This window comes from Malania oleifera, chromosome 1 (genome assembly GCF_029873635.1).
Source record: "Malania oleifera isolate guangnan ecotype guangnan chromosome 1, ASM2987363v1, whole genome shotgun sequence".
NCBI classification, from domain to species: domain Eukaryota; kingdom Viridiplantae; phylum Streptophyta; class Magnoliopsida; order Santalales; family Ximeniaceae; genus Malania; species Malania oleifera.
In genome coordinates this window covers 83,131,111-83,203,199 of record NC_080417.1, presented here as the reverse complement: position 1 = coordinate 83,203,199, position 72,089 = coordinate 83,131,111, and the positions used below count along the sequence as shown (strand labels likewise).

Below are 72,089 nucleotides of genomic sequence, written 5' to 3'. Positions count from 1 at the left end.
TCACATTAACCAGTTTATAATTTCCTATACTGTTGATGTGTGGTTGATTGATTACATTTGGTACATATCTTCTTGATTGAGAAGCATAATCACTATACCAAGTTTTTATTTAGAAATATGTTGTATTCCAGACGTGGCCTGAGGGGGCGGTAATCCAACCCGGGAATGATTGTTTGTAAAGGTTGAGATCAGCCCTGTGCTAATTGACCTGATTGTATTTAGGTGTCGCTCCACCCATTAAGTGAACTTATAGTGTAATCCTTGTGCTTGTGAGCCAAGGCAGGGACGTAGGCAGTTTGCCGAACCTTGATAACATTTTTGGGTGTCGTCTTCATTTACTGCTTTATTGTGCATGTTTAGTTAAATCAATTGTATAATTTAATTTCTACTGATTATTTATATTGATTTATTTTATATGCACTAGATTAACCTTAGGCTTGTGTAATACTGCTGTTAGTGGATTGACCTAGGGAACAAATTTTTAAAATACCAATTCACCCCCTCTCTTGGGATTACAGTAAAGCTAACATATACTAAATAATAAAAAATTCCATTGGAGAGTAGGTATTTACATCAATGTCAAAGATTTTTAACATTTTTAAAATGTTATTGTTAAATAGGTTATAGCATGTCATTTAATAATTATGATGATTCTACAATGACATGATAAAGTTTTATATAGAACACAAAGCAACATTTAATATGTATTGTAAATGAGTTGGTACTTTTTATAATATTTTGGAATAAGGCGTTTTAGTTAGCCTTTCCAAAAGTAATTTTCAATATTTGTCAAATGCGATCAAAAATAGTTTTTCTTGTAGTGTGGTTTCCTAAGAAACAATAATTGGGATCATTTTCACATTTACCGATCTTTAAGATATTGGATATGTCCTTACAAGACAGTGACTTTCCCCATTGAGATTCTCAAAAGTATGCATAAGATACCATCTTGAGGTTTGTATTCGGATGGATTTTATTATATGAGAGGGATTTGGTGAAAATTTATAATTCATTAAACATTGGGCTAACTTTGCACTAGACGACAATTACCCTTACCTCGAGATTCTTGAATGTGTATATATTGTTGTGCCGGGCACCCCACATGTGCCAAACACCAATACTACAACTATTGCTATTGAATATATAAGAAATTAAAGCAATGCAGAAACTAATAATAAAACAGTAAAAAGAACAAGACAAGAAATTTACGAGGTTCGGTATAGAATTACCTACGTTCTCGGGCACCGATGATCAATCCGCTACTTCTTGACAAAGTAAAAATTTGAGGCGTGTTTTACAAATGAAGAGTTGAGCTCTTTATATAGCTTCAACCTCAAGTCCAAAAAACACTTCTCTCCAATATGGGACAAATAATATAAAAAATTCAAAACAACCTTTTATATTAATGTGGAACTATTCTACCAATGGGGAACAAAAAACAACAAATCCCCACCTCGATGATAAATTCAACAAATTTTTAAATCACCAACATTTTCTGGAGTTCCACATCATCGGCGCCTTCCAAAAATATTCAAACTTGCAGGATATTGATCAAGTCCAAACAATGTTTGAACTTGATTGTTGTCACAATCTTGGTCAACATATCTGCGGGATTTTCAGTTGTAGCAATCTTCTGAAGAAGTATCTTGCCTCCATCAATAATATCCCTCATAAAATGAAACCGAACGTAGATGTGCTTCGTTCGTGCATGGTAGACTTGGTTCCTTACCAAATAAATTGCACTCAGGCTATCACAGAACACAACAATATGCTTCTGAACAACTCCCAAATTTTCAAGTAAACCCTGCAACCAAATAGCTTCCTTACCCTTGGGCAGCTGGGCTAGCTCCCAAGTTTGATTCTAATGAAGAGACTGCATTTTTTCATCCATTGCTCTTTTCCACTTGTCTGATTCAGAGTTCCTCATTGCTTCTTTGAAAGTGTAAGGAACATTATCATCCACAACTGGAAGTGCATAGGCCACCATATCAATATACCGAGCAAGTTTTCGAATTTCTTGTCTTGGCCTTTGAGAAACAATTGATTCTTGTTGCTATGAAGATTCTCGAATTGAAATCTCCTCTTCTTGTACACTATTCCCCACTGTAACTGGAGAGTTACCTTAGGTAGTCTCATTTCTCACTTGGTTTCCCAAAATTGTCTCAACCTCCACCTGTTGTTGAGTACCACTAGTCTTCTCTTCAACTCGTTACTCCTTGCGTATTTTTTCCCTCATCATCACAAGTTCATCAAAAGTTACATCTCTACTTAAAATCATTTTATTTGTCTCTAGAAACCAAATACGATATCCTTTGACTCCTGCACTTATCCCCAAGAATATTGCTTTCTTGGCTCTTGGATCCAAGTTAGATTCTTTAACATGATAATAAGTCATAGTACCAAATACATGTAAAGAATCATAATCACTAGCAGGCTTTCCAGACCATACCTCGTAGGGTGTTTTTCCCCCTATTGCAGATGACATTAGACGATTGATGAGAAGACATGCATATCTAACAGCCTCAACCCAAAACCTTATGTCTAACCCAGCATTAGACAATATACATCGAACTTTCTCCAGTAAAGTCCGATTCATGCACTCTGCCACCCCATTCTGATGTAGTGTATTTCGAAGTATGAAGTGTCGAGCAATACCTTCATCTTGACATACCTTCATAAACGGGTCACTCGTGTATTCACCACCATTATCTGATCTGAGCTGTTTAATCTTTTTGCAAGTTTGAGTTTCAACTAATTTTTTCCACTTAAGGAAATATCATACACTTCATTTTATGCTTCATAGAATACACCCAAACTCTTCTAGAAAAATCATCAACAAAAGTGACAAAATAATGCATACCACCCAATGAAATCGTTTTTGTGGGCCCCCATACATCTATATGGATGTAGTCTAAAATATCTTCAGTATAATGGATTGTTGTGCCAAATTTCACTCTAGTTTGTTTTCCCAAAATGCAATGCTCATAAAATTCAAGTTTGCACACCTTTACACCCTTTAACAAACCTCGCTTAACTAATTGTTGCAAAGATTTTTCTCTTGCATGTGCTAATCACATATGTCATAACCTGGTTGTATCTGAACATGCATCTTTCTCAAAAACAACAGCTGCTAAGCCAATAACTGTACTACCTTGTAAATAATACAAGTTATTTTTCCTTATTCCTTTCATCACCACCAGCGCATTTGATTTAATCTTTAAGGTTCCATCTTTCAAAGTGATGGTGAACCCTTTAGATTCTAAGGCACCCAATGAAATCAGATTCTTCTTTAGGCTTGGAACATACCTAACATCAGTTAAGGTCTTAGTAGTTCCATCTTGACATTTCAACTGTATTAATCCTATTCCAATTGTTTTACAAGTATTTTCATTTCCCATAAAAACAACCCCACCATCTAATTCTTCAAAATTAGAAAACCATTCCCTATTGGGACATATGTGATAGGAACAACCAGAATCCAAAATCCACTCACCAAAATAATGAGACGAAGATGTTCCAACAAGAGAAAAATCTGACTCACTTCCATCATCATTGGCTATATTGGCATTAGAATGTGTTTTGCCCTTATTCTTCTGTTGTAATTTAGGGCAATCTTTCTTCCAATGCCCTCTCTCATGACAAAAGGCGCATTCATCTTTAGCAGGTCTCCCATGAGATTTACTCCTCCCATAAGATTTACTCTTCCTTTCAAGCATACGACTCTAAGAACGTCCCCTTATTGTTAGTGCTTCTGTGTTTCCTTATGGACCCTCTTATCCTTCTTTCTGCATTTAGTACTAATCAATGTAGTACAAACAGCATCATAAGTAACTTTTTCTTTCCCATATAATAAAGTGGTGGTCAAATGTTCATACTCATCAGGGAGAGAATTCAGTAACAATATGGCTTTATCCTCATCTTTCACCTTTTCATCCAAATTTAACAAATCGGTCAAAATTTTATTGAAAGCATTTATGTGGTCATTAATCGAAATACCTGGTTGATATTGGAAGCGAAACAATTTCTTTTTCAAATAGAGCCAATTTTCCAAACTCTTGGTCATAAATGTATCTTCCAATGTCTTCCACAATTTCTTTGCAGATGTCTCCCTCATAACACAATATTTCTGATTTTTGGCGAGACACGGACAAATCGTACCACATGCCTAACGATTGATCTTTTCCCAATCTCTATCACCCATATCTACTGGTTTATCATTCAAAACAATATCTAGTTATTGCTGATACAAGATGTCCATCACCTCACATTGCCACATACCAAAATTATTGGTACCATCAAATTTCTCCGCCTCAAACCGAGCATTCGCTATGGTCTTCGATGATGATGTCGAAGCTGAAGGGGTTGGAGTTCGTGTGGACAGAGTTTCTTCTACTGCTGCACTAGTTTCTACCATATTCTATATATTCAATAGCAACCAACAAAGCAAAAGGGCTAGGATGAATAGTACGTACCAACTGTGTCTACTCTGTTTTATCCTATGAAATTCCACTTTGACCAGGCCGACCTCTAGGGAGGGACTGAGCTGTAATGGTCTCTGAGCACTCACTTAGACAAGGTCTTTCTTAGGCATCAAACGTGGAATTAATGATCCTAACAGAGGAACACCTCCTTATTAACACTATTCAACCTAACTCTAATACCAATTGTTGTGCCGGGCACCCCACTTGTGCCAAACATCAATACTACAACTATTGCTATTGAATATATAAGAAATTAAAAGAAATGCAAAAACTAATAATAAAACAATAAAAAGAATAAGACAAGAAATTTACGAGGTTCGGTATAGAATTACCTACGTCCTTGGGCGCTGATGATCAATCTGCTACTTCTTGACAAAGTACAAATTTGAGGTGTGTTTTACAAATGAAGAGTTGAGCTCTTTATATAGCTTCAACTTCAAGTCCAAAAAACACTTCTCTCCAATGTGGGACAAATAATATAAAAAATTTAAAACAGCCTTTTATACTAATGTGGAACTATCCTACCAATGTGGGACAAAAAACAAAATATAAGACATCACCGTGAGGCTTGTCGTCAAATTAAATAAGATGTTTTAATATTAGACAATACACCAAATATATTGGTAAAGTATAATGAAGGAATATTTTGATCAATCATACAAAGGGAAGCACACAAAGTTAAGCAAACAATGATCAAAGCATACATTAAAAGACATTAAAATATGGCATAATAAATATAAAGAAAATAAATCACATGCAATATTCACTTAACCTATAAAAGGCAACCAAATACCAATTAATCTTACTTTCCTACTTTTGGAAGATCCATTTACAACCAAATACCAACTAACCTTACTCTCCTACTCTTGAAAAATCCATTTACCTAAGTTAAGAAACAAAATTTCACACTTTATTTACATGGAAACTCCCCATTCACCTCTTTTTTTTCATTCATTTTTTATTCCTTTTCATATTTTTGCCTTTTTTAATTAAATTATAAATCTTATTCTAATGCACAAGAGACAAACCCTAGAGGTTTTAGAAATCCTAGCAATTAACCCAACATTTTAGATTTTTCTACATATCTAAACTCTTTTTTTTTTTTTTTTTTTTGAAGTTTTGAAATTATGAGAACAAAAATTAAAATAAATAACAATGAAAAAAACAACAACAACAACAATAATCAAAACAAAGGCAAAACTATTTTTTTTAACATTTTTATTATTAATTTTCTAGGATGTTTAAGAATGAGATAAATAACAATAACAACAACAACAACAACAATGATAAGAACAACAAGAACAACATGAAGATGGAATGAAAGAAAAAGAGTAACGGAAAGAAAAGAAAGGAGGAAAGAAGGAAAAAATAAATTTTAAAAAGGGAATCTATAGGGCTAACACTCGTTGATGAAGCCTTATAGATTCCCTTTTTAAAATTTCCTTTTCCTTCTTTCCTCCTTTCTTTTCTTTTCTTTACTCTTTTCCTTCATTAATTTTATAATTTAAATTTTTTGGGTCTCTACACGTTCAGCATAGCATTTCATCCTTAGACCAATGGACAAACAGAAAGGATCATATATACAGATACTAGAGGATATGCTGCGAGCTAGTGTGCTGGAATTTGGTGGTAGTTGGATACAGTTTGTGCCATTGGTTGAATTTTCTTATAATAACAGCTACCAGGCCAGCATCGGGATGACACCATATGAAGCATTATATGGTAGGAGGTGTCGATCTCCATTATATTGGGATGAAATTGGTGAAGGCAGGTTTTGGGGCCAAAAATTGTTCAGCAGATCTCTGAGAAAATTAGACTTATCCAAGAAAGGATCAAAACAGCTCAGAGTTGACAGAAAAGTTATGCTAACACCCAGATGAGAGCTGGAGTTTAGTGTGGGGGATCATGTATTCTTGAAAGTTGCATCAAGAGCTAGATCAAAACAACTCAGAGTCGACAGAAAAGTTATGCTGACACCTACCGATGAAAGCTAGAGTTTAGTGCGGGGGATCATGTATTCTTGAAAGTTGCACCAATGAAAAGAGTTATGAGGTTTGGGAAAAAGGTAAGCTGAGCCGTAGGTTTATTGGACCATTTAAGATATTTGAAAGAGTGGGTTCAGTTGCCTATAGGTTAGCATTACCACCAGTACTGTCTAGAATCCATGACGTATTCCATATATCTATGTTGAGGAAGTACATCCCAGATCCCTCCCATATGATCAGTTATGAGGCACTGGAGTTTAGGATACTTTATCATATGAAAAAGTGCCAGTGCAGATTTTGGATTGGAAGGAACAAGAATTACGCACAAAAAGGATTCCATTCGTAAAATTTATATGGCGCAATCATGCAGTAGAAGAAGTTTCATGGGAATTAGAGGAAAAGATGTGCCAAAGATATCCACATCTGTTCAGCAGGACCTAGAGTTAGACTAGTAAGAGTAAAAGTAAATGACAATGTACGTTTATTGACTTGAACTGTGTAGGGTAACGAGTGTTTTGGTTTTGGTTATGAATGATTTTGAGAGAGTTTTCTTTTAAGTGAATGATTGTAATCTCCCAGAACCTTCTTTTGTAACCACAGTGTTCCTCTACCATAAGTGAGGGTAATTAATAAAATTTCAATGTTTTTCCTTAAGGTTGGTATCATGTGATAGATAGTAAATTTCAAGGACGAAATTTTTTGTAAGGAGGGGAGGATGTAGAGACCCGAAAAAATTAAATAATAAGAAAAATAAAGAAAAGATAGAAGATTGTTTGGTGTAGACCAAACCGTCGATGGTTTGGTGGGAGGCTAGAAAACAGTCGACAGTTTTGAGTTACCATAACCAAGTAAAGGTAAAACAGTGAAAATGAGTTTGGTTAAAAACAAAACCATCGACGCTTTCAGGAAAACCATTGACAGTTTTGCTACGAGTCAGTGGGCTATATAAGGAACTCAAGTCATATTTTTGAGAGGAAATTAAATCCTCTCTCCTTCTTTCTCTAGGGCTGCGACCCTTACCCCTTCTCTCTTTGATTTTGTGCCCGGTTTAAACCTGAATCAGTTGAAAAACACCATTTCGGGATCCCGATGACGATTTTCTGCCATTTGATTGGAGCAATTTTGTGTTTTGGGGTTTCCAGGCACCACTTCAAAGTCAACGTAAGGATAATGAAATTATATCAATTAGTTATTTCTAAAGTTTAATTAGTTATTGGGAGTGTTTGGGCCTAGGAAATGTGAATATGATTATTATTATGGAGTTGAGTTGATTAAGTTAGGGTTTATGAATACAGGGTTTTGTATGAACGCCGCAGGTATCGTGTTAGGATCCTCGCGGGCATATTCTCAGTAAGCAGGTAAGGAGAATAGATTATGTCAAGCATTTTTACAAAGTAATTGCTTAAATTATAGTATGTGATTTTAGAAATGATATCAAAGTTTTCCTGGGTATGCAGACATATGAAATGGGAGTTTTGATATGATATACATTCTGTGTAAGTTGGGTTGGGTTGAGTAAAACTCTAGAGATAATTATATCAATATTTTCAGCAGTATATTAAAGTACAGATTATCAGAGAAAATGTGTGGCATGAGTTGAATATTATGCATAAACAACTTTATCAGTCTTTGGAAAAGTATATATGTATGGACAGAGATATGATTTTTTATATTGTACCGTAGTATGACAGTGCTTTTTATAAAGCTACAGTTTAACTGAGTTTATACAGAATTTTATACAAATTTTATACAAAGATATAGTGTTCTATATAGAACTACAGTACAGAGTTTTATGTAGATATTTTATACAGTAATATAGTGTTCTATATAGAACTATAGCATTCCTTAAAGAACTACAGTACATATATTTATACAAAGATACATCGTTCCCTAAGTGGAACTACAGTGTTCCCTAAGTGGAACTACAGTACAGATATTTTATACAGAGATACATCGTTCCTTATGGAACTGCAGTATAGTATTTTATACAAAGTTACAGTATTACAGTGATTTGAAATACAGTTTTACAATAAGATAATTTTATATATAATTGTGTATATGAAATCATGTTATGTTATTGTTTTCAAATTCGTATTATACGGTTTAAGAACCCTGATGGACTATAGTTAGGCACGGTACCATAGCCCCATAGTTAATTCTGCCATTGAAGTGTAGAGTTACCCCCTAGAGTCTGGACCAGTTGGGTAGGCAAATCGTACTCATAGTTACAGATATAGTTATAGTTACAAACATAGTTGATCTAGTCTGGTAGGCAAATCATGGCTATGTCTAGCCTTCAGGCCGCACAACTCGGATCATGCGGGGTTAATTCATGACGTTACAACATTATCCATCCAGGGCAGTTCTTCTATACATATATGCACATTTACTTATGCAGAGATACTATTTTATTATACAGAGTATAAACATTGATGCATAGTTTAAACATAACATGATATGAGATACTTATTTTATATAGAGTATGATTTGAGATATTTTTTTTATACAGAGAATGAATTGAAATACTAGATTATATAGAGTATGGTTTGAGATACATATTTTACTTATAACATGATTTGATAGAAAGATATGTAATCTGAAAAGTATTTTTATGGGTACGCATGCAATTCTATATATGAGTTCACAAAGTAAGAAAAGATAGACTATGAAAGTGTATTTGAAACATTAAAACTCATGTTGCCACACACTGATAATAATTTATTCTATCTTACTAGGAGGTATATCACTCTTATAATTTCATCATTTTAGAAAACCCAGGTAGACAAACTTAGAATTCTACAGAGCAGAGATTAAGAGTACTGTTCAAGGTAAGTAACGATGAGACACCGTGTTGTATAGGACAGTATTGTGTATTTCTGAAATGGTTATGGATGGATAGACTTTGGGAAGTTATGTATAGTTATGGTGATGAATAAAACTTTGGTATTGCTAGTGGATGTGTATGTATATAGATGTCTCCGCTGAGTTTTATGACTGTTTGAGGACTATTGTACCTGGTGCCACTTTAGACAACCCAGGTTATTATAGTGCATTTTCTACAGGAACTATGTATAGTGTTTTACACAAGTTTTACAATCTGGTTTTAGAGTTGGCATGCTTATAGTATTATTATTATTGTATCAAAGCAGGTTTATTTCATAGATATATATATATACAGATGGAAAAAAAATGGTAGAAAATGCGAGCGTGACAAATGATGTGGATATGATATGGGATTTTATGTATTTTATGTATGTGTTTTTGAGGCGTTACAGAGGAGGGTTGGCTGGAGGTGAGGCTTGCTGTGTGAGAGTGAGAAGAGAGGGAGAGTGATGGAGAGAGGGAAGGAGAAAGTGAGTGTGAGAAAGAGAATGATGGCCCTTTCCTTGGCCCGTGTGGAAATCGATCACACAATGTAGCAATCAATGATGAATAATACAGAAATACAATCACACATATTATATGAAAGTAATAAAACAATGACACAAAGGATTAACGTATTCAGCAATGCCTACATCCACGAGAGCAAACGACTATAATTTTTACTATCTCGTCAAACAAGGGTTACAACAATTGAATATATGCTAACCCTCTTCAACCCCCAGATATTTTCCTCTCGAAATCCCAACTTATTCAACTTCCTAATTCAAAATTCAAAAAACAACGTTGAGTAACCGAACAAAATCGTCAACAGTTTATTCTCGAGACCAAACCATCGACGATTACTTCTGCAAACTAGCTACTCTATTTTTCTAGATCAGGCTTTCTTTGTACATATGTTCCACTCAATATATAAGCCACATATTACAACAATCTTGACCTTAGCGAATATACACCCCTCAAGAGAAAAAAAAAAAAACGAAAACATAACTCGTAGCTCCACTTGGGACAATAGGTTGGGGTGCCTCCCGTCTAGCATCTGGAGACGTTGATCAAGTCCAAGTAATGCTTGAACTTATTTGCAGTAACATGCTTTGTCAACATGTCTACTGCATTCTCAGAAGTGTGAACTTTCTCAAGCAAGAGTTCACCAGTGTAGACAACCCAATTTTAATCAAACTACTTTGGGAAGACCCGACGTAATTAAAGTTGACTTTGCATCCCTAGAAGGGGAGTATTCAATTGAGTCCCATTTTATTTCAAATCGGGTCCCGGTTATTTTCAAAAATGAGTTCCAGTAATTTTCAAAAAAATGAGTTTCGGATATTTTCAAAATAGAGTCGTTTTAGTTCTTAAATTGAGTCTTTTAATTTGGAAATTGAGTTTTTAATTGAGGTCATTTTAATTTTAAATTGAGTCTTTGAATTTTTAAATTGAATCTTAAAATTTTTTACTGGAGTTTTTAAATTTTAAATTGAGTCTTTGAATTTTCGAATTGAGTCTTTTAATAATAGATTAAGTCTTTCAATTTTTAAGTCGAGTCTTTCAAATTTTTGAAAGGAGTTTTTAAATTTTAAATTTTGAGTCTTTGAATTTTCAAATTGAGTTTTTAAATTTTAAATTGGGTCATTTAATTTTAAAATTGAGTATTTTATTGATTCATTTTTTGAGTCTAGGTCCTTTTTATTTCCGGGATTAAGTTCATTTCTTTTTTACCAGGCCTCTCTTTTATTGGGCATTTAAATTAAATGAGCTATTTTAAATTAATGCCCTTGCGTGCATAAAGGGCAAAAACGGCAGGTACTTTTTGTTAGGGTTTAGGGTGGTAATTTTCTTTTTTTTTTTTTTGGAGAGAGGTAGCCTGTAAAGCCTCGCCAACATCGGTCCATGATTCTCACTTTCTCTTGATTTCTCAAGTGTCTCGTTCTAGCTTCTCAAATTCAAGCCCCTCATTAGTGTGCCGCACCGGACTCTTTGTAATTCTTCCGTTCAATTGGTGGAGAGGCGAATTCTCATAAGATAGCTTTCATTGCCTTGGCACTAAATTCAACGTTGGTTGACACACTGACATTCAAAATACCAATTTTATCCTTGGAAGTTCCCTTGTTTACATGTGCGTGGCGTGTATTAAGCATGTTGGGAAAAATTACCATTCTGTCCCTGTGGTGAATTTTTTTTTTTTTTTTTTGGAAATTCTAGTTTTGCCCTTGCTGCTTTGTATTATTTATTAATTTTCCCTCGATGTTATTTTCTTCGTTGCCAATATTAAACATTGCATGGATCCCCACAAAGGGACACTTGCCACCTTGGCAAGGTACAAAGAGAGGACACACTACCATTTTTCACATCTTATTATTATTATTATTATTATTTAATTTTTGTATATTTTGAAAATTGATGATTTTGAGATTTTGAATATACTAAATGGATTAAATCAAATCGACTAATTATTTAGAAAATATTATTTAAATGGAAAAATAAAGGGAGTTTTGGAAGCCGGAAATTTAAAATAACAAAGAAATCTCAAAAATGAAAAATTAAGCAAAAAATTTAAGTGAAGAAGACAAAATAAAATGAGAATGACCAAGAGGCCTTATTTGAGAGAAATCGGGCCCACAAGCTCTAAAAAAAAGCGAGATGTTACAGTGGGGTCTTCAATAGATCAAAATGGGAGTAGATAAAATTGAGTGTCTAGACACTCTAAAATTTTTTAAAAAGTGGGAAAGAAAAAGAAAACTATTATCAAGGTAGGCTACTGAACAGGGAATTAATTTCTTCTAATCACATAATTATTGATTACTGTTTATTAAATTAACATTATTATGTATAGGCTATTGAAACTTCAATTAAACATTCTTAGTGGATAATTTAATTATATTCTTATCTTATAATTTAGTAAAAGATAGTTTGTTCTTTAGGATATCTAAGGGAAACACCACGAAAATTAATAATTAGGGCAGTTAGATTTAAATTTTCAAAGAAGAATTGGACCTAATCTCAATATTTATCTAAATACAACATAAAAATATTAAGAGGATAATATTATAATATCAATAAGAAATTAACTAAAGCATGATAATGTTAAGCCCCCTCGACCACCCCTTGGATTTGCCCTCGAGCAAAGGGGATGATGGCATGAAAGTTCACCGCAAGGACTAAGGAGGGTCTTAGCGACATTGTGAAAATTGATAAAGAAAGGGACGATGGCATGGAAGTTCACCACAAGGACTAAGGAGATTTTTAGCAGCATTGTGCCAATTAAGTGTTGTGCTGGAGACGCGTGAGACACTGAGTTGGAAACGCTGTTTGCAAGCTGTGCAAGTTGTGCCTTTTATCTCCATTTATCTTGATGAATGTAACCCTTATCTCCATTTATCTTGATGAATGTAGCCTCCCATTTTTGATTTATTGTAATAAGTTATAAATTGATTATCAGCCCTATAAATAGAGGAGCTGTGGAGAGTTGTAATATGCACAAAGAAGAAAGGAGAGGAAGAAGAGAGTGTGAGGAGAGAGTTGTATTTTTTCCGACGAATTTTTAGTGAATTTGTGGTGTGCTCCATAGACGTAGGTCGATCTTGACCGAACCACGTAAATTTCTGGTATTCTAATTTTCTGGTTGCTCACAGGATTCCAACAAGTGGTATCAGAGCCCGGTTGGAGCAAAAAAGCCAAATTGGTGTATTTCACCGAAATCAAAACTCTGTCTAGTGGCTCGAAATTGAATTTTGAGGCCACCATCACGTTCACCTCGCCGAGACAAAGCCAATGGTGCAAACCAGAGCTCAAAAGGAGCTTAGACGGAAGCACGCGCGCCCCCACACGCATTCCCTGAGAAAAACGCCTCACCACGCACCGGTCATGCGCCGGTGACCTGCCTCTCATGCACGCCACGCGTCTTCCTCACCCAGATCACCTCAGCCCGACCCGGCAACCCGACCGCGACCTGGAAACTCGACCCGAAGACTCACTCACACCTGACCAACCCGAGACCCGGTCCACACCTGAACCAGGATCTATATTCGACTGGGCCCGCTCCAGACCCGGCCATGCCAGCAGCGTCATGTCAGCGCCACGTTACTTGCCACATCAGCAGGTGGGCCCCAGTGCCACGTCAGCACTGCCACATAAAAAAAATGGGCCCATAGTGCCACGTTAGCACTGCCACATCAACACACTGCTACGTCAGCACGTTGACCAAATTTGACCTAATCTTTAACCAAACTTTTCGAAGTCATTTTGGGTCCATTTTTCAAACAACTTGAACCATTTATAAGGTTTTTGACCGTTCCGGATCTAATCGTGCTATCCATTTGAGCAAATTCCATCTTTAGATTAGCAAATTGAGATGTCAAACGAAAAGAGCTCAAAGATCGAAATGTTCAACGGCAACAATTTCGGTTTCTAGAAGATGCAGATTGAAGATTATTTATTTGGGAAGGAGTTACACTTACCATTGAAGGGTAAGCCAGCATCTATGAACGAGGATGAGTGGGAGGTGCTTGATCGAAAAGCTCTCGGAGCCATCCAAATGACGTTGTCAAAGTATGTGGCATTCAATATCGATCATATATCATCCACCAAGTCTTTGATGGATGCGTTTTCTAATATGTACGAGTAGCCGTCAACTTCTAACAAGGTACATCTTATGAAAAGATTATTTACTATGACCATGTCTAGAGGTGAAAGTTTTAGCAGGCATTTGAATAATTTCAACGAGTTGTCAGATCAACTCACCTCAGTCGGGATAACATTTGATAATGAGATTCGTGTCCTACTGATTCTCAATCAATTACCCGAAAGTTGGAATGCTGTTGTTACTGCAAGTAGCTCCGTAGGGAAATCAAATATTGTATACGATGAGGTCGTCAACATGATTTTTACGGAGGAAATCAGAATGCAATCAAACCATGGCTCCACTTCGAGTTCAGCTTTGAACATGGAAAATTGAGGTAGAGGAAACTAGCATGGACGATCAAACAATTGCGACAGATCTAAGCCTAAGCGGTCTAAATCCAGAAATCACAGAGGTTCTCAGGACACAGGTTCCCAGAGCACAAAAATTATTGAATGCTGGAACTGTGGAAAAACTGGTCATTATAAGAACTAGTGCAAAAGTCTGAAGAAAGAATACGAGACGAGGGCAAAGACAGAAGCAAATGTTGCTTCAAAAAATGATGATATGTTGATTTGCTCTTTGGAGAGCAAAAGGAGTCTTGGGTGTTAGACTCTGGAGCTTCATTCCATGCCACTTGCAGCAAAGATTGCCTAGAGGAGTATACATTAGGTAATTTCGATAAAGTATATCTTGGCAATGATCAATCTTGCGACATTGCCGGCAAGGGGATAGTGAATATCAATATGAATGGATCAATATGGAATCTGAAAGATTTCAGATATATTCCAGACCCGAGGAAGAATTTGATCTCAGTTGGTCAACTGGCAGATGAAGGATATAACATATCTTTCATTAGTGATGAATGGAAGATTTCGAAGGGTGCACTGACGATTACACGAGGTCATAAAAGTGGTACTCTTTATGTAACTCCTAATGCATGCATGTCTATTATAGTTGCTATAGGAAATGATGATAGCAACTTATAGCATCAACGACTCGGACACCTGAGTGAGAAGGGACTCGGGGTGATGCACTCAAAGGGTAAGTTAAGTGATTTACAGTCGGTGAAGATTGACACATGTGAGGATTGCACGAGGTCATAAAAGTGGTACTCTTTATATAACTCCTAATGCATGCATGTCTATTACAGTTGTTACAGGAAATGATGATAGCAACTTATAGCATCAACGACTCGGACACCTGAGTGAGAAGGGACTCGGGGTGATGCACTCAATGGGTAAGTTAAGTGATTTATAGTCGGTGAAGATTGACACATGTGAGGATTGCATATTTAGGAAATAGAAGAGAGTTAGTTTCTAGACAAACATCAGTACCCCAAAGAATGAGAGACTTGAGCTAGTTCATTCAGATGTATGGGGACCAACAACAATTTCATCCATAGGTGGGAAGCATTACTTTGTCACATTTTCACGGAAGGTATGAGTTTACTTACTGAAATATAAATATGATGTTTTTTATGTTTTTAAAATTTGGAAAGCAATGGTAGAAAACGAAATTGGTTTGAAAATCAAGAAGCTAAGAACAGATAATGGTGGTGAGTATGTTGTCACTGAGTTCAACAAATTCTGCTATAAGCATGGTATTAGAATGGAAAGAATTGTGCTAGGTATGCCTCAACACAATGGCGTAGCTGAGTGGATGAACAGAACGTTGATAGAAAAAGCCTAAAGCATGCGTATGCAGTCAGGCTTGCCAAAGATGTTTTAGGCAGAAGTAATCAACACAGCAGCTTATTTGATTAACAGGAGTCCATTAGTACCATTGGACTATAATCTACCAGAAGAAGTATGGAGTAATAAAAGGTAAGACTTTCACATTTGAAAGTTTTTGGTTGTGTTGCATATGTACATATCAATGATCATGTCAGGAATAAGCTGGATCCGAAATCCTGGAAATGCACTTTCATCGGTTATGGTGGAGATGAATATGGGTATCGCATTTGGGATGATGAAAATAAAAAGGTGATCAGAAGCAGAGATATGATTTTTGATGAAAAGGTGATGTACAAAGATAAACACACAACAGAATCTACGGAGTTGGAAACAAGATTTGTAGATATGGATGATGTTTTAGAAGGTGTAAGGACACGTCAGCAGAACACCGAGAATCTTTAGCAGAATACTGAGAATCCTCAAACAGAGGAACATGTGGAGCAGATTGTTGCACCACCACCTCCTACTCTAGCACCAGATCTTAGGAGATCTTCTCGGCAGCATGTACCAAACAGGAGGTATGTGAACCATTTACTTCTTACAGATGGAAGAGAACCTGAATGTTATGTTGAAGCATGTCAGGAAGGAGATTCAAACAACTGGGAGTTTGCAATGAAAAATGAGATGAAGTCTCTTAACTCTAATAAAACATGGGAACTAGCTAAGTTGCCCAATGGTAAGAAGGCTCTTCACAACAAATGGGTATATAGGATCAAAGAAGAGTATGATAGATCCAAGAGGTATAAAGCTCGGTTAGTAGTCAAAGGTTTCGAACAGAAGGAAGGAATCGACTACACTAATATTTTTGCACCAGTTGTCAAGCTGACAACCATCAGATCTGTTTTGAGTATTGTTGCCTCAGAGGGTTTATATCTTGAGTAGTTGGACGTGAAGACGACATTTCTTCACGGCAATCTTGATGAGGAAATTTATATGCAACATCCAGAAGGTTTCTCCATAAAAGGTAAAGAGAATCATGTATGCAAATTGAAGAAGAGTTTGTATTGGTCTCAAACAAATTCTTAGGCAGTGGTACAAGAAATTTGGCAGCTGTATGCAGAGGAATACTTTTAAAAAGTGCAATGACGACCACTGTTGCTACTTCAAAAGGTATTGTACTAGCTATATTATCCTACTGTTATATGTTGATGAAATGCTAGTTGCAGGATCAGATATAGAAAAGATCAGAAAATTGAAGCAATAATTGTCAGAGGAATTTGATATGAAAGACTTGGGTCCTACAAAGCAAATTCTTGGGATGTAGGTTTCTAGAGATAAGCAACAAGGTACGTTGCAGTTATCTTAGTCAGAGTACATCAACTGTGTTTTACAGAGGTTTAACATGAGCAGTGCCAAAACTGTAAATACACGATTGGCAAGTCACTTTCGTCTCTCTAAGGATCAGTCTCCCCAGACAGATGAAGAAAAAGACTTCATGGCTAAGGTACCATATGCCTCAGCCGTTGGAAATCTAATGTATGCTATGGTTGGTACCAGACCAGATATTGGCCAGCCAGTGGGAGCTATCAGTAGATACATGTCAAATCCAGGGAAGACACACTAGGAAGCAGTGAAGTGGATTTTGAGATATCTACGTGACACTATTGATAAGTGCCTATGTTTCGGAAAAAGTGATTTGAAAATCTAAGGATTTGTAGATGCTGATTTTACAGGTGAAATTGATCATCGCAGAAGCACCACCGGATATATATTCACTGTTGGCACAACAACTGTTAGTTGGATGTCACAGATATAGAAGATTGTTGTTTTATCCACTACAGAAGATAAGTATATAGCAATGACAGAAGCCAGTAACGAGTTGATTTGGCTTCAGGGTTTGTTAACGGAGCTTGGATTAAAGTAGGAGAGGAATGTTTTGTGCAGTGATAGTCAGTGTGCGATACATTTGGCAAAGAACTCAGCATTTCATTCCAAAACTAAGCATAATAGATTGCGTTATCACTTCGTTAGATCTTTGATAGAGAACGGCGTATTGACACTTGAAAAAATCCAAGGTAGCATAAATTTGACAGATATGTTAACTAAGGTGGTGACTACAGAGAAGCTGAAGTTGTGTAACACCCTCACCCCGAAGGGACTGAGATATTTACTTTTTACTATTGATTTACAGCGGAAGCAAATAAACTCAATTCTATTTATTAAACTAGAGCACTAATTATCCATATTACAATCATTTATTTCAAAAGAAGAAAAATTACACAAACATAAATATTTGAAATCATATTAATATTTTTTTTAATCAATCTTTATTTTTCTAATCCCCACCCACATGCTTGCTAAGCCTGATTTCTGACATGCCCTTCAGAGTTATCTAAAATAAAAATATGATTGGAGTGAGACGACGCTCAGTAAGTAAATAAGATTATTATTAGTGTTTGGTCAAAATGAGCTTTTAAAAAATTTCGTAAAACAATATTTAATACTATAACTTTAAGACTACTTTTAGAATAAATATAAATTTAAAAATTTCTACATAAAATTTTTACCATCAATTACAACAATAAAATTTTATAATCATATACTATAACTGTTAAATTAAACTTTTAACTTTAAAACTGTAAAAATATTTAATGATAAACAAACGTATACTTTTCCTTATACGTTTTCCTTAGATCATCATTTAAATATCACGATGATCATTTTCATGTAAACTTACATTTTTCTTTCAAATCATCAGTAACTTTGTACACGTAATTAAATATGTATAAACATATATTGTAAAAACCACCCTTAGCCCTGTTTGCCGTAAGTCATGTTTGCCCCAATGACTGGGTTGTGCGGTCCGAAGACTGGACTTAACTGGCTGATCGACCAAACTAAATCAACGTACGTAAACTTTACGTAAGATTTTCCTTATTAAGTCCTGATCCGGAACCAGGTGTGCACTCAGGAGAAATCCATTAACATAAATAACCACTTTGTAAACAGTGTGGGTGCACTCTGATCCGTTTAAACTTTAAGCTGCGGCACCGAGTATCTGTAATTTTGAACTTGCTTTGCTATAAGGGGTTTTAAAACCATCTTATTATAATTTATGCAATTTAAAACAATCTCATGAAAATCTCATATTTTCATAAATAATGCAACATAGAAATAAACTCATGCCACACAATTATTGTGTTAAAAATATATATAATTTTTTTTAATAAAAAGAAATGCTGAAAATTTACCCGAGGGGATTAAAACATTTCTTAACCCAAAAATAAATGTAAGTATATTAAAGATAGAACTGGTATAATTAAATATACGTAAAAATAAACTCATGCAAATTTTATGGAACTAAGTAACATAATTGAAATTTACTTACAAAATAAACTCGGGTATGAATTTTTAAATAAAAAAGAAACTAACATAATCAAAATTTACTTACCTTCTTCTTGTGCTACAATAACTATCTCTAAGAAATGAGATCGAAAAGAGTGGGTGAGTGAGAACTTACTCAAAAATTCTCTCTCCACCACAATTTCTTTCACTCACTAATCCTTCTCTTCCTTAGAAAATTATTGTGAAAAATGAAGGTTGAGAGCTTCCTATTTATAGGAAAATTTTGGAAAAGAAATGGAATTTATAAAAGTGTGGAGAGAGGGGTGAAATTATAATTTTTTTGAAATTATAATTTTTTTTAAAATTAAAGAGTGGGCAAGGGATGAGCAAGGTATGAGTTGAGTATGGGTTGAGTATGGGATGAGGATGGACGCTATGTAGGAGTGCTTGCCACCATTCCCATTAAATAAAATTTTAATTAATTACTTACCTAATTAATTAATCAATTAGTTAATTAATTATTTTATTATTTTATTATTTTTCTTAATCATTATTATCATTATTATTACTTTTAAACTATTTTTAGTATTTATTTATTTTATTATTTATTTTTGAATAAGAATTAAATTTGAATTTTGAAAACTCATGTGGGCCCCACATGGTCTTGTGGGTCCCACACAATTTCGAGACCCAAATGGATCCTACGTAACTTGAATAACTCTCATACGATTTTATGCATCCTACATAATTTTGAAACTTGTGTAAACCTCTACATGGCTTCGGGACTCATGTCGGCCCCACACAGTCTTGTGGGCCCTGCATAGGATACTTAAATTATTATTATTTTATTATATATTTCTATAAATTATGTCAGTCAAAACATTATTTTATGTACTTATTTACGTATATAAACAGTGTTTACCCTGTTTTATCCTATGAAATCCCATTTTGATCAGGCCGACCTCCAGGGAGCGACTGAGCCGCAATGGTCTCTAAGCACTCGCTAAGACAATGTTTTTCTTAGGCATCAAACATGGAATCAAGGATCTTACAGAAAAACACTTATGTATTGATATTAACTTAATGACCATTTTCATTATTTTATTATTATTGTACTTTAATCGTATATATATTCTTGGGTCATCACAAGTTGTGTTCAATTTCAATTGGTCTTCATGCCTGAAGACGTATTTTTAGCACATCATTTATTCATGATATTGGTTAAGGAGGCGTCTCCGTCTCCAAGTGGGAGATTGTTGTGCTGGAGACGCGTGAGACGCTACGTTGGAAACGCGGTTTGCAAGCTGTGCCATTTATCTCCATTTATCTTGATGAAGGTAGCCCTTATCTCCATTTATTTTGATGAATGTAACCTCCCATTTTTGATTTATTGTCATAAGTTGTAAATTGATTATCAGCCCTATAAATAGAGGAGCTGTGGAGAGTTGTAATATGCACAAAGAAGAAACAGAGAAGAAAGGAGAGGAAGAAGAGAATGTGAAGAGAGAGTCGTATTTTTTTTTTCGGCGAGTTTTTAGTAAATTTGTGGTATGCTCCGTGGACGTAGGTTGATCTTGACTGAACCACGTAAATTTCTAGTGTTCTAATTTTTTGGTTGCTCACAGGGAGAAAGAAGAGAACTACATGAATTTTTGGAAAAGACAAAATTAACTTGATTTTTAGTCAAATTTAGCACTACACAACTAAAATTATTTTATTTTTATTATCATTTTTTTTGAAAAATCATGAAATATCTTAATAGCAAAGTTCATTTTTATCCAAAGACAGAGAAGTTATTATTACGAATTACAATGAAGAAGTCCAAAATAAGGGTACATACGGTGAGTTTGGCCTCCCCTTTTTTGCCTCACTTTCTTCTTTTCAAAACCAAAAGTTGAGTCATATGTGTTTCGTAGATAACTTTTTTAAAAGTCAACTATTAACTTTTTTGACGAGCTTTTAAAAGTTACATATTTGAAATTTTTAAAATTAAAAAACTAACTTTTTCTCCAACAAATTATTCAATCTATTGTTATCCTTAATTTTGTTTTTTTTTCAAGTATTACAAAACTATCAATGCATTAATAATATTTCCTAAAAATACATATTTATTTTAGTCATTTTAAACCAAATGCTCAAAGTCAATTTTTTCTTTCTAACGGGAGGGATGACTCAGATGGTATGGACCTGTGAAGAAGAGTGACTTAGTTACTGTGGGAGGCGGTAGAAGGAGTAGAGGTAAACTTAAAATAACTTGGGAGGAGATAGTGAGTAATGATTTAATATCCTTGAATCTATCAAAAGAAATGGTTCATGATTGAATAAATTGACAGAAAATGATTCATTTAGTCGACCCCACTTAGTGGGACTAAAACTTGGTTTTATTGTTGTGTTTTGTTGTTGGGGAACATTTTTTAAAAGAATATAAAAAAGACCCTTTTATAAAGTCACTCGGGGGAACAAACATTTTTTAAAATAGTATTATTATTATTATTATTATTAGGACAAAGACGCTATCTCCCTTGAGGTTTGACAAACACACAAGGACCTACCCTGAGATTTCAAAAATGACGCAAACCTCCGCTGAGATTGCGAAAAGATACAAACATACTCATAAAAGACTTGTCTTTTTACAAAACATAAGAGAAAATTTCTATTTTTTTTGGTTTCGAGGCTAAAATTCTTGAAACCTCAAGGAAGACTTTTGAAATTTCCGAAATCTTCAGGGAGGTTAGTGTCTTTTAAGAAAACCTCAGGGAATGTCAATATCTTTTATTATTATTATTATTATTATTATTATGTTTTAATAATAATAATAATAATAATAATAATAATAATAATAATAATAATAAAATTGAAGAATAAAAAAATAGCTAATACAAATTTAATCTAAAATTTACAACATGGAAAAAATTATTGGTTTAGGAAAGATTATGGCTACATTTAATTTTTGAAATTTACATTATTCTCAAATTTATTCAATTTTTAAAATTGACTGAATTGTTGATCAAGTTTATCAATACACAATTGAAATTATACTATTGTTCTTATTTTTAAACAATTGTAAAAAAAAATTGACAATCAAATTTAGAAAAAATAATTGGCCAACAAAAAATTAATTAAAAAAAATGTCAAATTCCGTAGTTTGGGAAAGATCATGGTTCGTTTTAACACTTGATTCCTAGATTATTTTTCGAATGTGTTTAACTTTTGGCTAAATTTGGAGACTAAGCAACTGAAATTATATTATTATTACTTTTTAAAAACACACATTGTAATAAATAGTCAATCAAATCAGATAATAAAATTACTTTAAAATTTTAAAAATGTAAAAAAAAAAAAATACTCATTTTGAAAAAATCATAATTGTCGTTAATTTTGAAAATTTGCCTGATTCTTCACTAAATTTTACACCAGTGACATTGAATTAAATAGTTATTATTATTTTACAACATAAGTAAAAGTGAGTAACCAATGGAAACACAGAATAAAAATTTCAATAAATAAAAATTAATTTAAAATTCATTAAATATAAAAAATCCTAGAATCTAGAATTGATAATTTGGAGCCTATGGGTTTTAACCTTTTGTATTGTATATATAGTAGCCACAATACGTGTAATATAAAATATAATTCCAGCCTTCATTTTAAAATATTAAATTAAAAAAAAAAAAAACACATGTAATAATAAAGCTAATAAAATATAAGGATAAAAAAAATCTTAAATTTTTTTTAAAAAAAAATGTCAAAATTCCTAATCTCAAAAAAACTGTGCATGTTTTTAATTTTTAAAATTTAGTTGATCTTTCAATTCAATTTTCAAAATTGATTCGCTAAGTTTAAATACAGGATTGGAATTATACCATTATTAATTTTTTATAATAATAATAATAAAGAACCAAGAAAAATAGAAGAGTAAAATTTTGAATAAATTATTTTTTTTTCTGAAAAATTTTAAAAGACAAAAAATCTTCTGATTTAGATAAGACCGAGATCAATTAATCTAACATTGATTTAACCCTAATCTTCCTAGATTTGCTCCGCCTGACAGCTGGCAGCTTCAGATTGACCGCAGCCCCATCCAACGGCCCCCCTAGCTCGCGCTCTCCTTCACGTTTAAATTCAAATCCAACCCCACCTTAATTTACCCCCAAGAGAATCCCGCTCTGGAAAGGTTTTCTTTTATCTTCTATATTAGTACCAAAATAATGACGACTAGGGTTTTAGAGAGTGGGAAACCTGAGGGTGGGGCCACAGAGGGTTTTACAGGAGAGAGAGAGAGAGAGAGAGAAGGACCTGTAGGTGGCGTGACAGCTAGGGTTTTGGAAGGTATTCTATTTCTAAGTACTCTCTCTCTCTCCTCATATTTCTTTATTAGTGTTTAATTAATAATACTTTCCATCTCTTTCTCCTTAATTCTGCATTCCATATCTACTGTTCTTTTGACTTCTTTACCGTAACGGCGTGTGTTTGGCGTCACGGCTAGGGTTTTGGCCCCATTTCCTTTGTTGGTTTTCCCTGGGATTATTTTATTTTTTGTTTTTACTTTTGGGAAAGTCGAAGCATTTCGGGTTTCCCAAGCAAAAACAGAAGCATGGCGAAAAAGTTACTGATCGAACATAACCGGGTCAGGGGCTAATCTGTATCACTGTATTTTCATTAATTATGTTTGCAAAACGAGCTATTATTATATAAAAATTATTGATCAATTTATGCTAAACACCAACACAATTGAATTGGGATTTGTTCCTATTTTAAGAATTTGCTGAATCATAATAGAAGTTGTCGTGTGTTTTGGGTCTTAGTTCGTCATTTTACGAAAAGCCTATCGATTTCTTTTTTCAAAATTTATTTTCATTGCCCCTGCGGAAAAGTGCTTTCACCTCGCTTCCAAAGTATATTTTTGTGCCGGCCAAAGCACAGTGGATGAAGAAGCATTTATTTTATTTTTCCAATTAAGGAAGATATATATATATATATATATATATATATATATATATATGTTGAAGTTAACTATTAGTAATTATTATTATTATTATTATTATTGTTATTATTATTTTTGGAATGGCGGTAGTAGCTCACATTCCCACTTGATGGCTATTTCTTTTCACACTGCCCTGCTGATATGAACATAGTTTTATCTTTTTACAAAATCATGCAGCTTGGATTCATCCAATGCATAGGAACTTTTGGGGCTTAATTGTTACTTTGCCTAATCTGTTGAACAGTTTATGTATTCCAATATTCATTTGGTTGGGATATGCTTTTTGGCCATTGTCACAAAATATTACAAATTTGTGGAGTTTTTAATTATGTCTTTATGTGCATGACATTTTCATTAATTCTTTGATTTTTTGCTGAGAAGAGGCTTGGGGAAAAAGGAGTAGAATATTTTGTGCTGGAGTTTATGATTTTGCCATTATTCATGACCTGAAAAACCAAAATGCAATATGCAAGTCCAATGCATATATTTTGCTTAGTTTATATTTTCATTCTTGGCTTATAAAGAATAATACATTTTTTTTAAAGCTATACAACATAAGTATGACAGTCATAATTTATTTTATTTCTCATTTTCTCATTTTTCTGAGCCCCCAAGTGGACAAGAAATTTTAACACATGTATTGGCTAAAAAAATTCTGTACTCAGTTCATCACTCATGAACATCATGGAAAAATCTTCAAAATATGCTTTTATGTCATGCCCCTGGCACAACACTCTCGCACCAAATTGGCGTCTGGGGAATATAGAATTAGCTCTCCTCTAAGACAAAACATGCTTTTTCTTTAACTAGAATGTGTACCCTCTAAATTTTATATTTGCATTCATGTTTTAACATTTTCTTTTCTTCTCAATATTTTTCACCCCTGCCTTCTGCTGGCTTTCATCATTCTAACTGTATAAAATAAATCCCCTAGTTTCCAGTTATCATTGACTTCTGTATCTTGTCTGTGTCCCTGGCTTATTTCCCAGGATTCTAAAAAACTTACAGAATCGTAGCCAATTTTGCAGGTTAAAACTCGGCTTTAGTATTAACATACCCTACACCATAGTTACCAGAAAACGCCAACACCCTAGTGACCCATGAATTGGTACAAATGTTCCAAAATGTGGTACATTTTTGTTCCAGAATGCTGAATCTAATATCCAAAGCATTAGTTAATATTTTTCAAAAACATAACTTACTATTTGGTTAAAATGAGGAATCATCACATTTTAATTCTATTATTTCATTATTAATCTATTCCACAACAGAAAATCTCTTCTAGATTTAGAAACAGCTCAATGTCTTCTTCAAAATATACACGTGTCATTACACATTTTTCACCAGGATATCTAATTAATTATACCCCTAGTGTTCCACTTTCTAAAGAATGTGCAGTAATGCGATACCATTCCATGTGCAGTAATGCGATACCATTCCTTTCCCATGAACCAGAACATTCCACGATCTAGGTAACACTGTGATACACAAATCTGGTATACTCAAAGCACAAACTTTTGTTACAGTCAGGCACAAACTTGTTGATTTTTGTATTCAGGTAGTTGGGATTAGTGGCACATGCAACTCAGCAATGCACATCCATTTCCATATCATTGTATATGAGACCAGGTCACCTATCTTGTTATTTGTTTTTTTACCTTTGAAACATTAAAGTTGAATAAGTTGAACGTAATAAACTATTTAATTCATTGGTGCTCTGAATATAAGTAAATTTTCTTGATGAAGGGTATACATAAAGAAACAGTCGCACTTCTATTTTTTTGTACCTCTTCTTTTTTTTCTCTCTCACATATCTCCTCTTTTTAAATGATTACTTTGGCCAGGCAAAGTTAATTCAATACAATTTACATACTTATTGTGCTGGTGATCACAAGAATGCTTATCTGATGGACATTCAGTCTACAATTGACAGGAACTTGGAATTCTCACATTCGTACATGCAAATACCACAACCTAATTCATCGATAGAAGATTCAGATACTTGCAAAAATGATCTTTCATACATATGGTTCAGCTTATGAGGACTTGAACATATCTCAACAAAAGATGCTAGCATCTCAATTGTCCCAGAAGCAGCCTTATCAGTCATGGTTGAAATTTGATAAGCCACTTGAGGCCCAAGCACATCCATATGAGTCATGCAATCAAAATATAGGACAAAATGCAGCTGTGCAGCCTCAACTTCCATCACAACAATTGCAAAGGGTTCATCTTGATGCTTCAAAATGTTGCAAATTTGTTGAAAATTCAAGTGATGTGTTGTGGCTTAGTCGGGCACATAAAGTTTTATGTTTATATACCAATTACCAGAGATCATCCTCGGCATCCAAGGGGGACAGTCAAATAAAAATTCCCTTTGTGAGTTTTATGCACTTGAATATTTGCAGTTGCAGTGTATGTGACTGTGGCTTGTATAGTTCACTTGTATCCCATTTTGATAACTGTCATGATTCTGGTTGTCGCATTTGTGGACCTGTTCGAAGGTTATCTGTCACTGATATAAGTAACCTCAGTATTGTACAAGCTTGTCGTTGGGGAGATTGTGCTAGGGTGAGCTCCAACAGTTCTGAAGAAATACCACGTCCGTTGAAACGATTGAAGAAGTTGGAAATTCAATATTCATTTGAAAATGGTATTTCTTGTGCACAGGCTCCTTCACAGGCTCCTTCAGTGTATCAGCCCTTTGCTCCTGATCAACTTCCACACTTGCGCCAAAGGCTTAAATATCCTGTATCTTTTGATTCTGAACTTAATAGGATGAACACAAACCTGTTAAGAAGAAGCCCTCTGCATACAAGCAGTAGTGAGAATAGCAATGATGTCACTCATACTTCTGAGAGACAGAATAATGAGTTTGCATCCAATTCCCATGAAGTGGTCATTGTTGATCATGAACCAGAGCAGATAAAGCTTACAAGCATTAGTGAGATCAGAAAAAAAGTCCCAGACGATTCTTCTACATTGTCTTCTTCAAATTTGCCTGTTCCTTCTAAAGAGCTCATTGTTCATAAAGCAGAGGCTTTACAAGTCAGGACCAAGTTCAATGAGTCTGCAGCAGTTTCAAGAACTGAACCTATAGCACAAGCAACTGATTGTGACTCAGGAATTAACTCAGAGAAATCAATTAAGAAACCTGTCTCTATTATTGAATTTTTCACAGCCAAGCAGCTAAAGGAACATATGTTGAGTCTTGGACAGTGTGCTGAACAGGTATGTACATCAAGTACTGATTACTTCTTTTGTTATTAATATCATAATTTTATTGTTGAGAATTCCACTAGTGCGTTTGTTCCATATTGGAAAAATATAGTGGAGGATGGGTGCTTATACATATGGTTGGGCCCAAGACCTAATAGCTTAAGTTTTTGAATCAAGTTGGCAATCACCAATGCATATCAAGCCTGCCTATGCAGACACTCCCCCGTCTTAACATTTATATCCCTTCAGAATAAGTTTTTTGTGGGGGGCTACTGTATTTACAGTAAAATCTAGACATAAATGCATAAATACTATTATACCTTTTAACCAAATATGCTTTATAAATTACAACACATATACTCCTTATCACACCTTTTGCTATAGTACGAGTATTCATTCTTCAATTGCTTATGCCTACATTTAAATGCTTATTACCTTTGATATGCTTATTGTGCATCTTTTTTGAGACAGGAAGTAAAAGAAAACACGATGACACATGCTGCAAGGGAAAACTTGTGTCAGTTGTGCGGCATGGAGAATCTTTCATTTGCAGCAGCACCAATATATTGTTCACGCTGTGATGGCCGTATCAAGCCCAGGGTGACTTATTACTGTGCTCCAAATGGTAATGGTACAAGTTATTGCTTCTGCACCTCATGCTATAAGAAGGCCAGACGTGATATTATAGCACTAGATGGGACTGTTATCACCAAGACAGTGCTGGATAAGAAACAGAATGATCAAGAAAATGATGAACCGGTAAGATAACAAGTTATCTCTCTTTATAGATTGGATTTACTTCATGTGGCTTCATCTGGTTGTGTTGTGTACTTGTAGTGGGTTCAATGCGATAGATGTGATGAGTGGCAGCACCAGATATGTGCTCTCTTCAATGATAAAACAGATTTGGAGGGAAAAGAAGAGTTCATTTGCCCAAAATGCTACTTGAAGGAAATGGATACAGGGAAGCAAAGTCCCCTATCATCAGGTGTTGGTTTTGCCGCAAAAGATCTTCCAAGATCAAAGCTCAGTGATCACATAGAGAAGCGGCTTTTTTGGCGTCTCAAGAAAGAGAGAAAAGAGAGGGCAAAGATGGAAGGGAAGAACATTGACGAGGTAAGACATTGAGATACAAACTCTGTCTAGTTTTTCTCCCTCCTTTCACTTTATCAAATTGAATAGTAGAAAATGTTTTGTGCTGCTCAGTCCTCGTATGGCAGTGTTAGATGTATAATGTATAATTTTCAATCAATTCAAGGTACCTAGAGTAGAAGATATCGTTGTTAGAGTGGTTTTATCCATTAACAAACAGCTGAAAGTGGGGAAGCGGCTCCAAGATATCTTTCATAGCGTGAATTATCCATCTGAATTCCCATACAGATCAAAGGTAAGATGTAGTCTATTTTTAAGCTCTTTTTGCTTTTTTTCCCTGTTGGGGTTGGGGAGAGGGGTGTTAATTAGGAGCAAATAGGACGGACCTCCCTTGAGATGTCCTGAAATAACACCTTGCCTTTGAGGACTTGAAATAACCCTGAACTATCACTTGGTTATGAAATTCCTTGGCCTTTCCTAGCTTTGAATATTCATATGTGTATTCTAATTATATGTGATGGAAACAGTAGGCTTTTATCTTATAATCTTGAAGAATGAATTTGGTGATAAATTATATTCATCAGTTCTTTGTTTTATTATATCTATTTTATTTATTTTCCCTGGGCATGAATGAGGACTTTTAGAACAATTAAGCTTCAAAACATCCCTTGACATCGTGTTACCCCTGTTGGCTCACATTCTTGACCTGTTAGCCCAAGGCATTACAGGACACCCTCAAATTCTTAGAGGTGGTAGTTATTTTTTATTCATATCAAGGTGGGAGAGGCCGCCCCCCCCCCCCCGGGGGGGGGGGGGGGGGGGTGGGTGGTGGTGTGGTGGGTGTTAGCTTTATCTTCCGAAATATTCTGCAATTTGGCTATCTTTTTGGATTGCTTTTTGTTTGTTATATTTGTTTTTGAGGGGCAAGCCCTGCCCATTTGTTCTCTTCCATTTTAGGTGATTCTCATGTTTCAGAAGATTGAAGGCGTAGATGTGTGTCTTTTAGCAATGTTCGTCCAGGAGTTTGGTTCTGAATGTCATCACCCAAATCAGCGCTGTGTTTATATTTCATATCTTGATTCTGTCAAGTACTTCAGGCCAGAGACAAAAACAGTTACTGGAGAAGCTCTTCGTACCTTCGTTTACCATGAAATATTGGTAAGCTTTTTCTTTTGTTTTATTTATTTTTTATTTATTTTTTTTATAAGCCTACTATTGTATGAGCTGTCTTGTGCTTGACTACTGAAACAGTTTAATAAAATCCTAGCTAAAATGAACAAATAAACAATTAAATCACAAAACTGGCTGCTGACTATTTCTTCGGTTGTGATCATCAGATAGGGTACCTTGATTACTGCAAGAAACGAGGTTTTGCAAGCTGCTTTTTATGGGCTTGTCCTCCATTAAAGGGAGACGACTATATTCTGTATTGTCATCCAGAGATTCAGAAAACACCAAAGTCTGATAAGCTGCGGCAGTGGTCTCTCTCTCCCTCTCTCTCTCTCTCTCTCTCTCTCACACACACACACACACATACACATACCTAGAAAATCACTTTCAAATGTATGTGCATATGCAGTTAGGATATGTGCACAAAGTAACATAGTATTCTGAGAGTGTTTGTTTGTGTGTCTTACTATACGTTCATGTGTGCAGGTATAAGTCAATGCTGAGAAAAGCAGAAATAGGAAAAGTCATTGCGAACTTCACTAATTTATATGACCAATTCTTCGTACCCTCTGAGGATTGCGACACCAAGGTAACTGCATCTCGGTTGCCACTTTTCGATGGAGACTATTGGGCAGGGGTTGCAGAAGATATGATCAGGAATATTGAAGAAGAAAGTGGAGAAGGGTTGCAGAAAAAGATGAAGAAACTACTATCGAACAGAAGTTTAAAAGCCATGGCACAGACCTACCAATCTGATGAAGCTGCCAAAGATATTCTACTGATGCAGAAGGTAAAATTTCTACTCTACTATATAGCATAGTAACACAAATATGTGTCTACATAATAAAGGGGAATGTCCTCTGTCCTCAAGTGCTACAGTAGCACATTGAGAATCAAGACCCCTCCTCTTGTTTGGGTGCTGTCTTATAGAAAAAGAAATTTCATCATTCCTGTTTCTTTAGATGCATGGTTTCTTTATCTTGCTTCTGCAGAGAGAAGGAGAGCGATGCCTCCAAGGAGTATGAAAGAAAAGAATGAGTCTTTCTCTATTGCTTAAGATATTCTCTCTTTTTCTTTCCCCTTAATTGCTCCCCTACTAACCCACTTGTCCAATGCCTGTCACTTGGATTCCACTGTGCACATAGAAGAGCAGGGCTGTATATAGGCAGCGGGCAAGTCAACTTTTTGCAACATATTGACACTTGATCATGTGTCTACTTTATATTGGAAGTACTATTCACCTAGTTTAGGATTTATTAAATAGTTGTCATTTGATATGAAATTGTGTTTTCTTCTATGGATTTACTTTTATACAATGTTGTTCCTACATTATACTTTTTCTCTTCAGAAGCCATTGTTCTAGATATTCCTAGTGAGTTCATCAATATCCAAGACTAGAACCCATGGTGTATGCTATTTGTAAATGATATTGTATTGATTGATGAAAGTAGGAGGATGGGAGAATCTAAGTTCGAACTGTGGAGAATAGATTTAGAGTCTAGAGGTTTTACTTTATACATACTATTTCGTCTTGTTTTTGGCTCCTTGTCTTATTTTATCAGTAGCCGTAATTGGGGCTAGCTATAGTGCTTACTATGCATAGGACTACTAAGGTTAAAAGATAGGATGAATTTTGATGAAATGCTATTGATTCTAGGTGGACTATAATGAGGAGGACGATAGATCTACTCACGATCTACTAAAGGGCAAGTAGCGTTGATATTGGTTCAAATCCAATTAGTGAGATGGCCTTCTTGGTCACATAGATGTCTTGTCTCATTTCAGCTGATTTTCTTATCATAGTGAATGTACTGAAAATATAATCCTTTGCACAGATTGACTACTCATTGGACCAGTTTTAAGAATATGTAGAAATAAGAAAAAATGGATGACCAGCCATGCTATATGGGTCAAAATGTTGGGCAACTAAGAAAAAACATATTCAAAAAGTAAATGTTTTTGAACTGCGAATGCTAAGGTGGATGAGTGATATAATATTAATGGATAAATTAGGGAATGAACGTATTCACTGTAAATTAGGCATAGCGCAAAAAGAAGATAAGATAAGGAAGGGATGACTTAGATAATTTTGGGGAAATATAGGCCAAGTAATGTACTAATGAGGAGGAGCGAGCTAGTTATTGTTAATGGTACTAGAAAAGGTAGGGGTAGACCTAAAAATTTGGAATGAGGTAGTAAGATGGGATTCAACAGCTTTTAAGTTAGTCCAGGAAAATGCCCTTAATTGTGTGCATTGGCGGAAAAGAATTCATATAGCTGATCCCACATAGTGGGACTTAAGGCTTCTTGTTGTAAGCTATTTATAAGCTTAGTGTGAATGGTTTTGTTTTTAGCATGGATGTAGGTTTTTCTTTTCTTTTTGATTGATGTGAGGTTGGATAGGGGTATGCTACCACAGTTAATGTTACATGTTGAGAAATTTTTGGTCTTTCAATAGTGTCTTTAATGATTCTATTTCCCTATCTAGCATAAGAACAATAAAGATCACAATAGTGGTATTTGTAGATATACTCTCCCTCTCTCTCTCTCTCTCTCTCTCTGCATGTCTGTGGAAACCATGGTATTTTATGAAAATTTTTGTTTGATTTTCCTAAAAATTAAAAATTCTTTTTTCTCAAACCCCACTGCCCAGGATCTTAGCATTTTTGGACTTGCTACTTATAAGTTGTCTCCTTTCTCCTTTCACAGTTGGGGCAAACCATATTACCAATGAAGGAAGATTTTATCGTGGTTCACTTGCAATTTGTTTGCACACATTGCCATGAAGTGATACTATCTGGAAGCCAATGGCGCTGCAATCAATGCAAGAATTTTCTGCTGTGCCAAAGGTAATTATTTTCTACACTCACACGTCCATTTGCTTTTACTTCTCCTCTTATCTGAATCATATGTTTCGGGGCTTTCGAATATCTCAAAGGTGGCTGCTGCAGTGATTTGGTTGTCATGGGTTTGGATCACAAAATTGGCCTCTCCATATAAGGCTGCTTTATGCTTATGACTAAACCTCCCCAAACCATGCTTTGCCAAGAGCATTTGTGCATTAAGATCCCCATGTTTTTTTTTTAAGAAAATTTTTATATCAGAATCATATATCTTCGTTGCCTCTGTTACATCCTATGTCAACATGGTATTTTTATACACAGTTTTCCTGTTTCCTGTTGTTCTCCTACAAATTGAAGTTTTACTTATTTTTATCTGCATTCATTTTCTATTCCAATATGAAACCATGTAAAGGTTCCAACTAGATTCGAAGTGTGATAAAAATCAATTTTCATTGAATAATGTAGCTTCAAACTTCAATCCTTTTTTTGTCTTTATTTGTTTTGGAGATTTTATATGGTCTTAGAATCAATATCTAAGTGTAGTGTGATTGCTATAGATTTGAATTCTCAGGATGTCTCTCATTATGGCTCTTTATCTGTTTCTAATATTTTAGGTGTGACCTTTGAATTATTTTGAAGTACCCTTGTGGGGGAAACTCTCTTTTTTATTTCCTTTTGGGATCTAACTGTCAAGAGTAGCAAGAGATCAAATGGATCAAGTGTTCATCTATAAAATAAGAAATGTATATTAGATTGTTTGAAGAGGCTGTCTAATGAAGTGAGGCTGAGTGCTCACTGGCAGAAATATCATTGATTTAATTATTATTAACATTGGATGTGCCTTTCCAGTTGCAATATAAGTGCAATGAATCTCTATTAAGATTGCATGTGCATTTCCTTTTGCTACTCAGGAATGAAAAACCAGGTTTTTGAGTTTAATGTTATGTGGAAATTCAAGACCATGAAGAGTTATATCCTGCTTGCATGTGTAACCATTAACCATGCTGTCTACCCCAGCACCAGCAGGGCATTGATGGTCTGGGGATAGCCATAGCCTTTAGCACTTTGCCATTAAGTGGCAGCTCTCAACACTTGAACCTAAGCATTTGAGAGAATTGCGATTTTTCTCATGCAATGGACAGTTGCCCTCCCATACATGTGTTAATTAATAAACCATGTCTTCTTCTTTTGATCTTTTCAAATATTATCTGTGTTTATAATGATGGATTCTATTGTACTATTCTCTTGTCATGTCCATCTACCAGTAACTATTTGTTCGAAGTTTTGTGAAGAAAGTTTATTGTTGACTGCAATATGCAGATTACGGTAGCAATTTCCTTCTTTTTTGTCACTCACCTTCCTTTCGTTCATATTTTGCAGTTGCCATAACTCTGAGCACGGCCACAATCAGACAAATGCACATGTTTCCAACAGCAAGGGAAAGCATATTATCTCTGAGGTGAATTCTTCGCTTCACCAGAAATTCTTGAAACTCTCCTCCTATTGTCTATAAGATACACTGATATGCACGTCATTCAAACTAGGTCATCATGCCTATAATTTTTATTTTTTGATTGTTCTTTACAGGTTTTGGTGAAGGATCTTCCTTTTGATACAGAGGATGATGATATTTGTATAGACAATGTTTTCTTTAATAATAGACAAGCTTTCCTGAGCTTTTGTCAAGAAAACCACTATCAATTTGATACACTGCGGCGAGCGAAGCATTCATCTATGATGATTCTATATCATCTTCATCAGTCATCTGGGCTATCTGTTAGGGTCACGGAGAGTAAAGAGACCAAGCAGAGAAAAAAAGAAATGGTATGCGCAATGTTCCCATAATCTGCAAGTTACGTTTCAATAATAACAATAATACTAATAATAAAAATAACAAAGAATTCATATCTCCGATTGCGTGATATATATTATACAGGAATTCAATTATCTTGAAACGAAATAATGATCTTATATGTTCATGTACTAATTGTTCATTTTTAAGGACTTAGAAGTCGGGGGTTGGTTGTACAGAAGTTCATAGGCGGCAGTGTTATTTTATGGCAGACCGATTATTGGCTGCTTATTCTCAGCTTTATATGTATTGTTTGGTTGGTAGTCTCGACTAACCAACATGTAATTTGGCAAAACAGGTAAGGGAATTGTTGAATATCGCACTGCATTCGTCTCAATGTTCGGCAGCTCTGAGTCGCCCGTGTTCGTACCCATGTTGCCTTCAAATTAAAAAGCTGTTCCACCATGCACGTAAATGCAGCGTTCGAGTTGCTGGGGGTTGTCAACCCTGTAAGAAGGCCTGGTTGATACTGATTCTGCACTCCAAATATTGTAGGAGTTCAGACTGTAAAGTTCCACGATGCAGGTTTGTTTGGCTTTCATTTTTGAGTGCCTTACTACTGAATTTTGGGACTGGGTCTCATTGTTGCTTTGTTTTTCTATGTGGAACTTGCAGTGATCTGAAAAGAGAAGCAGCATCACGTCGTGAAAAGCTAAGATGATTCTACAGAAGTCCCAACCGTACAGTTGAGTTGTTTAATGTACGATTAGTCGCGAGTTAGCTGAATAAAAATGGAATTTTGTTGAAAGCAGAGGCAGAGGCAGATGGAAAAAGAAATAATTCTGCTCTTGATTTGTATATTCTTTAGAGGTCGTTCCCAATAAACGCTTTTGCTTTTGATTTGTATCGAGGCTGCCTGATACCCCCACTCTATAGAAATAAAAACCTGCGTACGCAAGCTTTTGGTATTTGCTGCTCTCCTACGTTCTACTGTTTGGGGTTTTTTTTTTCTTTTTTTTTTTATGACATGGGCAACACCCCCACGATGAATGAATTTGTGTGCTCTATATATATATATATATATATTCTCCATTGGTTAATTGTCGAGTAACCAAATTACAAGATATTAGCCTTCGTTGCGATTTTTTTAATGTGATAGAGAGAAAAGAAATCGGCTTATCATCCGTGACATCTACCCATGATTCCGAATCAACAGATGCATTGAACGATTCTTGACGAAAAAAAAAAAGGACCCTCGTCTAATATTTGATAGGTAAATATAACATTACTTTTATGAGATAGTTATTGTATCTCGTGAATTGCCCTTTACGAGTTTTTAAATCAATCTAAGTTTCATAACAAATATGATTTAAACTAAATCCATCAATTTGTAAGTTTAAAACCTACAATTTGAATTTTAAATGTTTTCTTTTATAAAAAAAACTAAAATAATCTTAAGCTCAAAAAACCAATTGGGATCTTTAGAAATCAAGTAATTTAATTAGTCTTGGTCTTGAAATCATATCAAAATTTTAAAAATTTATCTAATTATGATTATTGAGAAATATATATATTTACCTTTACTGCATTTACTCTCCATTAATAATTGAATTAAAACTTTCATAACCACTAACAATTCAAATAATTTGTTGTTTTGTAATTTAAATTTAAATTTATCTTTTAATTAAAATTAATAATGTGATAATATGAATTAATAATCTTTATAACCATTGTTAATAAATGAATTAGTTTATGCAATAATAAATAAAATAATTAATATTTTGAAAACCCACATAAACCAAATGATTAGCAGTTTGAAACGTCCTCTTAAATTTATAATTTATTTATTATAATCACCAACAATTGACTTAATCTCTTTGCTATCACTAATAGAATTTATAAATTCTTTAATCAATAATAATAATAATAATAATAATATGATTGAATTAATAATTTTCACAAATATAAATGAATTACTTTTTTAATAATAAATAAAAAAAATTAATATGTTAAAACCATCCTATAAAATAAGTTTATTACTGTTTAAAGTCCCCTAATAATTTTGAATGTTATATTTTTCAATGGCTAAGAATACTTAGAGCAACGTTTTTCGTAATCAAAACTAATAACTAAATTAATTATTTTTGTAACTACCAATAGTAATAAAATTTTAATTCAAATATGATTAAAATTTATCCAATTACTATTAGTTGTCATAAGAGTTAAATTAAAATTTTATGGTAAGCTTCAAAAGATGGACAATTTTATTTATGCATGAGTTTCAAACTTTCAACACATGTTTTTTTTTTCTTTATCAAATTTGTGTTTAAAGAAAGTGTTTGAAATATATTAAAATGTTATCAAAATTCTAAAAATTGTATATAATTCGTTAAAATTTGTAGCCTTACGATTTAACAATGTTATTTCATATAAAATCAAATCCCGTGCATAGCACGAGATCTCTACTCGTATAGATATAAATACTTATTCTATTCTATTCAAATGAATATGATAGCAATAAATATTTCTATGGCGAAACTTAGGAATAGAACATCATGTTATAATTTCATAAAAATTTTAGATTTTTATTTTATTTTATTTTTGTTAATACATATTTTCTTAGTACAAACTATCAAATTATTTTATTAGAAGTACCCCTATTTCTAAAAATAGCCAATCCCAAACAGAACTTAAGAATTCCCTTCTATTTTGACCCATTGATTATTCTCTATTAAGGAAACACCTGAGGCAGAAAGTTGAATGGCAGTAGCACGTACTTAAACAGAAGGTTTAAATTTCTATCATGCAAGCTCTCTTCAAGCCAAGGCATGCAGTGTAATTTATACAGTGTCATCAGAAAGGAAAAAACAATGCTCGCAAAGATCAAAAGAAAACATGCTATACTAAGATTCATGTGTTCTTATCCGGTCAGGTTGGTTCAAGTGGTAAGGACGACTTGTGACTTTGATGACCTCAATGTCACGATATCGATTGCTCCTGAGAGTTTATCTCGATGAATTACTAGGGATGCATCAATGGGCAGGCGCGGCTTTCACCTCTTCAAGTTTGGTACCGCACCATAAACAATATTCACAATTTCACATACTTAATTCCAACCAGTTAATTTTTCTAAAAATATCTGTTATAATTTATTCCCCTTACCTGCTTACTGAGAGGGTGTCTGCTAAAATCTCTAAACCCACACCCGCGGCATTCGGAGTTCAAAATCCTGAAATCATATTTTCCCAATTCAATCAGCTCAACCCCAAAATTATAATTATCTTAATATTCCTAGGCTTACACGCTCCCATCAACCGATTAAATTCTAAAAATGCTGGTTTGATCCAATTTCCATATTTAAATTTAATTTCTAACATATTAAAAACATCAATATGATCAAATCTCCGCAATTTGATCTAATTCCAAAATATTCCCCAAAAATCTATTTAATCAAATCCTTGCAGTTTAACTTAATCTTATGAATATTTCCAAAAATCTAATATAATCAAATACTACAATTTAATAATTAAATACAAGGATTTAATTGGTTAAATTTTTAAAATAATAAACATAATTTGTACTCCTCACTTTAGCCTTGGAGTAGTGCCTAGGATCCCTAAATCAAAAATCTGCTCCGATTAAAATGATGAGAATCGAAGTTGGGACCCTGATATCACGTCTGATCGTCAATTTAGCTAAAGATCTGAAGATAAATAAAGGAGAGAGAGAGAGAGAGAGAGAGAGAGAGAGAGAGAGAGAGAGAGAGAGAGAGAGAGAGAGAGAAGAGTTTACCTTATCACAGGAGTGGTGTCTACGACGCCCTAATCATGAATCCACTTCGGTTAAAATGTTAATGGCCGAGAATGACACCTAATGGTATTTTTTGTTTTTTAATCGGCCGAAAATCGAAGAATGAATTGAAGAGAGAGAAAGATGGCGTGAGGAGAGAGAGAGAGAGAGAGAGTAAAAGAGAGACGAGAGCATTCAGTTGGCTCCTGAATGTTCAATCCAAATTTTTGATTTGGATGCTTCCAGAGAAGCATTGCATTGTATTCCAATATCCAATATAATACTATTATTATATAGATATATATATGTATATCCTTATAATATTACATACATATATATACACACACACATGTTACTTTATCCATGTATATATGTATATATATATATATATATATATGTATGTATACTTATATATCCATCATATTATTTATTTAATTAATTTAATTTAACAATTTTTAATTAATTAATTAATTATTTTATTTTATTTTTACACTTCTTGGCTTATTATTTTTGGGGTCGTTACATGTTCAGTTCTTGATACCAAGCACGAGGTGCTTGTCTCAAATCATACAAAAACTTTTTTAACTTGCAAACATGAGAAGGCATTTTAGGATCAACAAAACCCAAAGGCTGAACCATGAAGACATGCTTCTGAAGTCGGCCATGCAAAAATGCATTATTAACGTCCAACTGTCAAAGTGGCCAATTTTTTTGAACAGCAATGGAGATGACAACTTGAATAGTCACCGGCTTCACAACATGGTTGAATGTCTCATTATAATCAAAACCATGTTGTTGATGAAAACCTTTGGCCACCAACCTTACTTTATAGCGAGAAATACTACAATTAGGATTTCGATTGATTCGGAAAACCTATTTCCATCCAACAGGTTTGATGGTGGAGCGTAGTGGAACAAGCTCCCATATGTCATGTTTAACCAAAACAGTGAACTCCTTTGACATAGCATGCCTCCACTTGGAATCCTTCAAGGTCTGAGACACACATGTGGTCTCTACAGGTTGAGGAAGAGGATGTTTTTTGGTGAAGTAAAGGTGTTTGGGTTTATGAATATTATTCATAGATCGGGCAATCATGGCATGGGTACAAGTGGGCCGGTTCGAAGTTGTAGGTGTGGTAGTTGGAATCATTTATGTTGGTCGAGATTGTGTAGGGGAATAAGATGGCTGGGAAAATGGATTCGGAGCGCTGGTATGACAAGAGCTTGTGTGTTAGCATCCAAAACAGATAGGGAGGGCACATTGAAATGGGTAGAGGAAGAAACAGGAAAAATGCACTCATCAAATACCACATGCCTAGACAAGTAGATGCAAGATGTAATAAGGTTTATACACTTATAGGCACTTTGCAAGCTCGAGTAACTGAGGAAGAGACAAGGCATTGATTTTCATTGTAGTTTACTGGTGGTATAAGGTTTTAGCCATGGGTAACACTGACAATCAAAAATACGCAACTTCTTGTAATCGGGTAGACGACCAAATCAACACTCGAATGGACTTTTATTTTTTAAAATAGTAATGGGTATACAATTTATTAAATAAACCGCTACCTGAAATGCATAGGACCAATGAGATGGAGGAAGACTCCTTTGACTCAATATAGTTAGGCCTGTTTCGACGATGTGACGATACTGACGTTCACTTGTACCATTCTGTTGAAGCGTATGAGGAGCGGTGATTAGCTAACTAATGGACTTAGAAGAAAGATATTGGCGAAGAGCATGATATTCCCCCACCCCCACCCCCCAATTATTGAAGTATAAGTGCTTGATTTGAAAGCCAAATTATTTTTCAAGTAGCCCTTTTAACTGATAGAAAATGGAACGAACATCACTTTTATGATGGATAGGAAACAACCAACAATATTTGGTGAAATGATCAACAAATAAGATATAAAAACGAAACCCATCAATTAAAGTGGAAGACGTAGAGCCCCAAAGATCTGTGTATAAATATTCAAGAGGATGAGTACTAATAAGAGAAGTGGAAAAAGACAATTTATGACTTTTATTGCGTTGACAAACAGTACAAAGAGATGGTAAAGAGGTACGAGACACTACAACTGGAATAGAAAATCGACGAATAACAAAATCAACAATTTTTTTCAACGGATGCCCAAGTTGTCTATGCCAAAAGTCAGATGTTGTTCGTTCACCAACAAGTACTAAAACAGAAGACTTGGTAGCGAGAGAAGTCATCGACATTGGATAGACATCATCTTGACATTTACCGCGAAGAAGAGTCGCCCCCGTGCTCCGATCTTTCACAAGAAAATGAAATGGATAAAACTCAAGATAGACATTATTAGAACAAGTGCAATTATGAACAGAGATCAAATTCTTGTGAATATTAAGAACACAAAGAGTATTAGTTATTGTAAAGGGCTTCGAGGAAGAGGGAAGAGTCATAAAGCCAACATGTGTGACTCGAAACTTGAGCCATTGCCAATGACAACCTCATATGTACCATCATACTCTGAGTGAATAAATAAATTGGCAAGCTCATAGGTAATATTGTGGGAAGGAGCAGAATCCACAAGCTACTTTTTGTCGTTAGACCCGGTGGTAGTGGAACAATTCACAAACTTCATGTCGAAAATCGAGCGACAAGTCTTAGATGAGTATCTCACTTTGTCATATAGCTAGAAAACAATATGGGCTTACCAGACCGCTCTTTGTGATTATAGTATCCAAAGTTGGTGCGATTCTGATCAGAGGAACCGGTGCTGGAACGTTGGTTGCGGTTGAATTTGGAAGCGGTAGTGTGGCGTTGAGTGGTGTTTGCATGGGCAAACAGGGAGGAGTTGGAAGCTTCAACACGTTTCAAGTAGCTTTCATGGCCAACCAACATGTCACGAAGCTCTTCAAACCTAAGAGAAGTCTCACATGCCTAAATAGGTGCTACAATATCATAGAATTTAGGACCGAGGTCGTTGAGGATGTAAAGAGTAATGTCATCTGCTGAGACAAGAGAGTCAATCACCGCAAGTCCATCAATAAGAACCTTGATGGCATGGAAATACTCCAAGACCAAGTGGGACTCTCACTGAATGAGAGTCAATTCATCCTTAAGCTGAATAACACGAGTACATGAACATTGACATACAATCGTTGCAACTTGGACTATGCATCACTAGCAGTGGTTGAAGCAGCAATGAGAGGCATCACTGGTTCAGAGATAGATGCAAGGATAGTGTGAAGGATCAGCTTATCTTGCATGTTTCAACCCCAAAAGGCCGGATTGGAGGCATCTGTAGAAGATGATCCGAGAGAAGAGGTGCTGGTGGAAAGCGTTGGTGACGGACATATAGTGGTTCCGTCAAGATAACCCTAGAGATCATAGCCAATGAGCAAGTATGTTAGTTTGGCATGCCATGAAGGAAAGTTGGAAGGGGTCAGCTTCAGAGGAAGCTGAGAGCTAGCATTGATGGCAACAAGATGAGTGTTACCACTACCAGTAAGCTCAAAATTGTTAACAATCATAGTCTCAGGGGATACGGTCATGAGGAAAAAAAAAAAAAACTCGTTAGAGAAATGAGCTCTGATACCATAAAGAATTCGCAGAATACTTTCATTGATATGAAGATGTCCTATATATAGAAATTGTACAGAGTATGGTAGTTACAAATTAAAAAATATTCAAATAAAATAACAAGAAGATATTATGGTATCAGATATCAACAAATATTCAAATAACATATTAAGAGAATCTTAGTCTATCGGATATCAACAAATATTCAAATAATGTAACAAGAAGATTCTCGGCATATTAGTAACGGACAAAACTGTCGACGGTTTGTTAAAATTGTCGATGATTTCCTTCTAAAAATTGTTTTTGTCTAAAACTGTGGATGAAACTGTCGATGGTAAATGCAAAACCGTTGACGGATTTTCAAGGAATCTCGTACAACTACATGATTTCCTTCATAATATCTTCTTGCATTGTTCTTTTAGTAGGCCAATCTGGACCTCAGTGTGGCAAATATTGTATCTTCATTTGGGTGATGCTGGATTTAGTGCTATACACTTGGAACTTCTCTAGACATAGGGGGTTCCTCAGAAATCTAAAACTTGCAATTTCACCAGTCTTATGTTTGAAATTTGGGGAAGTAGAGAAATGAGAGAATCTTTAAGGAGAAATACTCAGATGTATCAATGGTGTTGCACAGATGCCTTTTGGACTTGTTTGAATGGAGTCGAACAAATAAAAATATGTGTTCGTTAAGCGGGGAGGAGTTCTAGCTTGTATGTCTTATTAGATCCAAGGGGGTGATATTTATTCTATTTTTGTTTAAACTTGATTTTTGTCGTTGTTACTTCTCAAATAGTTTCAAGCTCCTAACTTTTATCTTCCTCTTTTATCATTTTCAATGATATCACCTTTTCTCAAAAACTTTTTACAATTAATTTGACTATAAATCAAATTTAACATTATGTTAAAACATAGGTAATATTGCCAACATAATAAAAAAAATTGAAATTTTAGTAATAAAAAAATATTTAATAACCAATAGAATTGAAGATTTTAAACATTTTAGCAAAAAAATAATTAAATTTTTAAAAAAATTCAAAATTTTGAGTTTTTAAAAGATCATGCTGCCTCTAATTTTGTTTTCTCTTTTTTTAAAAAAAATTACTTGATTTTAAAATCATCAAATTTTCAAAATAGATTTGATTTTCGATCAAATTTATCATTAAATATTTGGAATTTTACTACTATTGTTTTTTAAGACACATGAAATAATAAATAAATAAACAATTTTATCCAACAAATAAATTAATTAAAATTTTGAGAAATATAAAAAAGTCACTCGTTTGAAAAAGATTATTGCCGACTTTAATTTTTGAAGTTTTACTTAATTCTTATATCATTTTATTTTTAAAGTTAAGTCGATTCTCGGCCAAATTTATCGCCACAAAGCTACATGCAACTATATGATTATTATTATCTAAATACTTAATAAATTTAGAAGACGATGATTTCATTGCCTTTCAGAAGATTTAGGTAGAAATTATCTACAGTGTCTGAAGATGCACACAGACATATCCGTTAATTTTTTTAAAAAAGGAATGTAATCTTGACTTACTGCTCCCTGAATTTGCGAAAGAACACCGAACCTCGACTTGATCAGCTTTAAAACAGGATATATCCATTATTTTTCAGTGTAATCTTCGTCTAAACTTGCGAGCAGGGACACCAACTTGATCAGCTTTACAATCAGATATATTCATTTGTTTTAAAAAAGAATATAATCTTGATTTCTGGCTCGTCTGAATTTGTGAACGAGCACAAACCTCGACTTGATCAGCTTCACAGTCGAACCCTCATTTAAATTTAAATTTCGACTTGATCAGCTTAACAATCGAACCTTCATTTAAATTTAAATTTAAATGGAGATGCACTTTAATCTCCCCCAGGACAGTCCGAATAGGCTTGATCTTCTATATTAGGGTTAAGAAGAACAAATTCAGTCTCATTTTTGCTGAGGGTTTTAGTGGTTTACAGAGGGAGAGAGCCCTGGGGTGGTCTAGAGAGAGAGAGAGAGAGAGAGAGAGAGTTGTAGGGGTTGGTGGCGGCTCTGCTTTGCAAGGTATTCCCTTTCTCTTCTTTTATTTATTAGTGCTTAATTAATCAATTAATTAAGACTTTCCATCTCTTTCGCCTGACTTCTACATTCCATATTTAGTGCTTTGGACTGTTCCTCTGACCTTTTTTACCTTAACGGCGTGTGTTTTGGCGTGACGGCTAGGGTTTTGGTTTTGGCCCCATTGCCATTTCCTGTGCTTCTTCGGTTTGGGAAAGTCTAAATTCATAAATTCATTTAAGGGGTCGGCGTTCCTTCTCATGCAAACCCAGCAACATGGCGAAAGCCGAAAGGGTTTTAAGAGAAAAGTTGGAACTGTATCAGTACTGATCGTATCATCCCGGGGTTATGGGCTGGTCTGTAATTATATTTCACGGCCATGCTTTTAATTTACCCATGCTTTGTGGGTATTGTAAAATATATATGGAAACATTATTTAAAAGAGTGGATAATAAAAAGTGTGATATTTGGTAGATGAGTGTATTAATAAACCCGGTAACACGAGTGAGTGATGTGTGAACGTTCCAAAACACAGTACATTTTTATTCCGGAATCCTAAATCTAAAATCTCAAAGTTTTAAGTCAATGTTGTTCACATAACTTACTTTTTATTATTTTAAGTGGAGAATTATTGCATTATGATTCTATTTTCAGTCATTATTAATCTATTTAACGAACAAAATCTCCTCTAGTTTTTGAACAACTTAAGCATCCTCCTCTAAATAAACAGGTGTCATAGTATATTTATCACCAATGTATCTATATAAGCGTACCCCTAGCGTTCCACATTTTCGAGCATGTGCCACACTGCAATCCCATTCCGGTTCCGTTCTATGAACCAAAATGTTCCATGTGTACATTTATATAGATATATTGGTGAAAACTGTGTAATGATGCTTGTATATCTTGGAGAAGATGTCTAACTGTTCCTAAATCTAGAAGAGATTTCCTTTTGTGAATTCAATTAACAATGACCAAAAATAGAGTTACATTGCGATGATTCCTCGCTTTAGCTAATAAAAAAGGTAAGTTATGTGAAAAATAATGAATTAAACCTTCAGATCTTTATATTTAGCATTCTGGAATGAAAAATGTACCACCTTTCCGAATAATCTCACCAATTCATGGTTCGCTAGGGTGTTAATGTTCTTTTGTTAACTGTTGGTGGGTGTCTGCATCTGCATAGGATTGGATAAGCAAGTTTGGCCTTGGTTTTGGCCATCTTAGTTGAGATGTAGGTCCAAGTGTCCTGAAAACCAGGCATTTAAACTGCTGACTTGGAATGGAAGCAAGAACATCTTGAGAAGCAAGGAAGGCTTCCCCCAGGCTTATGAATCAAATATTAATTCTCAGATGATGCATATGCGTTGTTAACTTGCATAATCATTGTCTGAGAGTTTTCTTTTTTTTTTTTTTTAATAGCTGAAAGTTAAGTGTGCTAAGTCTTTCTGTTTGTTTTGTAAAGCTTACTTTAATTCCCTCTTGACAGCTATTTCTTTTCACACTGCCGTGCTGATATGAATATAATTTTATCTTTTACAAAATCATGGAGCTTGGATTCATTCAATACATGATAACTTTTCAGGCTTAATTGTTGGTTTGCCTAAGCTATTGAATAAATTATCTGTTCCAATATTCATTTGGTTGGGATATGCTCTTTGGTCATTGTCACAAAATATTACAAATTTGTGGAGATTTTAAGTATGTGCCTGCATGTGCATAACATTTTCATTAATTCTCTGATTTTTTGCGGAGAAGAGGCTTGGGGAAAAAAGAGTAGAACATTTTGTGCTTAAGTGATGATTTTATCATTGTTAGGAGCTGAAAAAATGAAAAAGCTAGTCCAGTGCATCTAATTTGTTTAGTCCACATTTTCATTCTTAGCTTAAAAATAATTATATATTTTCATTTTTTTGAAGCCAATACAAAATAAATATGGCAGTCATAATTTATTTTATTTCTCATTTTCTTATTTTTCTCAGCAATCATGTGGACAAGAAGTTTTGACACAGGTATCGGCTAAAAAATTCTATACGTGGGGTCTGGGAAGGTAGACATAGCCTCTGGTCTAAGACAACAATTGCAAAGGGTTCATCTTTGATGCTTCAAAATGTTACAAATTTCTTGAATATTCAAGCGATATGTGGTGCCTTACTCAGGAACATTGAATTTTATGTTTGTATACCAAGTACCAGAGATCATCCCCAGCTTCCAAGGGGAAAGTCAAATTCCCTAAGTGAATTTTATGCATTCAAATACGTGCAGTTGCAGTGTATGTGACTACCATGCATGGTGCACTTGTATCCCATTTTGATAACTGTCATCATTCTGAGAGTTGTATTTGTAAACCAGTGCGAGGGCTATCTGTTATTGATATATGTAACAAGGGAATCATAGGAGTTTGTGGTAAGGGAGATAATAACAGAGTAAGCTCCGACAAATCTGAAGATATGCCAAGGTATTTGAAGCGGTTGAAGAGGTTAGAAATTCAATATTCATTTGAAAGTCGTTTTTCTTGTGCAAGGGATCCTTCAATGGATCAACCCTTTGCTCCTGATGGACTTCCACACTTGCACGGAAGTTTCAAATCTCCTGTATATATTGATTCTGAGTGTACTACGATGAACATGGACCTGCTACAAAGAAGTCCTTCCCAGGTCAGTAGTGGAAATAGCAATGATGTCATTGATACATCTGAAAGACAGAATAAGGAGAATGTGTCCAGTTCCCCTGAAGTGGTCATTGTTGATCATAAACCAGAGGAGATGAAGCTTACAAGCCATAGTGACATCAGAAATAAAGTCCCAGATGATTCTGCTACACATACTTATAGGAATTTGCCTGTTCCCTCGGAAGAGCTTGTTGCTCATGAAAAAGAGGGTATACAGGTCAGGGCCAAGTTCAGTGAGTCCGCACCAGGAATTAAATCAGATAAATCAATTAAAAAATCTGTTTCTATGATTGAACATTTCACAGCAAAGCAACTAAAGGAACATATATCGAGTCTTGGCTGGTGTACTGATCAGGTTAGTACATCAAGTACTGATTAGTAACATCTTATTTAGCTTACTTCTTTTTATCTTTGTGCCCATACAGAGAGACATAGAGGGGGTGGGGACACAGTTGGACTGTGGCAACCTCCTCCTGTATTTATGGTAAAATCTGTATGTAATTGCATAAATATCATAATGCCCTTTAACTAAATATGCTTTATAACTTATAACACATATACTCCTTATCACACCTTTTGTTATACTAAGTATTCATTCCTTAATTTCTTATGCCTGAATTTAAATGTTTATGACCTTTGATATGCTTATGTGCATCTTCTTTGAGTCAGGAAGTAGGAGAAAACACTAATGCACATGGTGCAAGGGAAAACTTGTGCCAGTTGTGTGGCATGGAGAACCTTTCATTTGCAGCAGCACCAATATATTGTTCATCTTGTGATGGCCGTATCAAGCCCAGGGTGGCTTATTACTGCACTCCAGATGGTAGTGGTACATGTCATTGCTTCTGTACTTCATGCTATAGGAAGGCCAGAGGTTCACTTGTAACCCTAAATGGAACTGTTATCACCAAGGCAGTGCTGGATAAGAAGCGGAATGATGAGGAAAATGATGAACCAGTAAGCTAACAAGTTATTTCTCATTTTTGATTGGATTTACTTCATCTGGCTTCATCTGGCTGTGTTTTTGTGTACTTGCAGTGGGTTCAATGTGATAAATGTGATGGGTGGCAGCACCAGATATGTGCTCTCTTCAATGATAAAATGGATTTGGACGGAAAAGCTGAGTTTATTTGTCCAAATTGCTACTTGAAGGAAATGGATATGGGGAAGCACAGGCCCCTACCATCAGGTGTTTCTTTTTCTGCAAAAGAACTTCCAAGATCAAAGCTTAGTGATCACATAGAGAAGCGGCTTTTTAGGCGTCTCAAGGAAGAAAGAGAAGATAGGGCTGAGATGGAAGGGAAGAGCATTGATGAGGTAAGGCACTAAGATACAAACTCCGTCTATTTTTTCCCCATCCTTCTTTCACTTTTTCAAATTGAATAGTAGCAACTGTTTTATGCTGCAGATTCTTAGTATTGCTGTGCTAGATATTTAATGTATAATTTTCAACCAATTCAAGGTACCTGGAGTAGAAGATCTCGTTGTTAGAGTGGTTTTCTCCATCAACAAACAGCTAAAAGTGGGGAAGTGGCTTTCAGATATGTTTCATGACGTGAACTATCCATCTGAATTCCCATACAGATCAAAGGTAGGACATTGTCTACATATAAATTTTTTTTTTTTTTTTCTTTCTTTTCCAGCTGGGGGAGGGTTGGTGTTAATTACGAGTGAATAGGAAAGACCTCCCTTGAGATGTCGAGAAATAACAGCTGCCTTTGAGGACATGAAATAATCCTAAACTATCATCGGGATACGATACTCCTCGGCCTTTCCTAGTTTTGAATGTTCATGTATCCTAATTACATGTGATGGAAACAGTAGGTTTTTATCTTGTAATCTTGAAGAATGAATTGTGGTGATAATATGGTTTATTCATCAGTTCTTTATATTATTATATCTATATTTATTAATTTACTTTTCCTGGGCATGAATAAGATCTTTTAGAAGAGTAAAGCTTCAAAATATAACTTGACATCATTTAAATTGGCTCAAATCCTTGGTCTCTTGGCCTAAGGTATTACAGGACATCCTCTGGATGCCACTTTAGAAAATTTCAATGTGAGGTTGGTTGGTGTTATTTGTTACACACGAAGGGGTTTAGCCCTATCCTCCTGAAGATTCTGCAATTTGGTCTGCTTGTTGGATTGTTTAATGTTTGGTTATATTTATTTTTGAGGTGTAAGTCTTGCTCATCTGGTCTTCCATTTTAGGTGATTCTCTTGTTTCAGAAGATTGAAGGGGTAGATGTCTGTCTTTTTGCAATGTTCGTCCAGGAGTTTGGTTCTGAATGCCATCACCCAAATCAGCGCTGTGTTTATATTTCATATCTTGATTCTGTCAAGTACTTCAGGCCTGAGACAAAAACAGTTACTGGAGAAGCTCTTCGTACCCTCGTTTACCACGAAATATTGGTAAATTCTCGTTTGTTTGTTTCCTTTTTATAACCTTCAATTTTAGTAGCTGTCCAGTGCTAAAATGAACAAATGAACTTTTAAATCATTAGACTAGCTGCTGAGTATTTCTTCTGTTGTGATTATCAGATAGGGTACCTTGATTACTGCAAGAAGCGAGGTTTTGCTAGCTGCTTTTTATGGGCTTGTCCCCCTGTGAAGGGAGAGGACTATATTTTGCATTGCCATCCAGAGATTCAGAAAACACCAAAGTCTGATAAGCTGCGGCAATGGTCTCTCTCTCTCTCTCTCTCTCTCTCTCTCACACACACACACACACACAGAGGACTTTCAAATGTATGTGAATATGCAGTTAGGACGTGCACAATGTCACATAGTGTTCTGAATGTGTTTTTGTTTGTATGTGTCTTAACTAAATTTTCATGTGCGCAGGTATGAATCGATGCTGAGAAAAGCAGGAGTAGAAGTCATCACGAATTTAACTAATTTGTATGATCAATTCTTTGAACTTCCTGGAGATTGCAACACCAAGGTAACAGCATCTCGTTTGCCACTTTTCGATGGGGATTATTGGTCAGGCGTTGCAGAGGACATGATCAGGAATATTGAAGAAGAAAGTGGAGAGGGATTGCAGAAAAAGGTCAATAAACTACTATCAGAGAGAAGTTTAAAAGCCATGGGACAGACCAATCAATCTAATGATGCTGCTAAAGATATTCTACTGATGGACAAAGTAAAATTTCTACTCTACTATATTGCATGATAGTAACATCAAATGAAATATGCGCCCACTTAATAAAGGGGAATGTCCCCACTTGTAGTTGCATGGTTTCATTGTTTGATTTTAGCAGAGAGAGAGAGAGAGAAAGAGATTCCTCCAAGGATGAAAGAAAAGAACGAATCTTTTGCTTTCACTTTAGATATTCTATATTTTCCTCCTTAATTGCTCCCTCCTTACCCACATCGCCAATGCCTGTCACTTGGATTCCAGTGACAAAGGAGAGCAGGACTTGATATAGGCAAGCACAAAAATCATAACTTTTTTGCAACATCTTGACATCTGTTCATGTTTCTACTTTTTATTGGAAGCATTATTCCCCTTGTTTGGGATTTGTTAAATTCTTGACATTTGATGGCAGCCCAGTGCACAAAGCTCCCACCCACGTATGTGAAGTCCGGGGAAGGGGCGGACCACAATGGGTCTATAGTATGCAGCTTTACCTTGTATTTTTGCAAGAGGCTGTTTCTACGCCTCAAACCCCTGACCTCTAGGTCACACGGCGACAACCTTACCATTGTCCCTAAGCTCTCCTTCAAATGCTTGACATTTGATGTGAAAGTATAATTCCTTTTATGATTTTGATATAATATAATGTTGTGCCTACAATACAGTTTTTTTCTTCAGAAGCCATTTATAAGCTTAGTGTGAATGGTTTTTTGTTTTCGGCATGGATGTAGCTTTTTTCTATTATTTTAGATTGATTCAAGGTCAGAAAGGGATATGAAACTTCATCTATTACACGTTTGGTACATTGTAATGGAATGGAATCGAATTTATCACTTAAGTTTTTCATGCTTTCCATTCAAAAATTTGCATTCCATTCCTTTCCTACTGCCGTTCCATCTGCAAACCAAATATTGTTAGCACCGGAGGAGCCCATGGGTGGGCTTGATACACATGGGTGAACACCAACTTAACCCAAAAGCTTAAGCCTATTGGGTCTTGGGTCCAACCACGTATATAAGCACCCATCATCCATTCAAATTTTCCAATGTGGAACAAACTCACAAGTGAAATTCTCAACAAATATGACAATGTTACATCTTGAGGTGTCTTTGGTATTTTGATAATGTCCTTAACGATTCTATTTTTATATCTATCAGAAGAACAATGGAGATCACAATAGGGGTAGTTGTAGGATGTATGTTCTCTCTCTCTCTCACTCTCTCTGCATGTGTGTGTGGAAACTCTGGTATTTTATGAGGCTTCAAAATTTTTTTTTATCTTTTTTAGTTTTAGATTAAAAATTCATCTTTGTTAATCCCACTTCCCAAGATCTTAGAAATGTTGGACTTGCTACTTATTACTTGTCTCCTTTCTCCTTTGACAGTTGGGGCAGACTATATTACCAATGAAGGAAGACTTTATTGTGGCTCACTTGCAATTTGTTTGTACACATTGCCATAAAGTGATACTCTCTGGAAGCAAATGGTGCTGCAGTCAATGCAGAAATTTTCAGCTGTGTGAAAGGTAATTATTTCTATGCTCGCACAATTCGTTTCTTTCTCCTTTCATCTGAACAGATGAGTGGGGGTTTTGGTATTTCATGAAAGTTGCTGCTGCAGTGACTTGGGTGTCATGGGTTTGGGTCACAAAATCAGCCTCTCCACAGAGTGCTGCTTATGTCTGATCCTCCCCCAAACCACACTTTGCCAAAAGCATTTGTGCATTTATATCCCCACCCTTTTTGAAAAATCAGAATCATGCATCTTTGTTGCCTCTGTTGCATCCTATGTCAACATGGTATTATTAACAAAAGAAAACACAGTTTTTCTAGTTCTTTTTGTTTTCCTACACATTGAAGTTTTACTTATTTGAGTTCATTTTCTTGTAAGCAATCATGTAAGGTTCCAACTAGAGTTGAAGTGTGAAAAAAATCAATTTTCATTGAATAGCATAACTTCAAATATCTATCCCCTTTTTTTTTCCCTGAGATCTATGGTCTTAGAATCAATCCACGTGAAGTGTGATTGCTATAGGTTCGAATTCACAGGATGTCTCTTATTATGCCTCTTTAGCTAGTTGTATCATTTAGGGTGGGCGTTCAATTATTTAGAAGAAGTATCTTTGTGGGGGCAACCCTCGTATTGAATTTTTGTCTATAAATTAAGAAATGTGTGTTAGGTGGTTGGAAGCATCCTATTTGTTTTTGGGTCATATCACTCAATTTTGGGCTTGTCTTATTCCCTATTTTGTTTAGGACTCTTGTGCATGTTAAAGTTTGATATACAATGTTAGCTTAAGCTTTAGATAAAGTGGTAATCTAACTTGGTATCAAAGCTTCTTATCAAGAGGTCCTAGGTTCTAGTCTTGTTGCTTGTGCTTATTTTATGGTGTTTAAATAATTATTGCATTACTTGTAATGGGTGTAATTTATCATTTGTTTATCTCTCCACATGCAATTGGGCTCTGTGTGAGTGAGTGTTGAACTTTGATATACATTGTTGGCCCACAACCTAATAACTTTAACTTTTAGGTAAAGTGGTTGCTAAAAAAAAATGATTGAAAAGGTGATTAAAGGTTCTCTCTAGTTAGATATGGGAGATACATAGAAGTTTAATTTTGTTGGGAGGTTGTGAGGTCTTGGTCACAACACAGTTTAGGGGAGAGAGGAATATAGTGCCTTATTAGACATTTCCTTTAGGGGGGAATTTATTGTGTCATTTCGTTTTGGAAATTGAGCTATTTGGCATCACATGATTTGAGGCTCCAGCAAGATGAATGGATACTATCAAATCTGTTTTTAGGAAGACCCATGGAAAGGAAAGTGGATTCAACTCTCTCAAACTCATTCATTTTTACCACCTCTTACTCCTTTTGACTCTCTCATTTTTTAACGTCTCTCTTCAAAATAGTTCCTGAATTTCTTGGAATCTTGACATCCAACTTATTCTCGTTGATAAAGAGTTGGATGATTTTAGTGCTTGGCTATTCTTGATAGTTTTGGTAATCCTCATAGAAGAGTTTGGTGTGCTAATAGTTTTGATAATTTCTCTCTCCTTTTCTTTTTTGAGTGTCTTACTCAAACTTGGACTGCCCCTTCTTTGATGTTGAAGTTTATTGGGGCTTTTGCTTAATGGTTATCAATATGATTTTGATTGGAATGGTTGTTTGTAGGTTAGGGGATCAAACAGGGTCTTATCTCCTACATATATGTAATGTGTAAGCAGAGTTTTGCACCGCCCTCTGATTGGCAATTGTGAAATTCACATTGTTAATCGTCCTTGCCCCGGGAGTATATAGTCTAGATGGGGGGTGAATAGACTCTTTTCCCGGAATGCGTATTTCTCTACAAAATAAAAACTCTTGGCAAGATTATAAGTAAATGTAAATCATGCACAAGACAAATAAAATGAAGAGAAAGATAGAGAAAATTAACACCAGTATTTTTACGTGGTTCGGCACCAAGCCTACGTCCACGCCTTGGGACCAACGGTTCACAAAGGACCTTTACAAGAAGATGATGAAAATACAATATGATGCTCCTCAAATGAGCAAATATTAAATACAAAGCAAACCTCACACTATCTCTCAAGTAATGAATCAAATACTATTAAAGAGTAAGAGAGAATGAGCACTTGTGAATGAAGAACAACAATGCAAAATGCTGGGTGCTTAGGTTTTGGTATAAAAAAATGCTTTTCACTAAGAATGATCAAAAGCCTTCAAAACCATGTCTAAACAAGCCTAATAACTTGTCTTTATAGCCAAAAACCAAAACTAGCCGTTTTATGGCCGTTGGGGGAAAATATGATATTATATTTTGAAAAACTAGTCGTTTCCACCCGTTGGCATTAGTTATGCCCGTTAGACTTGTTGACTAATGTCGACTTGCAACTCGTCGATGAATCCCTTGTTCTCGTCAACGAGTGCCCTGAATAAAAAGAAGTCATCAACATGAAAGTTGTGAGATTTTTTCTTAACTTTCTAGGGACACCATGATCATCCTTTTTGGACTTTTTAAACAAAAGTTATGCTCCAAATACCAAAAGGTGTTCAGGAAATTTGATAGGTGCATAACATAGGTTTTAATCCCAACCAAAAAGCCTTTTAATCACTTGAAAAGTTCTTGGACAAAAGTATATGAAAAATATTAAGTCTAATAAAGTTGAATACTTGTCCAAATGAGTTTCCCTTTGAATATAAGATATCTTGTTAATAAAAACACATTTAAAAAATCGTATTGATATCTTATATGCTTGTATGTCCTTTATTGAAAATATACTTTACTTTCTTTGCACCCTTAGGACATAAGATTTGTTTGGATAAAACCGGGACTAAGTATGAAGATGTTCAAAATACCAAGATGTTTTAAAACTTGTCCCTTTAGAAAACATATTTGAGTTTAGGATTCATTTAACAAACTCTTAAGTTTAACTTTGAAAACAGTAAAAGGTGAGTTTGTGATTTTAGTGCAATCCTATAAACTCATGTGTCCTAGTATGCATATGCAATTTGCTCAACTCTTGCTCAGAAATTATGTATGAAACAAAACCGCAAGAGCTACAAGATATACTACTTCAAACACACACCCATTACATAAAATCCAACATTAAGCTCCCTTTGGTTGTGCTTGGGTTCTTCCGAGTACGTGTCCATTTGATCTTTCAATTCGAACATCAACTTGGTCCGATATTTGCCTTTTGACCAATACTTTATGTATTCGACACTTATACCTGTACTAAGCATGATCTGCAAAGATGGAAAACACTAGAAACTACATATAGGTTAATATCATCAAAACACAAAAATCATGATAGTGTAGCCACCAAGGCTAACACGCGTTTTAGCATTGTTGACCAAAGTTGGGGTTGTCTATAATTTGTGGTGTAATTTCTTTAGAATCATTGGGGTTTCAAGCAAATGGAGGAGTATCAGAGCTTGAGGTGATTGTGCATTGTTTGTTATATTTTGATGTGTTTCCTCAGAAGGAAATGCAAACGATTTCCTCCCCTTTCATCTGTTGTGGGAAGTTCTGTGGTCTTTTGCTGCAGGTGCCCTTGCAGGAAGTCCTTCAACTAACATCGAACGTTATTGGAAGGGAAATTATGTCTTTGCAAAAGCAGCAGGCTAGGGCCTAGCATAAAGCTTTTAATACAATTGTGCTGAGAGGCTTGCTGTACACCTGGATTAATGCAACATAATCACTTTAACATAATTGGAAGTTTTAATAGTTAATGATTCCAGCAGCTGTTTCATATGACGCTTCAATTCTCAGAGAAGTATCCTCTGCCATCTATCTGACACAGCAAACAATATGCATGAATTTTTTAGAACTGGCCAGGTCAACGCATATGAGAAAGGAGTGGTACCTGAAATCAATTTAGCATGTAAAATTGAAGAGGTTGTCTAATGAAGTGAGGCTGAGTGCTCACTGGCAGAAGTCTCATTGATTTAATGATCTGTAAGATTGGATGTGCCTTCCCTCTACTCAGTGATTTGATGATTTTAAGATTGCATGTGCCTTTCCTATTGCTGAAAAACAGGAAGGTTTTTGAGTTAAATATTATGTGGAAATTCAAGGCATGGGGAGTCATATCCTGCTTGCATTTGTAACCAATTGACCAGGGCTGTCTGCCCCAGCAGGGCCAATGATGATTTGGGGATAGTCATCGCCTTTAGCATTTTGCAATTATGTGGCATCTCTCAAGTCTCAAACACTTGAACCTAAGCATTTGAGAGCATTCAGATTTTTATCATGCATGAACAGTGGCCCTCCCATGCATATGTTAATTAATATCCATGTCTTTTTCTTTTTATCTTTTCATATATTATCTGTGTTTATTGTGATGGATTTGATTGTACAATTTTCTTGTCAGCTGCATCTGCCCAATCATGGAGCTATCTGTTCATAGTATTGTGCAGAAAGTTTATTGTTGGCTGCAATATGCTTACAGTAGCAATTTCACTTTTTTTTTATTCTTTGATATATTGCAGATGCCATAACACTGAGCTTGGCCAGAATCAGATAAATGCACATGTTTTCAACAAGAAGGGAAGGCATATTATCTCTGAGGTGAATTCTCTACTTGAAGAACAGTCGATCACCGCTATTCATGAATACGCACAAACCAGAAATTATTGGAACTCTCCTCTCTTGTTTTGAAATACACTGATAATTTTTTTATCTGTTCTGTACAGGTTCTGGTGAAAGATATTCCTTTTGATACAGAGGATAACGATATTTGTGTAAATAATGATTTCTTTGACAATAGACAAGCTTTCTTGAGTTTCTGTCAAGAAAACCACTATCAATTTGATACATTACGGCAATCCAAGCATTCGTCTATGATGATTCTATATCATCTTCATCAGTCATCTGTGGTATCTGTTAGGGGCACAGAGAGTAAAGAGGAGGCCAAGCAGAGAAAAGCAGAATTGGTATGCACAACATTCCTATGATCTTCAAGTTATGTTTCAATGATGATAATATTGAATTCATGTCTCCGATTGCATCATATATATTATACAGGAATTTAATTTTCTTGAAAAAAAAAAAAAAAATGATCTTATATGTTCATGTACTAATTGTTTGTTTTTAAGGACTCAAAAGTCGGCTGTTGGTTGTACAGAGCTTCATAGACAGCAGCGTTATTTTATTGCAGACCCATTACTGGCAGCTTATTCTCTGCTTTATCTGTATCGTTTGGTTGGTATTCTTGACTAACCAACATGTAATCTCGCAAAACAGGTAAGGGAGTTGCTGAATACCGTACTGCATTCCTCTCAATGTTCTGCAGCTCTGAGTCACCCGTCTTCGTACCCACGTTGCCTTCAAATCAAAAGGCTGTTCCACCATGCAAGTAAATGCAGTCTTCGAGTTTCTGGAGGTTGTCAACCCTGTAAGAAGGCCTGGTTGATACTGATTATGCACTCCAAGCGTTGTGGAAGTTCAGATTGCAAAGTACCACGGTGCAGGTGCGTTTTGCTTTCATTTTCGGGTGCCTTACTATTGATTTTAGCCACTGGGTTCAAAATTTGTTCAAACCATGGACTCATTGATGCTCTTTTCTTATGTGGAACTTGCAGTGATCTGAAAAGGGAAGTATCACGCCGGAAAAATATGAAATGATTGTACAGAAGTCCCAAGTATACAGTTGAGCATTTTTTACGTACATGATGTGCAATTAGTCATTGACGGGGGGAGTAAGCTGAATAAGAAGTAGAATTTTGCTGAAGCCAGAGGGAAAACATTATGCTCCTCGTTTGTACATTCTTAATATTTGTTCCAATAAACGTTCCGCTTTTGATCTGTATCGAGGCTGTTTAATATCCCCACCCCCACTGCGTAGAAATAAAATATGCTCATATATCTTGCGAAGCAGTAGAAATAAAATGCTTGTGAACACAAGCTTTTTGTAGCGTTTTGCAGCTCTTGATGAATTTGCAATTATTATTTTTTTGGATTAACAGCATCCCAGACATACTTTTGTCCAGATTAATCTGTTGCCTATGTCACCCACGCGCACGGCCAACACGCAAGAGGCAAATCATGACGCTTGAAGTTTGATGGTTTCTCCCCGGCAAACTAAATTTTAATACTGCTTTCGGTTTTGGTATAGGTCTGTTTTCTTCTTTTATTTGGCTTGATGCATAAGGTATTTTATTGGTTATTATGTAAGTTTCAAGTATCCTTTTGTTTTCACGATATTCTTTCGCTACAAGGATTATTAATAAACTTGGAACGAATCGTTATGTGGGTGACTTTCGATTCTTTTCGAAAAAAAAAAATCTTAATACTGCTCGCATAGTCTTTTCGCTGTCGCCCTATGCCACGTGGCATTATGCTGTTGGTGGAGACTGGTTGAACGATCAAAACCCCAGTCCCCTTTTTTTCTATTAATTTTTTTCAGCCTTATGCACGTATGACGCATAAACAATAAAAAAAAAATCAATAAAAAATTTGAAGAAAATCCAAACAAAGGTAGAAAATTAAGGAAAATAAATTTAAATCATTTAAAAGACGTATAGTTCTTGAAATGCACAAAAATTCAACAGTTCTCCAGAAATTCATGGACATAAAACCAAAAGAATTAAGAAAATTCAAAAAAAAAATGTAGAAAAATTCCTAGACATACTTTCAAAAAATTTATAAAAGCCATAAAAACAAGAAAATTATAAGAAATTTCAGAAAAAATTCAAAAAAAAAATCGAAAGAAATAAATATTTGTTAGGTCCAACCTAATTTTTTATTTTTATTTTTAAAAAGACCGAAGGTTTTAATATCTTTTAAGCCAATTTCTAGAAGCCCATTAGGGCTGACCATTTATAAAAATGATGCATTGGTGGAGAGAATTTGAGGAGAGACAGAATAATACGTTGCAATAGAGGTAGAATTTTAAAGCAGTTTTGATCAAACAGTCGATCAGAGAGTCATTTGTGGTTTGATTTTGCTAAAATTTTGACAGCATGTTCAAGACTTGTCGACCTTCAATCTGAATGGTGAGATTTGTTTTGGAGCTTTGGAGACCCAAGTTTTGTGACTGGAAGTAGTTACATTTTTCTATGATCTCTTGCGATCTTCTTGGTATTTATTTGTGATTCTTATAAAAATATATTTGGGAATATATTTTTCTCTAAGTTTGTGAGCAATTTGTGGTATTTGAGTTGCTATAAACTTGTCCTTAAATTATAGCAGATTTTTTTATTGGACCTTCACACCGGAAGGGTTTTCCACATTAAAATCATGTGTTTCTATTAGGTGTAATTTTATTGTTTGCTTTTGGCAGATTCTCAGTTGATTTTTTGCTGAGATTATTGGTTGTCATTGTTGAATATTTTGCTCTTCACTGGTCTATAGATAGGGAAAGATTTATCTGTTGTGTTGGTTTTGTTTGTTGCTCTGTTTCTTTCCTAACAAAGTAATATCAAAGTAAGGTTGATTTATTCTTGGTACCAACCTGGATACCAACGCAAGTGCTATGATAAATTTAAATAGCACAAATTATCAGTTGTGGGGTAATAAGATGAAAGATCTCTTATTTGTGAAAGCTTTGTATTTACTTGATTTTGCTACTCAAAAACCTGAATCAAAGACGAATAAGGAATGGTATTTTGAGCATAAGCAAGTTTGCGAATTTATTTGGCATTTTGTTGAAGAGAATGTTTATAATCATATTCAACATGACACACATGCATGGATTTTGTGGGAGAAACTTGAAAACTTCCATGCTTCAATGACCAATAATAAATTATTTTTGCTTAAAAAGATGATGCAACTAAAATATAAAGAAGGAAGTTTCGTGGCTAATCATTTAAATGAATTGAACGAGTTATTGATCAATTGTCGAGTATGGTCATACAATTTGATGATCAGATTACAGGACTTTGGATACTTGCTACTCTACCTGATTCTTGGAAAACTTTTGAGTTTCACTTGTCAATTCTGCTCCTCATGGTATTGTGACTAAAGAACTTGTCAAGAGTAGTGTTTTGATCGAAGAAATGAGAAGAAGATCTCATGGTTCATCCCAATTTGAGGTGCTTATCATAGAAAATAGGGGGAGAAGTGTTGGCCTAACAAGGTCTTTCAATTGGTTTTGGTGATAACAAACAAAGGATGGTTTAACATGAAAAAGGTTGAGTTTTAGTGTTTCAGGAAATATGGATCAAGTGTGGCTCAAAGCAAAGCTCAAATATAGCTCAAGTATGGTTTAAGAGAAAAATAAGTATAAGTCAAGTATGAAGATAACTTCTCAATGATCCAAAGAGGGTCTAACATATTTGAAGCTCAAGCAAATTGTTCAAAGAATCTCAAGAGCAAAGAGAACTCAAGCATGAAGACTTAGGAAACATATTTGTAAGTATTTCAAAGGGCAAAATATCTTTGAAATATATTTTGAAGCTTTTTCTAAGAGATTATCAAGGTTTAATGACCTATTTAAATATATTGAATTAAGTTTTTATGAAATTCATAGGAGAGCAAAACAGTTTTAAAGAATGCTTTTTTATAAAACAGATTTTAGTAAGCTCAGATGACTGAAGTAGAGACTTCAAATGACTGAACTTTAAGTTCAGACATCTGAAGAATTACTTCAGACGTTTGAAGAATAAGTACAGACATCTGAAGAATTTCCAGAACAGGTAGAGAGTTGCAGCAGCAAGTTCAGACGTCTGAACTTGCGACTTCAGACATCTGAACCTGCGACATCAAACGTCTGAACCCTGACTTTAGACATCTGACCCTGTATCTAGTTCTATTTTTTAAGGGTTTAAGGAACTTCAGACGACTAACCTCGACAATTCAGACGTCTAAACACTATTCAACGGACAAAAATTTTAAAACTCTTATTTTTAAATTGTAGCCGTTTGAAACCCAAATTTTCTAACAACTTGGGAAACTCTTTAAGGAAACTCTTGCAACAAGGAAACCTACTTGGAAGACTATAAATACGTGGTTCTTGTGAATGAAAAATTTATCCCAAGCATTGAAATTCTCTCAAAGCTCTTTTGCTCTCAAAATCTCTTTTACTCAATCTCTTACAAAGCTGAAAGTATTGTTGTTCTGATCTTTTGATCATCAAATCCTGAAGAATTACTGATTTCTCATCTGGAGAAAAGGATTTTGGTGAATTCTTTGAAAAGCTTCAAAAGTTTACTTCATTCTTGATATTTTATCTTTTGAAGTACATAGTTTTGATATGTACTAATATGCTCTTTGTGTGAGCTTCTCTTGTACACCAGATTTTGATATTTTTCTTGTAGATTTTGAACGATTCCAAGCTGTTGGAATGTTGACCAAACAAGGGCATATTGTTTGGAGAAGGCGGGCTCTAGCCTTGACTAAAGAAGTGGTTGTAAACAGGCGTTGTTCCACCCGGTAACGGAACTGCTATAGTGGAATCCTTTGGTATTTTGCCAAGGGTGAGGACGTAGGCTGTATTGAAGCCGAACCTCATAAAAATCTTGTCTCTTTCTCTCTATTTTACATACTATACTTGCTGTGTTGTATAATTTCAAAGTGCAGGTTACAATTTCCAAAGAGAAAGAAACAAAGACTCTTGGTATTTAGAGAGTACGTTTTAATTAACCGTTTGTAGAAACCCAAAAGGGAGTATGTTGGTTAATCTGTGGAAATCTTAATCAAGAGAAGCGCATACTAAAAGCTAATTCAAAGAAGGTGATAAACATTCACAGGGAAATCAAAAAAAGCAAAGTTATCCTTGATTGAGTGATTGAATTATTTTAGCTTTATTGATTGTCTTGTTCATTTAAATTACAAGTATTCTAAAGTGTGCTTATAAATTATCTGCTGTTCTTTCTTTAGTATCTTAAAAAAAAAGATTAATTATCATCAAATTAAAAAGATTCCAATTCACCCCCCCCTCTTGGGAAGCTATTCCTAATTTCAAGAAGTAAACAGAAAAAAAGAAAGGGGTAGAGATAAAAGTCGAAGCAAGTCAAAGTCGAGATTTAAAAAACAGGATTGTCATTATTGCAGTAAGACTAGCCATATTAAATATTATTGCTACAAATGAAAGAGGGAAAACAAGGGCGGGGATGATAAGCAAAAGGTGTAGAGATAGGCTTTGCATCAATCATTGAAGCACGCTGCAAGAGATCAAGAGCATACTTTGTTTGACTGAGAAACAAACCCTTCTCATTAGTTCACCCAAATCCTTCATGGAGAATTCCTTGGAAAGCTGAGTAATAAGGGTTTGAACCATAGAAAGATTACTCCAGTTATGACCATGTCATCGACATAAAGAAGTAGATAAACAGTTCCAAGTGAGGAGTGATAGACAAACAATGAGGAATCTACCTGATTGGAAATAAATCCAAGTTTAATAAAAAAAAGAGCTGAAGTGATGAAACAAAGCTCGAGGGGCTTGTTTCAAGCCATAAGAGCACGCTTCAAGCGACACACATGCCGAGGGAACTGTGGATTTGCGTAGCCCTGCGGTTGTTCCATATACACTTCTTCATTGAGAAAACCATGGAGAAAGACATTTTTAACATCTAACTGATGTAAATGCCATCCAGAAGTAATGGCCAAGACAAAATAATTCTGACCGTATTAGGCCACACAATAGGGCTAAAAGTATTACCAAAATCAAGACCATGAATTTGAGAAAATCCTTGAGTGACAAGATGAGCCTTATGGCTCTCAATAGACCCATCATAGTGAAGTTTGGTTTTGAAAATCCAACGACATCCAACCACATTATGATTTCTAGGACAAGGAACAAGAACCCCATGAATCATTTTTCTTCAAAGCTTGAATTTCATCATCCATAGCCGAGAGCCATTCAGGGTGTTTTGTAGCATATTTAAAACCCCTAGTCTCTTTGAAAGCAACAAGTGCTTGAAATCCTTGATAAGAAGACAAAACAGTCATAGCATGATATAACCGTGGTTCGAATATACTAGCTTTACCTCTGGTAATTAATCATCAGGCGGTTGGAAGTGGTCACACAAGGAACCGAAGGCACAGGAGGAGGAAGAGGTGAGTCTGGAGCTGCAGAATTCAAGAGGGCTTCTAGATGAAGAGGAACTTGGGGATCGGGGGAAGGATCTGAGGATAGATGCAAAGAGTCACTGCAAGGCAAACATGGTGAACTCGTTAATGAATGAGAAGAACCAACATTAGAAGAACTAGACACACAATCCTGACAATTGAAAGACTAAGTGTAGTCAATGTTGGACTATAGATTTTGCACAGAGTCACCATGATAGGGAAAATTATTCTCATAAAACTGCACATGTCGAGAAACATAGACACGATGTGTCTTGCGGTCTAGGCACCTAAACCCTTTGTGAAGGGTTTTGTAACCTAAAAAGACACAAAGAGCATATTTTGGAGACAATTTATTCAATGAGTAATCTCTCAAATAAGAAAAGCAAAGACACCCAAAAGTGTGAAGCATGGAGTAATATGGTTGTTTACCAAACAAGAGCTCATAAGGAGTTTTGTGATCAAGTGATGGTGATGGGAGTCAGTTAATGAGGAAGACGGCAGTAGAGAAGGCTTCAACCCACAAAGAGGGCGATACATGCACATGGAACATAAGGGTAAGTGCAGCTTCTGTGACTTGACGGTGCTTGTGTTCGGCTATGTTGTTTTGGCTAGGAGTGTGAGGACATGCCAGACGAAGCACAATACCACAAGAATGCATATGAGAATGGAATTTATTATTAGTAAATTCGGTTCCACCATTGCATCGAAAAGATTTTATTTTCACTGAAAATTGCATCTCAATGTACTTTTGTAAATGGATGAAAGTACAAAAAAAATTAGAATTTTTTTTTAACGGGAATATCTAACTAAATCTAGTACAATCATCAATGAATATTGGATAGCATCTATATCCAGTAAAAGAAAGAACTGGTGATGGACCCCATAAGTCATAGTGTAAACGATCAAAAGGCATGGCACAACTTTTATCATTTAGAGAAAAAAGGTAAACGATGGCTTTTGCCAAGTCTATAACCAACACAAATTTTAGAATCAATGTTCACCAATTTATTACTACAAGAAATAAATCCTAATCTAGAAAGAAAAGCAACACTGCGATAATGTGGATGACCAAGGCAAGCATGCCATCAACGAACGAAGGCTCGCGGTGAAGAGGATGTGATGGAAAAAAAAGCATGATGACATTGATCCAACACATAGAGACCATTTTCACATCTTCCAAGTCCCAGTACCGCTCTTGTGACCTGATCCTATATGGTAAAACTAAAGGAAGAAAAGGTAACAAAACAATTATTGTCTTTAGTAAGCTAACTAATCAAAATAAGATTTTTCTTAATGCTAGGAATAACGAAGACATTTGATAGAAGAAGGGGACTAGAAGGAACAAGAGATAAAATGGAACCAGTATAAGAGATAGCTAAAGACTGACCATTTCCAACCATGACACGTTCATTGCCAGAGTAGATGGCCAGTTGATCCACACCCTCGGTGTCATTGGTCGTGTGGGATGTTGCACCAGAGTCAAGGAACCATTCAGAGCCATTCAGATCTTGAATCAAGTAGGTGGACAAAGCTTCAGAAAGATTGGCCGATTATTTATTTTTGAGTTTCAAGAAGGTACAGCAACGTTTAGCCAAGTGTCCCTTCTTGTCACATAACTGACAGTAAACAAAGGAGGTAGATGACCACTTCGAATTGGTAGAAGTTGTAGAAGAAGAGGAAGACCAATTTTTCCCTTTCTTGGCCCCTACCTCTTTGGAATCCTACTGCACATAATAAGTAGAGTTGGAAAACGAGTGGGAAACGGATCTTTCAAAATATCATGACTCAAATCTTTCGGAACAATCTTGGCAAAGGAGGGTAGTGGAAGCTGTGAAAGGGTAGTGGAAGCTGTGAAATCATGGTGGTAGAAAATATCTTGTAGTCAGCTCCCAATACTTGTAAATACCAATGGACTTTATCCGTGTCATCAATGGGATGACCAATAGTAGCCAGTTGATCACAAAGACCTTTGAAGGTGCGAGAAAACTCAGTAATGGACAAAGAGCCGCGTTGCATCAGTTGGAGTTCATCCTTGAGTTGTAGTTCTCGAGTCTTTGACCGGTGCAAGAATGAGACTTCAAGAGCACACCAAGTCTCATGAGAATGATGTAAACCCAGTACCTCACTCATAGACTCCTTTGTAAGAGAAGAGTAGAGTAAACTGAGTAACGTCTGATCAATATGCAGTCAAGAAGTGTACCCCGGATTTGGCTTTATGGTATCAGAGCCAAGGTTTTTTCTTTGATTATACCATGGCTGATTCAGCTTCGTCCTCTCCTACCTCAACACCATGGTGCATGAGGTGTAACTTGTAGATCAATTAAACATTAGTAATGAATTAGGTGTTCTAACCCCGCCTAGGATAAAGTAGGTTAGTGGTGAATTCATTGACTTTTTTTTTTACTCATATATCGTCTTCATTTCATAATTTCTCATCACGAGCTTTTCACTCGAGTCAAGACAATTTGGAGATTCACCCTAGAAAGCAATGACCCTCTGACACATTGCAACAACTAATATTAAACTTCGTCTTGAGGTTATCATCTTCAATCAAGTGTGTTCTTTTTTTGAAATCTCAATTGTTAAAGTTTGAGACTATGTTATAAGTTTCCAGTTCAAATTTTGAAAGGTGTGAAAAGAATATATGATGGGAGATAGTTTACTTCTTGTTTAGTTTGAAACTAAGTGTAGACTTCCAATTTACCAAAATAAATTATCAAACCAAATGACTAATTTGAATGGGTTGATGGTTTAACAAAAATTGTTTCTTTATTATGAAAAATACTTGATCATGGCGATTTTTTTACGAGGAATACTATACTCATTCACATCGTAATTTTAGAAAAATCGTTGGATGTAATAGATGAAAACTTTTCACATGCTTATAGAGATTACCTAGATTAGAAGGAGCTCAAAAGGTGTGTCGCAAGTGCATCTTTAGTATCTCTTGTGGTAGGGAAAGGGTGAGTATTGAGTTTATAGAGTCGTCACTTTCTTCCACACACCATCATTCTAGCTAGATTATGCATAGTGTTGGAAGTTGTTGGAGATGTTTCAAATTCTGGCTATTTTTCCTTGTTTATTTTTTCCTTAATAGCGGCAATTTTACTTGGTGTTATTTCAAAAGTTTTATTTTTTCCATTGCCTATAACAGCTAGATGTTAATGGTAATACAGTCAAATACCATTATGCTATTGCAATAACCAGGCTTGGAAGTTACTCTTTCATCTATCCTATAAATAGGTTACCTCCAACTCTTTCCAAAACAAAACTAGCACACATCTCTCTTCTTTTTCTTACATACTCATTTTTTCTATCATCTAGTAGTAGTCTATGTTCTTAAGTAGATATCTTATTATTTTCCCATTCATCATGTCTTTTTTTCTTTTTCCTTCTTCTACATTGGGTAGTCAAATTCTAAAACTCTAGTTTTCGTGAGTGCAGACAAACTTGGACCTCGCTGAATCCTAAAGTCTGTGCACATTGTGCCTATTTGCACCAAGAGATTTTCTCCATAGGCACAAAAATCAATTTTAAGGATATTGATCCAACCATGCCTTAGCTTTCTACAATAATATTTTTTCTATATTAATTTAGTTATTATCTGATCACATCTTAATTTCTTACAATCTTAAAACTGAAATGACAACCTTCAATCCTACACTAGAGAAACTACTAGTTGATCTCACTTGTGTAGAATCTTTTGATGGGACTAATTACATGCATGGGAAAGCAAAAATTTATTTTTTCTTTAAAAACACTATTAGTGATCTATGTTATATAGACTCTCAGACCTCAACCAAAAGGAAATAATAACTATATCATACTAAATTGGGAGGAAGATAACAAGAGGTGCAAGAACTATATTCTCAATAGTTTGGCAAATAAGGTCTACCATGTTTATTGTAAATATGACACTGCCAAGGATATATGGGAAATCTTCAACAAGCAGTTCATCACAGAAGATGTTGGAACCAAGAAATTTGCGTGCAAAAAATTCCTACGTACCTAAAAGATGATAGATGAAAAAAAAAAATAGTAGATCTTCAAATTTGGGAATTTCAAAAATTGTTGCACGATATGTTGGCAGAGGGGATAAAAGTGAATTATGTATTCCAAAAAACTTCCTTGATTAATAAATTGCCACCATCTTGGAATAAAAACAAGGAAAGTTTGATGCACAACAAGAAGAAGGATATGAATTTAAAACAACTTATCGTCTACTTCAGGATAGAAGAAGCTAATAAAAAAAATGGTGGTTCAAAATAATGAAATAATAGGAAAGGCAAATTTGGTGGAAGGTGATCAGGCGAGATCCAAGGGGAACTTTAAAACTAGGAAACAAGCTAGGGGAGCGCTACAATAATAGAAGATTCAATGCCATAGGAAATAACCAGACTAACAATTGTCTGCACAACCAAATCAATAACCAAAGAGAATATCATAATAGCAACCATTATGACAATCAAATGAGGTACAACTCCTCCAACATAAGGAAGACATGAGATAATTATTATGCTTTGTGGTAAACCTGGACATCATGAACCTCGGTGTAGGTTTCACCAAAGAGGTGGTAATAGTTGTAGTAGTAGTAGTAGTGGTACCCAAGACAATATAGTGGAATATTAGGTGATTATTGTTGTGGCATATGAGGTGATTCTTGTGGAAAATCTATATGATTGGGTAGTGGAAGTTGATGCCACCAAACATATATGCACGATCTTAATATTTTCGACATATATGAAAAGGTTGATGGGGAATTAGTATTTATAAGTAATGTCTAATCCTCACTTGTGCTAGGAAAGGGAATTGTGAACCTTAAGCTCACCTCTAGAAAAACCTTAAGATTAATAGGTGTACATCATGTACCAAATATTAGAAGAAACTTGATTTCTTGACCCATCCTCTAAGGTTGGTATTAAACTAATTTTGAGTAAGGTAAATTGATATTGACTCGTAATAGTGTCTTCCTGGGTAAGGGTCATTGTAATAATGGATTGTTTGTGTCGACTATTATTAATGGTCAAAATAAAAAGGTTAATTCTTATGCTTATTTAGTTGATTCTTTATACCTTTGGTATGTTAGACAAGGACAAATAAACTTTGCTTCTACTAAAAGAATGAGAAATTTAGGTCTAATATCAAGCTTAGCTAACCCTAATAAATAAAAATGTGAAATTTGTGTAGAAGTTGGACTTACTAGAAAACATTTTAAATCTATGGCAACTAGGTGTACAAAGTTATTATAACTCAACCATAGTAATTTAGGAGATTATAAAAGTCAAATAAGTAGAGGTGGTACGAAATATTACATAACCTTTATTGACGATTTCTCAAGACATACAGTAGTTTATTTATTAAAATAAAAAATGAAGCTAAAGATGCTTTTATTAAGTTTAAAACACAAGTTGAAAATTAAAAAAAAAAGTAGGAAAATCAAAAGATTAAGGACTAATTAAGGAGGAAAAATATGAATCGAGATTTTTAAGTGAATTTTGTAAACTAAATGGAAAAAGACATGAAGTAACACTTGAAATTGGTATAGCTGAAAGTGAAAATAGAACATTGAAAGATATGATGAATTTAATGTTAGTAAGTTCAAGTTTGCCTTCTAATATGTGGGGCAAAGCTATTCTATCCGCTAATCACATACTTAATAAAAAATCACCCAAGACAAGTGATAAAATACCTTATAAATTATAGAATGGCTATAAACTCAATTAGATATCTGAAAGTGTGGGCGTGTTCAGCTAAAGTAAGTTTACAAGAAGTAAAGAAAAGAAAATTGATCCCAAAACTAGCGACATTGTATTTATAGGATATGCTCAATGTTATATTGCATATATGTAACGCCCCAAAAATAATTATTACACGAGGATGTAGTGAATATAAAAAAAAATTAAAAATTAATAATAATAATAATAATAATAATAATAATAATAATAAATAAAATTAAAAAATAAATTAAATAAATTAAAATTAATTAAGTTAAATTAAATTAAAGTAATTAAATTAAAATTAATTAATTAATTGGTTAATTAGTTAATTGATTAATAACAAATAAAAGTATCATGAATATATATATAATTTAATATTATAACCATTTGTATACATAAGCTAAGTATTCAATTGATTTCAAACTTCAATTTCTTCTCTGCGCAGGCCTAGGAGCATATCCCTCTCCTGCTCTCGTCTCACTCCTCCGTTCCTCCTTCCCTCTCTCCTCAATTTCTTCTCCAACATTCGGCAGATCGGAAAACAGAAAATACCATTGAGTTTTTTTTTTATCTCCCCCACCGAGTTAAGATAGGGTAAACTGGGTTAATTTTTCTAATCTTTCATTAAACATTTCTAATAATTCCCATTGGGTCCTCAATGCTCATAAATCAGCCCTTGCCTATATATATATGTTCATTTACAATAATTAGAAAGGATTAGAAAATTGATTAAAGCCAAAATTCTCTCAAATTCAAAAATCCCTTTTTAGCCTATACTATTCCCAAACACTTGTACATTTCATTCTTCTTGATCTTTCAAGTGTTGTGAGTATTTCTAAAGTGCTTGTGCTTAATCTCACTAGCTCATACTCTCATTTGCTATATTGTTTGATTAATTTTATTTGAGAGTATAGCATTAAGTTCTTTCACGGATTTAATTTGATAAATCTTGTGTGGGAACACTTTGAAGGTTGTGGTTCTTGCATTGTCATTGCAAGTTACCTAAGCCTATATTTTTGTGTGCAAAAATCATTTTCAAAGCTTGCATTCAAATACTCCTTGTGCTTAGTATATTGAAAACATCTTGCTGAGTTTGTTTGAATCAACTTGCTAGCATATTTGAAATCTTGATCTGATATTGTGATATTCATATATTGTGTTTCTAATCTTGCTTTGATGTACACTCTTAATCTTGATTGATTATCTATACTTGACTAGTGTTTAGACACATTAAAGTACTGAGCATATTTACATATCATTTGTGCTTGCATTATTGCCTAAGCTATACTGGTGTACATATCTACTTGTGAAGAAGCATATTTCCATGTACAAAATTCTTTATACATTTGTTGTATTCCAGGCGTGGGCCTGAAGAGGGAGGCTAGCCTTGTGGAATAGTCCCGGATTGGCTTAAACCCGATTAGGAAAGCTAGGTGCACCATCCATCTAAGGTGTAGGTTGAGGTCAGCCCTATTAATAGACCTGATTGTAAACGGTGTCGCTCCACCTGTTAAGTGAGCTTATAGTGTAATCCTTGTGTGGGTGTGCCAAGGCAAGGACGTAGGCAGTATTGGCCGAACCCCAATAACATATCTGGTGTTGATCTTATTTTCTGCTATTTACATTCTGCACCTGTATGTTTATATTTATTATTTGAATATTTGTTTGGGATTGTGAATACGTAGAAAGACCCTAAGTGCCAGAATTTTCAAAATTTTCTATTGAACTTCTTATTATTTTTCAGGGACTTTACGAACTTCTTTGTAAGCAAGGTCATCTCATCATCTGATTCTGACTCACTTTCCTCATCGAAGCTGTGAGATGTTGCCTTAAGTGTTGTGGTTTTCTTGGCTTTGCTTTGCTCATTCTTCCTCTTATTTATTGCAAGCTTATAGGTGATGAGTGATCCAATGAGTTCATCCACCAACATCTCCTTGAGATTTCTCCCTTCTGCTATTGCCGTAGCTTTCGCTTCCCACACTTGAGGTAATCTCCTGAGTATTTTCTTGATCAACTCATAAGTAGGGTAAGTCTTTCCAAGTGCATTTAAAGAATTTATGATGTGTGTGAATCTAGTGTAAATGGATTGTATAGATTCATCTACATTCATTCTAAATGCTTCATATTCACTGGTGAGCATGTCTATCCTACTATCATTGACTTCCTTAATGCCTTCATATGTAACTTCTAATTTTTCCAAAATTTCTTTAGCCGAGTTACATGTCATTACCCTATTGAATTCATTTACATCTAATGCACAGAAAAGTAAGTTCATGGCAGTAGCATTGATTTGTACTGATTTCCAGTCTTCCTTTGTATACTCATCTTCAGTTTTAGGTACATTAATCTTATCAATTACTTTCATGGGAATGTGATTTCCCTTAGTCACTATTTTCCATACCTTCCAATCTACGTTCAATAGATATATGCTCATCCTACGTTTCTAATAGGTGTAATTTACACCACAAAAAATAGGTGGTCTAGTGGATGAGTGTCCCTCATTGAATGGAGTTACACTGATGTGTGACATGTGATCTTTTTACACAAGAACTATTACGTCTATGTACACCCTCTCTGATACCAATTGTTGAATTAGGTGTAATCCAAAGAGGGGAGGTGAATTGGGTATTTTAATAGTTCTTTGAATCTACTTACCACTTAATCCCTATTCGTAAATTTAACTAATCAATTTCAGGGATTGGATACAAAATTAAATTAATTTTAACAATGAGTGTTTTTTACCCAATTAATTGTGTGTAACGTTATTCAACCTACACATGTAATACGAACGATTTAAAAGTAGTGCAGAATGTAAAGAGTAAAGGAAAGAGAGAAGACAAACGCAGTTTTTACGAGGTTCAGCCAAACTCGGCCTACGTCTTTGCCTTGAGCAACCCACTCAAGGATTTCACTAAAATCTTTGCTCCTTAAATTGGGATGGAGCTTCCCTTACAATTCACTGCTTACAAGAGGCACAGCTTCCTCCTACTCCGCTGCTTACAGGAGATACAGCTCTCTCCTTAACCCCGATTCACACACCAAACCGTGAATACAATTAAATCTGTAAAACACTCAAAATTGCTTCCAAACAAAGCTCATTAGTACAATTCAAATTCCTAATACATTAACATATGATAAAATCTGAAGTTCAGAATGTATGAAATGATATAATCGTTTATGAATGATATGCTTCAACACACAAACCCCTTTTTTATCAAGTCTCCCAAAAATATTTGTATAACTCAATGCTTTGGAGAACTTAGGTTAGATCTTTGAATATAAAAGTAACTTTGTAGATTACAAAGATGCTAAACACACTTTGTCAAACAAACAATATTTCTCTAAATATTTCAAACTCAATGTAATCTTGATAGTATTGACTTAATGTATATATATGTATCTCTAAGATGATAATACCAAAGATCAACAAACTTAATATTTGTTTTTCATAAAATATCCTTCAATATATATGTATAGATAGTCATGCACTTCTAAGGATATATATATTCAAATAGTTTAGATGTATTCAAAAATATCAGCCTTAAATTAAGAACACACTTAAATGAAAAACCTTTAATCAATGGCAAAATAAAAAACTTTCTCAAGTATTGAGTTTATCAAAAACGATCTTTATATGAATGTGAAAACTTAATATCAAACTTCTCTAAAGATATCAAAACAGATGTTGATATGAGATTCTCTAAAAAAACTAAATATATTAACCAAACCTCAATCCAAGTTGAAGCACAAGATGTATAATCGAGATCCCTTTAGATTTTCTGAGGTGATTTTACCAAAGATGATGTGAAGAAGCTAGAGTTTAGGCAATCGTACAACAATAAAAGCAAGTTTCTCAATAACATGTACTCTTCTCTTTTTTTGATCTTCTCTTTTGTCTTAGCTTACGTTCTAGGGTTTAGATATGCAGTATATATAGTATCTTACCCATAGAATTGATCTCAACCATTGGATCAAAGAGATAGCTCTCTAGTTCTATTAATAAAAATAAGATTTTTAAGTTTTCCCACAAGTTCAAGCGATTGAGGTCGAAGCTCAGGTGACTGAAGTCCCTAAAAGCTTTAAAAATTTAACTTGGAATACAGGGTCAGGCGCCTAAGGTACAGTTCAGGCTCCTGAAGTGGCAAGTTCAGGAGCCTAAAGTCCTAAGCTTAGGCGACCAAAGTGCCTCGGCTAGGTTCTGTATTTTCCATTAAATCTTCAGGCGACTGTACTTAATCTTCAGGCCCCTAAAGAAATTCTTCAGGCAACTGAGGTTGAGTTCAGGTAACCAAAGTCCCCATTTTATGAATTTTTCTTTTCTAATTTAAAATTCTGCTTTACTCTCCTTCTTGGGTCTTTTATAAAACATATTCTCCATGATTTTAAAAAGTATTTCTAAGTCCATGAAAGTCCCCTAATGATATACATGAAATGCACGAATCCTAAAGTCATTCTAAGTTTTGTTGAGCCTCAAATTAAATCATATGAAAATGTAAATACATGAGTTCTAAGTACCCATTCCCAAGATGTTCTTGACCTTTGCTGCTTGCATCTTGATTCTTGTACTCTTTGAGTT

General features: G+C 34.9%; 2 protein-coding genes across 2 annotated transcripts; both read left to right on the top strand.

Moving 5' to 3' along the window:
• The first annotated feature begins 25,976 nt into the window (after nucleotides 1–25,976).
• LOC131145993 (probable histone acetyltransferase HAC-like 1) lies at nucleotides 25,977–34,803 on the top strand. The gene is made up of 12 exons (XM_058095251.1): nucleotides 25,977–27,197; nucleotides 27,657–27,944; nucleotides 28,023–28,301; nucleotides 28,444–28,572; nucleotides 29,235–29,435; nucleotides 29,615–29,757; nucleotides 29,934–30,237; nucleotides 32,157–32,296; nucleotides 33,671–33,749; nucleotides 33,878–34,114; nucleotides 34,441–34,667; nucleotides 34,758–34,803. Exons 1-12 carry the CDS (start codon nucleotides 25,977–25,979, stop codon nucleotides 34,801–34,803), a joined length of 3,294 nt encoding a protein of 1,097 aa, XP_057951234.1.
• Nucleotides 34,804–45,758: 10,955 nt separating this feature from the next.
• LOC131145921 (probable histone acetyltransferase HAC-like 1) lies at nucleotides 45,759–61,928 on the top strand. Its single transcript, XM_058095123.1, has 14 exons — nucleotides 45,759–46,499; nucleotides 46,814–47,101; nucleotides 47,183–47,461; nucleotides 47,607–47,735; nucleotides 48,358–48,558; nucleotides 48,688–48,830; nucleotides 48,991–49,291; nucleotides 50,670–50,809; nucleotides 55,277–55,355; nucleotides 55,481–55,720; nucleotides 55,893–55,992; nucleotides 56,080–56,257; nucleotides 58,069–58,166; nucleotides 61,735–61,928. The coding sequence occupies exons 1-14, from the start codon at nucleotides 45,759–45,761 to the stop codon at nucleotides 61,926–61,928; spliced, it is 3,111 nt and encodes a 1,036-aa protein (XP_057951106.1).
• Nucleotides 61,929–72,089: the final 10,161 nt, after the last annotated feature.

What these genes read in the sequence shown, in the direction of transcription:
- LOC131145993 (XM_058095251.1), top strand. Translation starts at nt 25,977, where the DNA reads ATGATCTTTCATACATATGGTTCAGCTTATGAGGACTTGAACATATCT. An exon ending in ATCAAGAAAATGATGAACCG is followed by an intron (nt 27,945 to 28,022) that starts GTAAGATAACAA and finishes GTGTACTTGTAG; the next exon opens with TGGGTTCAATGCGATAGATG. An exon ending in ATATTCTACTGATGCAGAAG is followed by an intron (nt 30,238 to 32,156) that starts GTAAAATTTCTA and finishes CTCCTTTCACAG; the next exon opens with TTGGGGCAAACCATATTACC.
- LOC131145921 (XM_058095123.1), top strand. Translation starts at nt 45,759, where the DNA reads ATGCATGGTGCACTTGTATCCCATTTTGATAACTGTCATCATTCTGAG. An exon ending in AAGGGAAGAGCATTGATGAG is followed by an intron (nt 47,462 to 47,606) that starts GTAAGGCACTAA and finishes AACCAATTCAAG; the next exon opens with GTACCTGGAGTAGAAGATCT. An exon ending in AGCAGAGAAAAGCAGAATTG is followed by an intron (nt 55,721 to 55,892) that starts GTATGCACAACA and finishes AGGACTCAAAAG; the next exon opens with TCGGCTGTTGGTTGTACAGA.